This window comes from Chelonia mydas, chromosome 9 (genome assembly GCF_015237465.2).
Source record: "Chelonia mydas isolate rCheMyd1 chromosome 9, rCheMyd1.pri.v2, whole genome shotgun sequence".
In the NCBI taxonomy this organism is placed as follows: Eukaryota; Metazoa; Chordata; order Testudines; family Cheloniidae; genus Chelonia; species Chelonia mydas.
Genome location: NC_057855.1, coordinates 96,052,497 through 96,121,549, shown reverse-complemented (window position 1 = coordinate 96,121,549; position 69,053 = coordinate 96,052,497). Strand labels below are relative to the sequence as shown.

At 45.0% G+C, this 69,053-nt stretch overlaps 1 protein-coding gene across 1 annotated transcript; it reads left to right on the top strand.

Moving 5' to 3' along the window:
• The first annotated feature begins 11,353 nt into the window (after nucleotides 1-11,353).
• CD40LG (CD40 ligand) lies at nucleotides 11,354-64,721 on the top strand. The gene is given in 7 exon segments (XM_037908313.2): nucleotides 11,354-12,876; nucleotides 15,895-16,220; nucleotides 20,973-21,206; nucleotides 50,982-51,119; nucleotides 54,721-54,766; nucleotides 56,724-56,789; nucleotides 62,317-64,721. Coding segments are annotated over 7 exon segments (1,575 nt in total). The 5' UTR covers nucleotides 11,354-12,482; the 3' UTR covers nucleotides 62,688-64,721.
• Nucleotides 64,722-69,053: the final 4,332 nt, after the last annotated feature.

Below are 69,053 nucleotides of genomic sequence, written 5' to 3'. Positions count from 1 at the left end.
AGGCTCTTTACAAAGCCAGCTATTGGATACATGCAATCTGCAGATTCTACTATCCTTCAGAGTGAGGTAGTACTTTACTTTGCAGGAAGTTCCACTGAGGAAGACGATCAGGCCTTGGAAATAGCCAGTACCACATACCACCACTTCTATAAAGAGGTTTTTAATGGAGAATCAGATAAGTGTCTAGCTCTCATGGTTGTGAAGAAAACCTCAAATGTGTGACCCGAGTATAAACGGATGCAGGGACATCTCAGAGTCTGCAGAGAGAAAAAAAGTCACTCTGAAAGGTGTAAATGGCCCTGTTCATTTCACTGAGGGCCTAACAGATGCCTACATTGCATAAACCTGGGCTCTGACTCAGGTTTGAGCCCAAATCTCCCTTCTGTCCACAAACAAATCAGGCTGACTCACATCAGCAAATGCTTAGGACATGGGTCCTAGGACCCTGCTAAGGGAAGGGTCAGAGCTCACGTCCCTCTGTGACTCAGGTCCCAGCCCTGTCATTTTGCAGCAGGGACACAGGTCAAGCAGCAGACTTGAGTCAGGTCTGTGTAGTGCAGCATGGATGCACTAGCATGGCTGAGAGACCCAGGTTTACATTGCCGTGTGGATGCTCAAGTGAGGGCTTGGAAACATCACATCCACAAGCCTGAGTCCCGTAGACCTTGGCTTAGTGTGCAGTGTAGACACTCTCATTGAGTAGGGGGTAATTTGAAATGTTAGCATTGTTAACTATTTCATTCCCTGGGATGGGTCTATACCTAAACTTAGGTCAACCTAATTACATAGCTCAGGGCTGTGAAAAATTTCACCTCCTGTGCAATATAGGTTGAGCCAAACACCACTGTAGATACAGCTGCTTGAGGGAAGAAATCTATTGATTAGCTACCAACTCTCAAGCAGCTGGATTTACTACAACTATGGAAAAGCTAATTCTGTCACTGTACTAAGAGCCATGTACACCTTACACACAGTAGATTGCAGGTCAAGCTCTTGTACCAGATATGGACTACCAACAGAGCCTCTGTGTCAGACAGATACACTGGAGCCGTGTCTGCCAGGAGATCCTTTAACGTACTGCTTGGAATGGCTGGTGTATGCAGTGTTGCTGCAGCCATGTCGGTCCCACGACATTAGAAAGACAAGGTGGGAGAGGTAATAGTGGTTATGGGACCAACTTCTGCGGGGGGAGAGCTTAAGAAGATTTTGAGCTTAAGAGCAGCTCTGGGTGACTCAAAAACTTCTCACCAAGAGAAGTTGGCCCAATAAGCAATAGTTCCTCCACTGTGCGTCTCTAGGAATGGCAGTTGTTAGATTAAGTTGAATAGGTAATATATGGCACCACCTAGTGGTTGAACAGTAAATACAGTTTAAGCAGAGTCTACACTCCAGCTGTGCCACTCTAGCACTTGTGCCTTAAATCCAGTCTCATTTTGTTAGAAGTGGGCGGCACTGGGGAGATATCACCACTTATTCCCTCCTTTCCCCCATGGGCATGATCATTCCACACTGGAAATCTTAATGCAGGTTATATATTGTAAATTACATACACTGAGCTCAAAATAGCAGTAAGCCACACTGCCAAATGGAAAAATTGAATTGTTGGAGGGAAGCTGGATGTACTAAATGTCTAAAGTGCTGCAATGGGGAGTTGTGTTTGAAAACTCACAGCTAAGAAAGGTGAGTGCATGAGAGAAAAATCTTATGAATGGTTATTTCTGAGTTAAGGGGATATTGGGATCAGACTAAGCCAAGCTACTCAAGCCTATCTGCATTTTCAGTACATCATAGTTTCTATCTGTGTAACCGGGTACCTATATGACCACCTGTCACTAGTATCTGGCCAGATGACAGGCAGTTTTGCCAAATATTTGCAGAGGCCTTTGAACTGGATTGCCCCTTGATATAATGAGAGGGTACCTCTAAGCTGCTCTAAAGCCCTATGGCTAGGGCCCTAGCAAATTCACAGCCCATTATGGTCAATTTCACAGCTGTAGGATTTGGAAAAAAGTAAATTTCATACTTTCAGATGTTTAAATCTGAAATTTCATGGTGGTGTAACTGTGGGAGACCCCACACAACACAGGATTGTGGAGGCGGGGGTGTTGCTGGACTCTCAAGACAGCAACCATGAAGCTTCCTGCAGCCACAGGAGGTTCCCGGAGGTGGGTCTGAGCTCCTCCCCCCCCCCCCCCCCCCCCCAAGAGCAGCTGTGCAGGAAATGGACAAGTCCTGTCCCTCCCCAGCCCAGTGGAGCTAGGAGCCCCCTGGTAGCAGTGGGAGATCAGATTTCACAGGGAAGGGCTTATTTCACTGTCCATGATGTGATTTTTACATCTGTGAAATTGTTAGGGCATTACCTAGGGCCTTCATTCTACAACTAGTGCCATGTGAACAGACCCCCAAACCTGCCTGGATCTGACTGTGGCATCGGTATCTGGGGGCCTGTTTTTGGTCAAGTGGTGCATAAATGTTTTATCACAAACACATAGTAAACTAGTCAAGCCAACTTACTGTTTGATTGTTGTCAAGGGGCGAGGGCAGGATATGGATATTCTAGACCTGCTTAACTATAATAGCCCAAATGAGAGACAAACCTCAGCTGCATACCAAGGATAGAATAGTAAGATGGGGTAGGTTTAACTCTGAATAACGGAGGGATCATTAACACATTGCTCTCTTCTTCTCACAAATACAACCTATCCAAAGTCAAGCACACTGTGCCGATATTTCACCGGTCCAGCTGTATACATATTCAAATTGCTTCATTGAAAAATATAAATGCAAATTAAAAACAATTACTGTAGACAATTAGAGTTAGTCCCTCTCTGGACCTTTCAACTTTTTTTTTTAAATGCATAAAGAGATTTTAATTAAGGTCTCTTGGCTTTAGTGCTACTACCAAAAAAAAAAACCCCATGATATTTCAGATGTATGGTGACATTGTAGTACTTCCACTTACCAGGCACTGTTTTATTGACACTGGATTAATGCCATGTTTTCAAAAAGCATAGCATCAAAAGAGTCTTATTCCTCCCTAAGGTCTCAACAATTATTGCTGATTGTAATTATGCAGAGGGCTGTATGTCCCAACTTCACTTCTGAACTATAAAAGGTATTTTAAAACAACAATTCAGTAGAGGATTGCATTTTTTCCCCCATAGGTTTAGTATTTTGAGCCTCATTTGATATCAGCACTGTATTAATATAAAGCAATTTATTTCTGAGTAAATGACATATAGGGCCAGTCTTTGCAATCAGTTGAAATCCATTTTGGTCTACGCAGGTTCTTATACAACTCTCTTCACTGAAGAATTGGAACACTTTCCAAGTAGTGCTTTAAGTAAGACTAACCTCTACCATGCGTTTGTTCTCTTTCTGTTTGGGTTTGCCCAAATAAGGGATCAATCAGGATCAAGATTACATGCAGGAAACAGAACAAATTCTGTATAACGTGCAATAAAATGAGCTTTTGGTAGCCCAAGATACAAAACTGGACACTAGCTTATGGATTTTAAGGGTACAAAAATTCAACACATGTACCATTTATGCAGGATTCCTATGCATATTGAAAAGAAATTGTTTGTAGGAAAAGCAAAGTAGCCAACAAGTTTGTTTGGTACAGCACCCAGGAGTCAGACTCATTTGAGTTTTAAGACTTAACAACTATAATCTAAGGTTAAGTTTAATGGCTCCGCTTACCCAGATTAGATATAAAGAACACACTTCAGCTTCTTAGCCTAAGTACAGCGTGTTCTCCCTTTCTAAGAAAGGGCCTTCTTCCTATTGCTTGTGAAGGCAGAGCAGTAATCACAGACAAAGTGTGACTAATTCCTTAACACAATAATGTAATGCTAGTTTGAAGCCAGTGCAGTTACTCCAGAGATTAATTTGGTTTAGTGAAAAAGCTATTTTCTTGAACAAAAATGTTTTTTCCATTTGTCACTCAAGAGCTGATGATTTGAACTGCAGTAACACAATACAATGCATAGGATAGACACCTTCCAAACACAGAATCAGCCTGTAAAGGAGTGGACTCACTGCTGATTCACCCCCTCATAGCTGGGCATAACATAACATCTTCATCTAGCACCCCCTGCTGGCAGTCACTCCAGCCCAGCAGTGGTCTGCTTCCTCCCGTGACTCAGCCCTCCAACCAGGTCTCAGGCTGTCCAGGGTCTTCACATCATCTTTTCCAGTGGCTGGTAGGGGAACCCAGGCCCTCTGTCTTCTCTGGGTTCCAGCCCAGCACCCTTGTAATAAACATGCAAGGTCTGGCTATTCAGGCCCCCTGCATCCTCTTCTTACCTCAGCCTGTCTGTAGATCTTTCACGCAGCCCCTCCCTGGGATCACAGAGTACGAGGGTTTATCTCAGGCTTCTTGAAGCCTCAGGTTTCACCTTTCCTTCAGGGCTGTGGGTCACAGGATTCCTTTGTAGAGTTCTCCAACAAACCCCAAACCAACAGCATAACTACAAACTACTTCCATCCCTCCCAGTCTTGAATGCTAGTCCTCCCCAGTATTCTGCTCCTCACCTGAACACCAGCACTCCAGGATTGCCTCCCTAGAGTCATGCCCTATAAGAGCTCATTCTGCTGTCTCAGGCTTTTCCTAAGTCTCCTGACTTCTACCACCCCAGCCACAGCGCACGCACACTGAGCTTTCCTGGGTCTCCGCTAACTGAGCTTTCCAGGTGGACCTGCTAACCAACTTGCTTAGTGCCAAAGTGCCAGCAGGTGGGTTGACTGAGCACTCAGGCACCTGTTAACTCTCTCAGTACCAGTGTGGGCTTTGCACCACACTGCACAGCCCTTGCATATATAGTCTCAAAGACAGATCAACAGACAGATAACATCTAAGCAAAATATCACAGATACAGTCTTCTCCACCCCATTCATATCCCCCTGTCCCTAACAACAGGTTGTGGGGCCTCTGCTGTTAGATCTCCATAACTGCAGTCCAAAATAAAGTAACCCAAGAGCTGAGGCTAAATAGACACCACCATCAGCTTGAACTCTAGCCAGTTTTGAAAACAAAGTTAGAAGTAGTTTAAATGCCTCCACCTGCCCCTGAGCCACCTAGCCATGTGAGGGGGTGACCTGTGATTTGAGGCTATGGTTATTAATAAAGCCATGAACCTGCAGCTGACCACTTGATGGCATGTGAGCACAGTTCATGGCAGGATCAACACCTAGATCACCACTTTCCTGATTTGATCAAAGGGCTCCAGATATATGATAGTTTTTCTCAAAGCCCCAGCTCTTGGAGTTAGATTATTATTAATTATTTGTATTGCAGTAACACCAAAGAGCCCTGGTCATTGGCCAGGACCCCATTGTGCTAGGCACTGCCCAAACACAGAACAAAAAAAAAAAAAATATCCCTGCCCTTAAGAGCGTAAGTTATTATGGGGGGGGGGGAGAAAATAGATCTCTGCTTTTATTTTAAAAAAGCTTTACTCTCCTTCACAGATAGGGAGAAAAGCTTGAACAGGTGAACTCTAGAAGGTATAAAAACCAGAAGGCAAATTATCCTAACCTAAGATGTATTATTTAAAGTCATGTAATGTTTAAGCCAATATCTCATGGTTTTTAAACATATGGGGTTGCGCGTAGACACAAACTATGTTTACAATCATTGCCACCAATGACCGATTACAAAGTCAGTTCAAATTTGAAGTGCAGGGACAGGGCTGGAGCAGGGAGCTGAGTGCAAGAGTGAATCAGGAGCTCCTGCTTCTGCAACGTAAGGTTTTACCCTGAACAATAGAAAGCAAATAGACCATCAGAACCCCCAAAGATGTGGAATGTGGCGTTTACACTCACATCATTGGATCTTCTTCAAACTGAGGGACACCACAAGGCAGCTGCACCTACCAACCCTCAGCTGGAGGAGTTCTCTGTCCAAGCATCGCAGGAGCCAAGTAACTCCAAAGAAGATACAGATGGAATGGTTTCCACAGCAGAAAGTGACAAACACCACCAAAAAAAAATCTCTGCTAAATTTACTAACCTGAACACCAGGGTGGAAAACAAAACACGGACAGCAACATCAAAATTGAATGCCAGGTCTCTGAACAGGGGCAGATTACTGGCCTAGTTGAGAGCAGGAAGACTGCATTAGGTCCCATGGAATAAGAACAAGAGCTGACATTAGTGTTTTGTAGATGGTGGGGATTAGCCAGGTTTGGGAGCGACTTTCTTGCAGAAGGCCACCTCCTCCCTCTCTGACAGAGCAATGTAAGGGAATCTCCACAATGCTATACTTGCAGTTTCTCTCCCAGACCGTCCTGTCCTGACAATGTTGGGCTACAGCAATGAAGTGACTTGCAAGTAACCCAGAAAGTCTGTAACAGAACCAGGAAGGAAATCTCTTCACTCCCAGCCACATACCTTATGCACAAGGCCAGCCTTTCTCCACCATCACTCATGAGCTTTATTTGTCCTTTCTCCCCTGCCAAATTGGTAATAGCTCTATTGAAGTGATTAGTATCTAAATCAGCTCTGTCTAAACACATTTCTCATCTGTTTTTTATATCATTGCGTTTTGTAATTAAAGCACCTGCAGCCAAGATCTGCACAGGTGTAACACAGCAAGATGTTCTCCAGCGAAAAGTACCGAGCAGCAGGTGAAGATTTTCTTTGCTTTTGAAGTAGCAGGTACAATTGGGTTTCAGTAAGAATCGCTAAATGATCAAACACTGCTTTCAAAAGTATACCCATCAGACATCACCCAGAGGTCAGCTCCCAGACAGTGATCATCATTTTAATGATGAGGGAAAGCATAGCCTTCTCAAAAAGAAAAGGAGTACTTGTGGCACCTTAGAGACTAACCAATTTATTTGAGCATAAGCTTTCGTGAGCTACAGCTCACTTCATTGGATGCATACAGTGGAAAATACAGTGGGGAGATTTTATATACATAGAACATGAAACAATGGGTGTTACCATACACACTGTAACAAGAGTGATCAAGAAAGGTGAGCTATTACCAGCGGGGCGGGAGAGAGAACCTTTTGTAGTGATAATCAAGGTGGGCCATTTCCATCATACACATTGTAAGGAGAGTGATCACTTTAGATAAGCTATTACTAGCAGGAGAGTGGGGTGGGGGGAGGAGAAAACCTTTTAGTGATAAACACCCATTTTTCAACGGTCTGTGCGTATAACAACATCTTCTGTATTTTCCACAGCATGCATCCAATGAAGTGAGTTGTAGCTCACAAAAGCTTATGCTCAAATAAATTGGTTAGTCTCTAAGGTGCCATAAGTACTCCTTTTCATTTTACACAAAGTAAAACTATTTCCCCTTGTTTATTTCCCCTCCTACTGTTCTTGTAAAGTGCTGGGAATGGCCCACCTTGATTATCACTACAAAAGGTTCTCTCCCTCCCCCTCCCCGCCCCACTGCTAATAGCTCACCTTTCTTGATCACTCTTGTTACAGTCTGTATGGTAACACCCATTGTTTCATGTTCTCTGTGTATATAAATCTCCCCACTATATTTTCCACTGTATGCATCCGATGAAGTGAGCTGTAGCTCACGAAAGCTTATGCTCAAATAAATTGGTTAGTCTCTGTCAAGGTTCCTCCCCCACTCTGAACTCTAGGGTACAGATGTGGGGACCTGCATGAAAGCCTCCTAAGCTTACTTTTACCAGCTTAGGTTAAAACTTCCCCAAGGTACAAATTAATTTTATCCTTTGCCCTTGGAATTTCCACTGCCACCATTAAACTTTAACTGGGTTTACTGGGAAAGGTAGTTTGGACACATCTTTCCCCCGCAAAATCCTCCCAACCCTTGCACCCCATTTCCTGGGAAAGGTTTGGTAAAAATCCTCACCAATTTGCATAGGTGACCACAGACCCAAATCCTTGGATCTTAGAACAATGAAAAAGCATTCAGTTCTCTTACAAGAAGACTTTTAATAGAAGTAAAGGAATCACCTCTGTAAAATCAAGATGGTAGATACCTTAAAGGGTAATTAGATTCAAAACATAGAGAATCCCTCTAGGCAAAACCTTAAGTTACAAAAAAGACACACAGACAGGGATAGTCATTCTATTCAGCACAGTTCTTTTCTCAGCTATTTAAAGAAATCATAATCTAACACATACCTAGCTAGATTACTTACTAAAAGTTCTAAGACTCCATTCCTGTTCTGTCCCTGGCAAAAGCAGCATACAGACGGACACAGACCCTTTGTTTCTCTCCCTCCTCCCAGCTTTTTAAAGTATCTTGTCTCCTCATTGGTCATTTTGGTCAGGTGCCAGCGAGGTTATCTTTAGCTTCTTAACCCTTTACAGGTGAGAGGATTTTTCCTCTGGCCAGGAGGGATTTTAAAGGGGTTTACCCTTCCCTTTATATTTATGACAGTCTCTAAGGTGCCACAAGTACTCCTTTTCTTTTTGCGAATACAGACTAACACGGCTGTTACTCTGAAACCTGTCATAGCCTTCTCAGACACCTTTGGGACAATGGCAATAAAGAGATCTGACAATGACCATTTCCTGGGGATAACTGAACATCATACACATTGGGGGCTGGTATATTGCCTACTGATGCTCCCCCTGATGCAGACCCACTGGGAACATGCAATGCGCCACTCCCCGGGCTGAAGTGAAACAGGGGCCTGGCTCAATGTGAGTGGGGGCATGTTTATAAGTGCTTACAACCTTAAAGCAGGCAGACTTTCCAAGAACTGAATTCAGTGTGTGATCATTCTAAGAAACTGACATGAGCCCTGACATACAACCTCATAAAATCAATCTGGCTTCATTTAATCATCATAAAACCAGTCTGGCTCTTGTCACTCTTGAGAGACACAGGACTAGCTCCAGCTGCTGCCTTAGGAACATGACCTATCTTTTGGAAGGGATGCTCTTTCAGAAAATCAAGACAGCTTATTTATTTTAGGGATCTGTGGTGTATGTGTGTGTTTTCTTCTCTTCCAGTGGCTCTTAGTTTTCCCAGATCATCAGGCAGGCAGTGGACCACACCAGTGAAATAGAGGCACATTCTGTTTAGTGGTAATACAATTAAAACTCATGGCAGGTGGTCATAATAGCAAGCACTTATTTTCGAAGTGCTTTACAGTGAGCTAATTAAACTTTGCAACACCTCTCTGAGGGGCATTAGTACTCCCCCTTTACAAATGAGGGAACTGAGGGAGAGATGGAGATGTAGAATCACCTTACTGGACCCAATCCTGCAACTTTACACCTGTGGGACTGATTCACTGGAGTGAACAACAATATCAATTACAAGCACACGTCCAATGAGACAATTACACATTGTAAAACACTACAGGTATCACCAAGGTATATTCATTTCAGTGTTAGTAGGGGGATCAAAAACTCTAGAACATTAGGGTATTTTTAGGGTTCCTATCATCAGCTGTATGAATGTTAGTACATTTTTAGATGCCAGTCCTGCACAGAATTCCTCACAGGTGCAGACAATGACATGCCCAGGGCTCGAGCAGGATCACTGCCCAAGCTGTAGCTTGAAACATCTGAACTTATTTCATCACTGCAGATAGTTAAAGTGACACAGTCAAGTTTAACATGTATTATGTTCCAAATCACACCTTTCAGATGATTATTAAACTTGAAAACTTTAAATCCCTTTTCACTGTTCATTGTTTATTTTTTGCTCTCAACTAGGACACGGAAAATAGATTAGTCATTTTCACTGTTTTTTCACTTTCTAGTCAACTTAACTGACTGCATAATCAGATCCTAGATTTTCGTACAGTACCATCATACCTCAGTGTTTGGGCTGCAAACACAGAGTTTGATCCTGCATTCCTTGTACACTCAAAAGTTCTCAGATTAATGGGAGTTTTGGGTGCAAAAGGAATTTAGCATCAGATACATTCTTTGTGCCAGTAGACAGTCTGTTTGCCTTTCCCTTACTAGCATGCACCTTACGAAGAACCTGATCCAACTCCTATTAGAAAATCAACAGGAAAAAATCCCATTGATTTTCTCATAATACATCTAAGGGCTGATGTATTCAAGTTAGCCAGAACTTTCAGACGATTATTAAACTTGAAAACTTTAAATCCCTTTTCACTATTCATTGTCTGCCTGAAAAGAAGAATCTGTCATTCCTCACAAAAAATCATTCCGTACACCCTCACTTGCAATCCTAAATCATATTGTGTCCTAGTCTATATTATGCCCAGTTCCAGTATAGGAAAAAATGGGCAAGAACTTTTGAAAGTCACAGTTCAAAAAAACGTATTCTCTTTGTCTCCCCCAGCAGCACTCTGCTGACCTCAGCCCGCAGTTGATCTCTAATGCTGTCTTTCTTTCCCAGTCTACAATGAAGTTTTGCTCTCAATAAAGCCAGTAAAAATACAGCATAACTCTGCTTGACTTCACGAGAGCTAACCCAGTGTAGCAAAGTTTGGCTCCTAATTCTGAATCAAGCAAATGCAAAAATACTGGCCTAGATTCTGCTCTCAAACTGGTTTTACCCTGGGATAACTTCGTTGGCTGGGATGGCATCACCCCTGATTTACACCAGAGTAACGGAGAGGAGAATCAGACAGACCCAGTTTCCCTTTTCTCTACTCCCTCACCGCTCTGATGGCCTCAGATACAATATCCTGCAGAATAGAGAGAAGTACCTTTCTGGCCAGGCAGTGCTGACCCCAATGTAAACCCAACATGTGAAGGGCAAAGAACTCGCACGTGGCACCTTCCCCTGAGTTCACTTTCCTGACCCCTAGGCTAAGGGAAACCCCAGAATATATTACAATTTACATTTCACCAAAAATGCGCTGGTTTATTTCGTGTTCCGATCTGCTCAAGTTACTAGTTAAGATCCCGATCGTGCAAACAATGTAACAACCTTGCACACACGAGTAGCGCCCTGGGCTCAGTGTGTGTAAAGTTGCTAAGCTCTTTCCCTCTGGCAGGGAAACTACTTCTTAGGGCCTCAAGCCCCACGGATCGCCTGCCTGCCTGCTTGGGGGAGAGATCCCAAGGAACCCCAAATCCGCCAAGCTCCACTCGCTTCATACCAGGACCTGGCCGCGCAGCCTGGTGCCCGCATGTGTCGGAGCAGGCAGGATTGCCCCTGTGTTTGCGGTTCCTTTCATCGCTCTTCTGCGTTGCCGACGTTTGAGCCCGGGAAGGGCGGAGACCGAGGGCCACCTGAGCTCAGGGTCCGAAGTGATGGACGCTTGCGCCAGGGAGGTGGGAGAAATCCCTCCAGATCCGCTGCTACGCCAGGGCAGCCAGCAGGTCCCTGCTGCGAGACAGGGGAGTTCTCCGAGGGCGGGGTGCCCAGGGGGCCGGGGCTCTGCGCCTTCCCCTGGCCGGGGGCGGGGGCTCCCTTCCCGCGCCGAGGAGTTTCTCCGCCTGCTTCCATGGTGCATCTTGGCAGCAGAGGGCACCCGCTAAGATATAAAGCAGCCAGCGCCTAGGACTCTCCGAGACAGCTCCAGCCACCGCTTCCAGCCGCCGCCGGGCAGCCCCGCGAGCTCCGGGCTGAGTCTCCTGCTGTCTCAGCCGGGTGCTAGGCAGAAGCGCGCAGGGCGCAGCCGGGCAGCCCCTTCTTCCCTTGGGCGCAGGGGAGAAGTGCGCAGAGGTTTTGGACACCCACCTCCCCGTTCCCGGGGGTTGGGAGCAGAAGGAAGGGCTCAGCTATCTCGGCCCTGCAGGCGATAGCGGAGAGGAGCGCAAGGTGCAGAAGTCCAGTCCCCCGACCAGGAGCTGGAGGAGACGCGTGGCCGGGAGAACCTTTCGGGGGCCTAGGGCAGAAAAGGGCCTGGCGAAGCGCGCCGTCTGCTAAGGGAGAAGGGCGCAGCGGTGTCAGATGCCCAGCGCTGGGCAGAAGCGCGCAGGCTGCAGCAGTACCAGACTGCCTTGTAGGCTAGAGGGGGCAGGGTGGCGGGCTGCAGTCTTCCTTGGCGCAGCGACACAGGGCGCAGCTGTAGCAGACCCCCGCGCAAAGGAGGAGGGCGCAGGGCGCTAAGGGAAGAAGGCGAAAGTTGTAGCAGACCCCCGCGCAAGGGAGGAGGGCGCAGGGCGCTAAGGGAAGAAGGCGAAAGTTGTAGCAGACCCCCGCGCAAGGGAGGAGGGCGCAGGGCGCTAAGGGAAGAAGGCGAAAGCTGTAGCAGACCCCCGCGCAAGGGAGGAGGGCGCAAGGCGCTAAGGGAAGAAGGCGCAGCTGTAACAGACCCCCGCGCAAGGGAGGAGGGCGCAGGGCGCTAAGGGAAGAAGGCGAAAGCTGTAGCAGACCCCCGCGCAAGGGAGGAGGGCGCAGGGCGCTAAGGGAAGAAGGCGAAAGCTGTAGCAGACCCCCGCGCAAGGGAGGAGGGCGCAGGGCGCTAAGGGAAGAAGGCGCAGCTGTAACAGACCCCCGCGCAAGGGAGGAGGGCGCAGGGCGCTAAGGGAAGAAGGCGCAGCTGTAACAGACCCCCGCGCAAGGGAGGAGGGCGCAGGGGGGAGCAGGCAGCGCCACGGGCATGAGCCTGGTCCTGGCGGAGCGGAGCTTCAACCGCACTAACCCCAGCTGGGCTGGGGGTTCCGGCAACCTGAGCTGGAAGGAGGGGCCGCTGCGGGCCTGGGCGGCTGGGGGCCTGGGGCGCACGGGGCACAGCGCGGTGGCCGTGTCTCTGGGCATCATCCTGGTGCGGGGCTGCCTGAACCACCTGCTGGTCCTGCTGATCTTCCTGCTGGTCCTGCTGATCTTCGAGTCCCTCCGGACCCCCATTCACCTGAACCTGATGAACATCAGCCTCAGCGAGCTGCTGGTCTGAATCTTCGGGACCCCCTTCCGCCTGGCCGCCAGCGTGCGGGGCCGCCGGCTCCTCGCCTGTGCCGGCTGCAAGTGGTACGGCTTCGCCAACGCCCTCTTCGGTAGGTGCGGCTGCCCAGCTCCCGCTGGCACCTAGGGGAGGAAACAGCCCCGCCGCAGCCCCCAGGGGCAAGGGGCGCCGCACGGCAGTTGCTAGGCCTCTTCTAGTTCCTCTTCTAGGGCGCTGGCCGTGTAGTGCTGACAGGGACAGAGGCCCCGGGTTCCTTGGGGTAAGGATCCCGACCGTGCATGCAGCCACCTCCCGAGTGGAAGCAGAAAGATACAGACTGGCAGGGAAAGCGGTGCGTGCTTCCACCCACGGGAAAACCTGGCCCCAAAGACCTGTTAGGACAAGACAATTAGGCCCTCCTGCTGGTTTATTCTGTCTTCTAGGCCAAGATTTTCAAACAGGAGTGTCTACATTTGGGCTCCTAAATCCATAACTAGGCACCTATATAAAAGTTGGGGCTGATCGTTCAGAGATGCCCAGCATGCACAACTCCTGTGAATTTCAGGACAGTCTGTAGGTGCTCAGCACCTCTACAAATCAAGCCTCTTTTAAATATGGGTATAGGGGACTAACTGTAGGCACCTAACTGTGGAAGTGTTGGCTCTAGTGTTTGGTGGAGTGTCTGATTAATAACAGAGAACAAACTGCCTTGGTTGTCTGTGGTTTGGGGATGGAGAAGGTGAAGTCAAAGGCAGGGGTTGCTGAGTGTGCCCTGTGTGTTGGTTTCCAAAGGAGAGTCTGGTTGCTATGGATTTTAGTAAGCCATCATTGTCTAAACGGTTCCTTTTAAATCCTTGCATGTTGGACCATAGTTCTGTGCACTTCTCCACAAAGGGAGCATTGTTCAGTGGCAGAGGTGTGAAACCCTACCTCCATCATCCTAACCCTCTCCCTCTTTCTTCTCATTTGTCACTTGTCCAGTAGAAACAACGAGGAGTCTGGTGGCACCTTAAAGACTAACAGATTTATTTGGGCATAACCTTTTGTGGGTAAAAAACCCACTTCTTCAGGTTTGTGTGGATGCAGACTAACACGGCTATCCTTCTGATATTTGCCCAGTAGAGTTCCTTATGGGATGAAACTGCATATGCCTGGTCTTGCTCAAAGATGAGTTGTTTCTGGGAACTCTGAAGACCTGCGTCTTTTGAACTTAAAACAAGCAGGAAGAATGCTCTTTGCTTTAACAAAAAATTCTACCATGTATCCCCCCCTTATCCTGGCAACGCTTTGCTAGACACATCATCTATAGACGTTCTGAGTTTTAGGTGACCATGGAGTTTTAGGGCCGCCTTGACTAAATGTGTACAACCGGAGCCTATTCAGCCTGTCAGTTGATGTCAGTATGGATTATGGGCACAACTGAAGGGCTAAGCAGGCACCAGATTCTCCTGCCTGTAATTTACTGTTATCACTGGCTCACAGGCCAGTCACACTTACTATTATTGATATTTATTTGTATTGCATAAGTGCCTACAGGGGAGAACAGCACATAGCTCTCAGACTCCTGTGCACCCCAGCCCCCCTTCCTCCAGGCAATCACACATTTACCCTTCTCCCTTCACCCAGACTCAAACACCTTTGACCTAATTCCCTGGTACTTCACATTCACTCCAGCTGCTGGAAGAGTGCTTCTCTGACACCTACCAAATATCAAAATCCTCTGTGAAACTGAATTGCTTTTCTCCACCCAGCTCTATTACTGAGGTCTGCATTTAAAGTGGCATCATTTGCTAACAGCTACCACCTAGTGGTAACAAAACTAGCAGGGTTTCCCCCTTTACTTAGGGTTTGTTTACATGAGGAGATAGACCAGAATGGCTGTTTTGTGGTAGCTCCCCAGGGGGATACTATATTATGGAATAAATCACTTTATTTCAGTAAAATTAGCATGCTTCCAAAGCAAAGCAATTATTCTGGAATAAAATGACTATTGTGGAATAGAGTATCCACATGGTGAGCTATCTGCAATAGCTATTTGGGTCAATTTCCTCATATAGATAAAATATAATAACTGTGATCACTAATGTAGCTATGAATTATGCAGATTTGGGATTTTATAGCTAAAACAAACACATGGGAACAATGCAGAGAACAAGCCTAGTGAGCATGGATGATGGTCTACAGCAGGGGTTCTCAAACTTCATTGCACCATGACCCCCTTCTGACAACAAAAATTACTACAGGACCCCAGGAGGGGGGACTGAAGCTTGGGCCCGTCCATGCCCCACCACCCTGGGTGTGGGCAGGGCAAAGCCAAAGCCCCAGTGCTCCAGACTGGGGGGCCAAAGCCCAAGGGCTTCAGCTCCAGGCAGGGGGCCTGAAACCTTAGCTCTGCCGCCCAGGGCTGAAGCCCTCGGGCTTGGGCTTGGGCTTTGGCTTTGACTCTGGCTCCGGACCCCAGCAAGTCTAAGCCAGTGACCCACTTTGGGGTCCCAACCCGCAGTTTGAGAACCGCTGGTCTATAGTCAGTGGGAGTTTCACACTGACCTCTGTGGAGGCAGGATCAGCCCCTTGGTCTGTCAACAGAAATAAACAAGTGATCAGAAGAAAGTGGTGCTGCCAGGAGCAGCTTGGGACCGGTATTGTTATATCCAGATGTATTTTAATGCTGCCATCCTGATGGGTTTGTTTTTTTTTTTTTTGCAGTTGCAGCAGGATATTTGTTTGAAATTAAAAATCTCACATTTATTGCAGGACCATTTCAAATGCCTGATCCTGCAGCTGTTCCCTTCAGTAGGAAGGGAGCACTCATGAGAGGAAGGGCATTAGGATCGGGCCCAAGGGGTTCAACTGGCTGCATGTTCAGAGGCTTTGCACTTTCCATCTATCCCTACCCTGCGTGCTTGTTTCTCTCCCAGTGGGAGAATTCGGCAAAGCCAACTGTGCCTATACTGAGCAGCAGCTCTGACGGACTCATGGGGTGAATCCTGCAGGGCCAGAGTCAGCAAGAGTTGACATGTGCCTGCAGTGGGAGTCATGACTGAGTAAGGACTGCAGGACTTGGCTCCATGGGAATAACCCCCTTCATCTTTCTGACTCACTAACACCATGCCCATCTCTTTCCTTGCAGGAATTGTCTCTCTGATTTCCCTTTCCACCCTCTCGTACGAACGCACAGTGCTCAGGAGATGCATGAAAGTGAACGTGTCCAGCTACCAGAAATCCTGTCTCTTTATTGCAGGCTCTTGGTTCTACTCCTTATTTTGGACTTTGCCTCCTTTGTTTGGTTGGAGCAGCTACGGTCCCGAAGGCCCAGGCACCACCTGCTCAGTAGCATGGCACTCCAGGTCTCCTAACAATATCTCTTACATCATATGCCTCTTTATCTTCTGCCTTATATTGCCTCTTCTGACAATGATCTATTGTTACGGGAAAATAATGAGAGCAATCAAAACGGTAAGTGTCTTTTCTAGCTTCTCTAACATAGGGTGGTTGTAACTGCATTCTTCTTTTCTCTTTACTGAATGGGGATATTCTTAGAGTTCTTCCTGTTGCAGGACACTTGATATCCATGTCTGCCTATCAGGAATGAAATCTGCCATAAAGCAATATGTGGGGAGCTATGATCCTGCTCCCACTGAAGTCAGTGGGTGTTTTGACACTGACTGATGCCAAATGCTGAACTTATTGTGGTAGTTGTGGGAGGCTCCATCAGAGAATGGCATGCCCCTTTATGTAAATAAATGTAATAGAAAGGTGATCCCTGTGCCAAAGAGCTCATGGTCTGAGTCAGTTTCAATCTACTTTAGTTGTGGTTTGCAGCTATTGGTCTAGATTCTCTATCTGCTCCTAGACTCAACACAGCTGTAAATCCAGCTTAACTGGCCGGGGATGTCTCTGGAGCAGAGGTTGGAGAGCTAGCAATAAAGACTGTATAGAATGAAACAAATATCTACCAGATTATGGAAAGTGAGGATAATGACTATTATTATTATTAGTCAACACATTTCTTGCTGCAATATCCAGGTGCTCCTGTATTCTCTGGGCGGCTCTGGTACTTTGCTGTTCACAGGACCTAGTGCACTGCATTGCTGCACATCAAGCAGTGTTACTTCGTGTGCAACAATCTACTATGACATGCTTTGGACAATTCAAGGTTCTGGTCATAAGTAGCTGTAATTGGGTGAGCAGATGTGCAGTGTGGAAAGTAGGGATTTTATTTTCACAAAGCTTTGAATGACTGTGTTCACTAGTGCAAGCTATATGTACTAGGGGCTTTCCAAAGTTAGTGGAGAGACACGGTCCCTGCCTTGAAGAGTGCACAGCAAAAAGTGATCAGGAGAAAGTGGTGCCTCCAGGAGCAGCTTGGGACCGATATTGTTATATCCAGCTGTATTTTACTGCATTTGACTCTTTTGTTTCCCCCATCTTTAAAATGGGAATTCAATGTTGCCAACTCTCATGATAAAACTGCAATCTTGCAATATTTGGTGGCTTGCTTAAAGCCTCAGCTCATGGAGTCATGTTATTACATGAGAATCTCAGCTTTCGTTTTTTTAAAAGTAGGTTTCTACCTCTCATGGTTTCAGAGAATATCTTGAAAACTTGAACCATAATGGCTCAAAAACCAGAAGACAAATAAAAAGAATCCCAAATGTTATATTTTTAACAATCTCATGATTTTTGGGAAGCCTGATTTATGATTTTTGAAGGCTTGGGATTGGCAATACTGATCCTTGGTAAAGTTCTTTGAGATCTACAGATGAGAGCACTGTGTAAAAGCCAAGTGCTGTTACGTGTTTGCATAGTTAATATTTTGTTAGCGCTGTATGTACATACAAGCACATATGTCAATAAGGGACTTTAATGTCTTTTTGTCTCTAAGAACTTACACAATACTTGATCCTGCCACAGCATAGGGGGCTGGACTTGATGGCCTCTTGATGTCTTTTCCAGCCCTATATTTCTATGATGTAATGGCTCCAAAAGAGCGTACTCAGTTATCTGCATCTTTAAAAAGTCAATGAGCTAAATTCTTCACTGATTTGAATAGAGTTGCATAGGGTGTAAGACAACACAGACCTGGGCCCCTAATCCTAGTATAGATTACATCATCTGTAATTAACAAGTCTGTCTAACATGGCAACTCCCAAACACTTTGACGCAGCAATTTATTTAAGGAAGGAAATGTACACACACAAATCTATGTTTATAACATAGGCCAACAAATGCCAGATGATACAGAGTTCAGGATGATAAACTATGTTTATCTCATATGAAGCCTGATTTAAAACTCACTGAAGTCCACGGGACAAGTTTCTTTTGGATCAGGCCCTAGTGTTGCTAGGTATTGTACTATGCATAACATCGTCGGTGCACAGATACCATTGTAACAGGAGTATTATAACTATTTGCCATGTAGTGTAGCACCTACATGCATAGACTGACAGCCTTAGCTTTGGATCTACATCCAGTTGCTGGTTTGACTGACAGTATTTACTTCCCTGGACCAACATTTTTTGTTTGCTAAAAAGAGGATCTGGGCAAGGGCTACAATCAGGGCTACACTGAAGAGCTCGGTATAAAACATGTTGCCAGAGTGCTACAATAAGAAGAATGCATTTTTTAAAATCAGATGTGTCTGTCAACCTCTTATTTCAAAAGTTGTCACTTGCATATGACACGCTGCCTCATGTAGCTCCTCATGTAGCTCCTCCTGGCATTTAAACCAAAGCTGACTCTGTAAAGACATATCCTCAGTGCGGGACATGTGTCTGCATTGACTTCCAGGTGAATTGGACTAGGACCTAACATAGGACAAGTCAGATACACAGCAGTTTAGAAATGATATTAGATAATCAGTCTATTCACAAATATATGTATTTTGGTTCCTCTGTTTTAGTCATGACCAAGAGTTGCTTAGCTGACTTTATTAATGCTTCAGGGATTTGTTATTACTAAATTTATCAAGGTGTTAAACTGGCTTGTGAGAAACACAAGAACTCTTCAGTAATATTGGAAAATACACCCTAAAGGATTATGCAACCTGGACAAAGTGTCTCGCTACATATATAAAATCCTGGTCTCTTTCTTGAAGACACTTACCTCTGGTGTCATTTTATGAATGAATCATGGAGGTATTTTTAGCATCTTGAATTGTGGTATTGCTTTGAGTTCTAGTGGCAGACAGTTATGTAAGAAATCATTCCCCCCGCCTTTTAAAATGTGCAAAGAACTAGAGATTAGTTCTAGTTCACACATTCCTAGCAGAACACTCAAAAAGAGAACACAAATTCACAGAAATCCTCTAGGCTAACCTGCCTTTTATTTTATTCATGTTTAATTCACTGAAGATGAAGTGTATATATAGGCTGATGTGGAGGAACAGCAGTGGGGTGGGAGACTCCACTGGGAAGTGCTGTCTAAAAATTGATGGTGTATGTGATGCTAAGGACAAAAAATGGGCTATAAGAATGCTTATTTGTGATATTTCTTTTTATTTGTTTTTGAATGTGCTGGGCATAATAAACTATATTTTTGTTCATCTGTGTGATGAGGTCACCTATTTAACAGTTCTAAACTGTACTCTAGTGATGTTCATTAACTACTCTCATTGGACTGGCTCAGCCAATCACAACTCAGTTTTCTATAATTCACATGATGGCATCAGGGAGGCAGTGCAGTCTGTTTGAGTTCAGGAGGAGGCTCCAAGAGCTGCCAAGGCCTAATCCCAGCTCTGAAATGTACCTTGGTCAAATCTTAACCATTCTGTGTTCACCCATCTCTCGAGTGGGGATAATGGGGTAGACATTCCAAGTCACAAATAGTACTGGGGTGTCTGAGTTCCACTGACTTTCAGTGAGAACTAGTTGCCTAAGTGCCACTTGTGCCTTTGACCTCCTCACCCTATTGTACTTTCTTGCCCACATCATAAGGATGTGTGGGGATTAAATGATATTTGCCCACTGCTTTGGAAATGTAAAGCACTATGTAAGTGTGAGCTATTGATTTATATATTAATGTGCAATAAAATGGTGTACCTAGCTGCCTAGTTAGCAATACATTTCCAAACTGATACCATAATCTAGTTGACAGCTGCTCTGCCCATCTGCAAGCTGGAATCAGCAGATCTACATTGTTTAAGCAAAGTGGAAGGTTGACTTAAGTGTAGAAAAAGAGGAAAACTGTGCATTTGACAATTACACAAGGGCAGTGGGCAGCTATCCAAGCCAGATCCACTAAGCTAAATCTATGCTTTAATAATCCTTCAGATCTGACTAGTCCCTTTCAAAACTAGCATCTTAATAAGCCTACCTGAAGGGGGAAAATGGAATAAGCTTTTAGCTCCAACACAGTTTGGCGTACTGTCTACTTCACAAAGAGGCTCTGGCTGCTGCGTGTGGAAAAGCTCCCATTAGGCATTAACATAGAAACATTTCCAGCTCCCACCCGTGCTGTTTTGTAAGTCAGGGCCTTGATGGTCGCACAACATCCCATTTGGATGGAAGGGTCCTGCCATTATTGATCTCATACAGAGTTGGAATTAAAAGGAAACACTAAACAAGCACAATGGGCAGATCTTCAGCTGGTATAAATCATGTAGCTCTATTGAAGTCAATGGACCCAGTCTTGCAAACCCATGCTGATGTGAACAGTTCCTTTGAAGCCAAAGGGACTAATTCAATGAGTATGTTTTTTCAGGATAGGGCCTAGAGAGATGTGGAAATACACCTGTAATAAATGATATCTAAATTTGGCCCTTATCCATCCATATATAACCCTAATAGGATTTGCACTTATAACCTGTACTGCCAAAGCAGGTTCCCTATCAATTTAGCCAAAGAGATAGTTCAGGTATTTAGAGCAAAATTGTTTCATCAAAACAGGCTCATCCTATTCCAGTAGAGGTCACTGTTTACATGTGTTCTGTGCTAAGTTTGGATGTGTGTGTTCTCAGCTTGTTACACCCTGCGATAAGGAAAAATGGCACAGATAAACGGACTTCTTTTATATAAAAGATTGCATGTTGCCCATATGAGTAGGAATATTAGTGAAAGAATAGCTGTGCCATTGCATACATCAGGATAGTTACGTGACAAAACCCTTGGCATGTGTCACATAATCCTTCATCTTCTATCAACTTGTTGAATTTAGGACGGAAATAACCCCCACTCCTGAGTTTCGTAAAACAGTACTTTATTTTAGCAGGTTTCTAGGTGTAATATGACAACAGTTCAGAAGAGGGAATGCCACATACTTTTTATGGTGGTATCCATGGTTACCTGCTACCTCCTCTGTTGGATGCCATATGGGATAGTATCTTTGATTGCAACATTTGGCAAGCCAGGAATAATCACTCCAACAGTAAGCATTATCCCATCCATTCTGGCAAAGACTAGCACATTTGTTAATCCTGTTCTCTGTGTGCTCTTGAACAAACAGGTAAGAATTTCACTTTGTTTGTATTTACTCTGAAACACAATTGCTCCTTCATATTAGATTTGTGATCAGTAAGTGCTATTGTTAAAATATATGTAACAATTTTGTATGGGGACCTGTCTGAAATGAGCTGGGGTGTCTCAGTCCCTTTCTAACGGACTGTTGGAACACCCAGCCTCACAACGAGTTTCAGGTAAAATGACAAAGGTTTAGCCGAGTTGGCATGTAGTCTGTCTTTTCATTCCTCTGGAGGTGACCATTAGGAAGTAGGGCACAGTAGTGGGGTCACTTGCTAATGGGGTAGCTTGCACTGCCACTGCCCATTCTATGCGTGCTCTATTTCATAAGACATAATTGAGGTCTTGACTTGTTCTGGAGTCCCTTTGTCCCCTATTTGTGACATCACCCTTCTCTGGTGATGCATGCAGCGCAGTTACGCATTAACAATCTGTAATTAATATGCTTTGTCCTGCATCACACACAGCAAATGTATTTTCTTATTGAACTGCACTCTGGTGTTAAAAAAAATAGTTTTTGTCAATAAAAGTAACCCAAGAGAAGTCTACTAATGTCCTTGTGTTGCTGACTTGCTCTCCCACTACAGATGGGGAGTAGCTTTCTGGCCTCATTTTAAGTTTTTTTTGGAGAGGATCCATAGAATGGTCCCTCCCATTTCCCCTTTGTCTATAGCTCCCTAATCCTGATTCACAGTTACCCCGCAAGTTAGAAGTTGTGAATTGCAATGGAGGCGATAAACCACATTTCTGGTTTCCTGATCCTTTGGCTTCTCAGCAGTTGGCTAGTGTTCAGGCACAAGCGAGAGCAGCCTGAAAGCTGGCTGAACATACATTGACTGCCAATGACCCCAAGAGGCCAGTATGCCATCTGGGGATTACAAGGACATGTGGGGAGACCCAGCCAGGGAAGGGGAATGTTGTAGGACCTGCTACAGTGGCTCCCTACTCAGTTCAAAGATAATCCCTTTGTTGGGGCAGACCTCTGGTGGTCATCTGAGCCACTTTCAGGGCAAGTAGTTTCTGGCAGATCAGTACAAACCTGCCTAAATGTACTACAGGATATGGTCCTACGTTCATTCTGAATAGACTATGCACAGATTAAAGCAGGGCAAAGGGCTGCAGAGATAAGCAGTGCACGGTGAATGCTGAGAGGTTGTCATTGCTTGCAGCATCATTCTCAGGCTCTTTCTTTGTCCAGACAAATCCTTCCCAGCAATGGCATGATCCTGAGGAGTGATGATGCATTGCATATAGCCTCCATCATGCTAAAAATTGGTGTTGCAAAGATATAAATAGAGCTGATTGTCTGTGGAGCTGGATGGAGTGACTCAGATGAGCAGAAAAAGGAAAATGTTGCACAAACAGCAAGCAGAAGAAAGACTTAAAACACCGGAACTTAAAAGTGATAACACAGCACGTAACTGAGTGGGGGAATGATAAGCTGACTCCACTCTTCTGATCAGCACCACAGCTTTACTTAAATAGAAAGCTCATGCTCAAATAAATTGGTTAGTCTCTAAGGTGCCACAAGTAATCCTTTTCTTTTTACACACAAAGGCAACATTAGTCTTGGAAACTAGACAGAAGGAAATGTCCAGAAGCTCCTTTTGGTATCATTTCATTTACTGGCAAGTTAGTCTCACAGACATAGAACATGCTAGCGTGCACACACAGTAACGCTTCCAGCAGTACACAGCAATTTTGCTATTTATTGCAGTAGTGCCCACAATGTGCTAGGCGCTGTCAAAACTTTTAGGAAAGGCCAGTCCATGCCTGAAGAGCTTAGCAGCTAAGGAAAGGTAATTTGCATTATTTTCCCTTGAGCTCCCAGTGTTCCTACCTGGATATATATTGACAGCCTAGTTATAGTGAGTGGGGATGGAAGAATGCACTCTATTGAGTATTGTCCAGAGTAAATTAGAGGCTAAAACCAACAGGAAGATTCAAGTCTAGTTTCATGAGAGGAAGTGTCTCAGTGATCTGAGGAAAGAAAAGAATGGAAGAATCACAGAGAAGGGAATAGAGGGGTGGCTAAATGGGGATGAATGTAATGTGCTATAGGGGAATACCAAGAGGGAGAGGTAGAAGGAAGCGATTCCATGAGAATATTGAAAGCCATGAGTTTTTCGCCAAATGTTCAGTTACACTGAAAGTGATAAAAGTTGGCTGTGATAGAGTTGTAACTTGTGCTTCTCTGTAATGGTGACATTTCCAGCCCTAGCTCTTCTTGTCCTTACATGCATGTTCTCTTTCATACAGGGCTTTCTTTAGGCACCTTCTTTGATTACATTAACAATGTTCTGATCAAGGGTCAACCAAATTCTGAGCTGGCATCCCGACTTGTAGCCTAAATTCAGTGTTAGTGATGAGGTTCTATTTCCCTTGGCTGAATAGCAAGGCCCTGCCTACACTGGGGAAATGAGCTGCACTTAAAAAGACCATGGTTTGAATGCTTGTGTGGACAGGGATGATAGATTTTGAAGAGTGTTAGCTGGTCCTGGGCAGCTGGAGGTGGCTCCCAGCGTCTCATATTAGTCTAGACAGGGCCTAAGGGTTCTCAGGTCACTCTGCTTGTGGAGAAGACCTCAGAATTTTACTCCCCACTTGTGACCTGCCCGTCTTTGCTGTGGTGATGAAGAGAAGCATATATGTTTTCAGTTTGAATATTGTGGGGAAGGGTGAAAAAGGAGCTGCTCTGTTTGACCTGAAACATTTCAACAGCCAGGAGTTTGGGAACAGATAGTTTCTCACAATCTAAAAAGAAGCTGTGGGTCACAATTCCTGCATTATTATTAAGGACTGTGGTTTAACATTTGGACCACTACAGTAAATGTTTACCCGTAAGGGTGAACTCACTGGCGGCTCTTGCCCGAAACAAAATCTAGGCCAATGTTTTTATAATTAAAAACTTTTCTAAGAGCAGCATTTTTGTTTCCAGCAGAAACAGGTGCTCAGAAGAATGAACTTGCTTGGCACTAGATGAAGAGGAGCATGTAATTGGCTACCTTTATGACTCATAATAATTTTCAATGGGAGAGTGCTGTGTTGTGAATGCATTTTAAGTTCTATTGATGATTTCACCCTGCTATGTTTAGAAAAAACACACACACACACACGGTCCAGGCCCAAACCTTCAAACCTCTCCCCCATCCATGCTAGCATTCTGTCAATTCCCACGTCCTGGCTGGTGAAGGAGAAGGACCCTGGTGGTTTAGGAATCCCACAAAGTCCTTCCACACTTACCCATGGCTGCCATCTAGGAATCGTTCCATTCCACATGACCACACACATTTCATATCTTGTTTTAGTTAGGGAGATTTGAGCACTGCAGAAAATCAGTCTGAGTCCCTACGCTACTGGGAGATCCTGTGTCAAAGCGCTGAGACTCAGTAGTGCAATGCATAGTTATCTGCTTCAGTGAACAGCAGCATTATCCCTGTGTTACAGATTAGGAAGTTGAGGTCAAGTAACTTACCCAAGGTGATGTGAGAAGACTGTGTCACAGACAGTAAGAGACCCCGCAAATGTCCTGGCTCCCAGTCCTGTTTGTTAATGATTTGGACCTTGTTTCTGCTCTAGGCACTGCAGTGATTCAGCCAAAAAACTGAACTCTGCCTGTAAATTAGTCGATAACTGCAGATTCAAAGGTACTTGTATGGGAGTCCCAGACATAAGAGGGCTAACACAGGTGTATTTACTCTTACTTCCTGACTAGTATCCTGAACACAGACATCCCCCATTGACTGCAGTGGGTCAGGATTACAGTCTCTTGTTAGATCGATGTGATGTGCTCTGTTTGAACTTATAAGGCTAGACTGTGACCATGCACTGGAGTGGGAGAGAGTACGTACGCCCCTTTATCCCCACACTCGCTGCCCAGACACTGGGTCCAATGCACAGGAGGAAGTGGGGCTGCACTCTTGCTAGCTCCCCTTCCCAGAGACAATGGCAGGAAGGGGTAGACACAGGCAAAGATTTGTCTCTGCCCTCTCCAATCAGCTGAGCGAGTCCACAGGGGCAGGAATTTCCTGTTGGTAGAAGCCAAGAGTCAGTTGCTACCTCCTGGGAGCAAAGAAGAATTGAGACGGTAGCCAACCAGGCCATTGGTGGTTAGACATAGTGGCTGAAATGAGAGCTCAGCCTACCAGCGACAGCTGGGCCCAGGGTGGTCAAAGTTCAGGAACAAGCTGATGGACAGTACCACAGTGACAAGCCAAATGCCAGAGGGCAAGCCTGAGTCATAGGCTAGAGGCAGAGCCAAGGATCAAAGTCAGCCAGAGGGGAGCAAAGCAAGAGCAGGCACAGGTAGCAGGCTGGAGCAGGGCTGGAACACAGCAGGAGTGAGGACAGGAAGCAGGGCAAGCACAGCTACAAGCACCAAACACCTTGAGCAGCAATTGAGCTGTTGTGGGAGCCAGGCTGATATCAGGGCTGCTAAACCAGCAATCAATCAGGTGCTGTCACTACTCTGTCAGTTCCAAGGCAGGGCAGCTGGGTTCGTTGGTTGCCTAGCAGTGAAGTTAGTCAAGGAGCAGGGGAGTCTGGCCCCCACAGGTCACAATTCCTGGAAGTGCTACTCCTAGGGTGGTGCCTCAAGTCATAATCTAGCCTATAGTCAACAGGGACGGGCCTTTAAATGCCCTGAAAGCTCTCATCTCTCTCCTTGTTTGAGTAGCACATACATGGAAGTGCTTTCAGGATGCATTTAGCAAGTTACATTGCCATCTATTGACAGCTCTAAGAATCTTTAAACATAATCCTCAGACTGCTCGCAAGTTAAACTGGACTGAGAATCTGCTGAGGCTTAAAGGTGGCTTGGAGCTACCTTTCCTTACTCCTCCCCTCCCCCAACCAGGATTGAACCCAGGAATGATTGATGAAGGTTTGGATATTGAACACCCCAATGTTCAGATCTGGCCCTGAGGGTTGGTTTAGAGCCACTACTATTCTTCTGTATGGTTCTCCAAGGCACTAGCAGGGATGTTTCCTTTGGGTCTCAGTGCTTTAAAATATTTTTAAAACCATTTCTAGGAAATATTGGAAAAATCCCATCTGTACCCCGATACCTGTTAGCGCCCCAGGAAAGTGCATCTGTGTGCGGAGTGTTTGCCAACCCGGCTAAGTGTAGCTTTATTCCCAACACATTATTATACCTCATAATATGGGTCACAAATTAGACTACGCTGCTTTACTTGCCACCTGCCAAAATCCAGTCCCTTTCTTTCCTCTCAGTGCTAATAACCAAGGGAGGTTCAGAACAGAATGGACAGAGGCTCATTTGGTGATGACAGGTGCTGTCTGTCTGCATGGCAGTCTTGCTTGCCCTACTGCTTTAGAGTTCTGTACCTGGCATCCGGCTGCCAGCTGCCACCCGCGACATCAGAGTAACCAGAAATAAACTGAGACTTGTCACAGTTCAATTCATCACCTATTGCAACGTGGCGGGGAGAAGGAAGCTGGGAGTAAGAGGGCAAAACTGAACGTGGTTTGGGCTGATTCTCCTCTTGCGTACACTATTTCGTTCCATTTACTACAATGCCTTCCTTCCATTTACTCCTGACTTCCACTGTCATCATGTTGAGGACAATCAGCTGCTTTGTGGAGGATTTTTGCAGGTCAGCACAATGATCATATCCAGTTTAAGCTCTTTCCTCTCCCAGAGTGACTATCCCCCCACTTGTTAAATACTAATGTAAACTGGCCTCTTTGGTTTTAGTTTGGTTTGGGTGGTTTTGTATGTGGGTTTCTTTTTCTTTAGCAAATGGTCCGTTCTTGTTGCTGTCATCTCTATCTGTGTCAAATATGTAATACTTCAACCAAAGCCCGCCGCATTTCCTAGACCATGGAGATTGCTGTTAAAAGAGGGGTAAGGTTCTTTTGAAAGGGGATCTTCAACCCTTGCATCAGAGTCAGAAGCCTAGTGAATGGGATGCATTAGGATCTGTTCAGTCCTATGTTTATGAAGAGTTCCTCTTGAAGGAAGTAGATCCTAAAAACAAGCAACCTATATTCTCTCCTTGTACTTCATGTGGAACTGAGCTATAGCTTGATAGTGAAGTTTGAACAGAAGATCAATCAAAATAAAGGGAAATCCATCCTTAAAGCTGTATATCTATGAGCAAAGTTGAAAAATTCTAGCAGGGAGGTAGGGATTGTGTTGGGGTCTGCATTTGGTTTTCCATTGTGTGTAGTGGCGTACTGCTCCTGCACTGCGACTCTTCCTTCCCTTTTATAGCCAGCTAAGCTTCATTACCCCACCACTTCCTGAACCCTGGAGGGTGTTGCTTTTGAAACAGTCCACATTTTGTCAGCTCATTTGGGTAGCAAAGCTGTGTTTAAAAAGGGGATGGCCCTCATATTGGCTGACAGTAGGGATTAAACTGGGGATTCCCAGAGCTAAAATCATGGGGCTCTACATCTTGAGTTAAAAAGATAGGCTATGTAAGTGGGGGCTGTAACACAGTTGTGTTACAGTAGTGCATGGAGTGGGACCTGTAACACACACTGACAAGTGGGTTACATTAACAGGCTTCTTGGCCAGTTCCTCAGATTTATTATGCACAGGATGAAGTGCAGGGAGCTAGTAATAATATAAAGTTTATTCTTCCTCTCTCAAGTTTGTGTGATGTGAGCCTTAAGGGGCTGCTCGAGACTATGTTTTTAGTGTACACTCTCCTAAATTTCAGTTTTTCAGTTTTTTTTCTTCTTTAGTTCTACAGGTGTTTAATCACTTTAGTAAAATGTGGACTGTTCCCTCAGTGTACTAAAAACATTCTAAATTCAAAAGAGAGCCAAAACTTTGAGACAGTTGGCCGGGTAACAGAGATTCCCCTGTCTCAAACGCCGGTGGATGAAAGGCAAAGCAAAAATAACACTCAACGCTCTTCAAAAAACCAAAAGACTCTTGTGGTTCATTACAAAGTCTAGATCAAAAAGCTGCTTTTACAGCCTTCCATTCAACCTCTGTGTTGGCCCAGCAATGAAAGAATGTCCCAATTCCCAATAGAAATGAACAGTAGGACGAACATAGAAGACATCACCGAGGCCCATAGGACTCTCACTACACAACGATATTAGGTTTATGTCTGCCAAGAAGAATAAGATGCAATACAGATCACGCTTGGAGATTATCGGCTAGCAGCCTTTCACACTTCAGCATGTATGCACATTTAAGAATACCACATGTATGCAAGCTACTGGAATAGATTTCAGCTTTGCCAGTAATACAAACATTACTGGCAAAGAAACATTTCTACCTAGAAACATCAACAAAAGTTTGTGACCCTCTTAATTCTGAAGTAATGGTTGCTCTGTAATGGTTTCTTCTATATCATTTCTGGAATGGTAGATGACCTGTTATTGCCATCAGAAGTGCTGATTCACTAGCATTGAAATCATCTTTCCTGGAAATACCTCTTCTGGGCCAGTGACACTGCAGCATGGTGAACTGAGAGAAATACCTGTGTTATCTACGCTACCTAGTGACAGAGCGAGAAACAGGCTCCTAACCTCCCTTTCTGTCTTTATTTCTTAGTGTTTTGGTCTCTGTTCACCTAGCAGCATTTTGTTCACGAACACGTACAAAAATGCTAGACCCCAAGGCTTGAAATCCTAACATGGGGAGCTGCATGAGCACTGACTTATCAGCCCCTCAAGTCACAATTCTTAGTGTCAATGCAGAAATGCAAATTGTTTTTAAGCAAAATGACTGTGACTCCACTACACCAGTTGCTTAATTGAACCATCGAGCTTCAAAAGCTATCAGATGCTGTTTTGTTGGTTTAATATTTTTATCCTCCTTTGCCAGTCAAGAAATATGCTGATCTGAAGTCTGCCTGATATTGCCTGTGTTATGATAAGCTACTCTGATCTCTTCTGGCCTTAGAATCTAGGAAACAGTAAAGAATGGTTTGTCTGGCATTATTTTGCACAGCTTAATTGTCAAAATGCCAATGGTGTGCTTGGCCCCTGAACATACAGGACAGTACCTGTCCTAAGGAGCTAACCATCTCTGGCTCTCTAGGCTAGAGTTTTCTGCTAGCATTTCCTTCCATTGCTCCCAGCTGCACAATTCCACAGGTGGTAGCAACTGTGAGAGTGCTGGAGAAGACCGTGCAGCTTCTGGCATTTAAAGCATTGTGTCCGGTAGATCTGTGGCCACCTGGAGTCTGTATTAGGGCTGCAATGGCTGGAGCTGAACCGGCAGTCACTGTGGTGGGGAAATATGAGCAAAGGCTTGCCAATGTAGACACTCGCTAAATGCCAAGGCTGCTTGCACTGCCCTCCAGTCAAACCTGGTCCTGTATGTTTTTGGAGGTGGGTGCAATAAAGGATGTTCCAACTCAGGAGTAGGGTGAACATCAGCAGAAAAGTTTCACTCTTTATTCCACATAAGCTTAAAATTGCCATTGTTTCCTTCCCATTTAGTTTTGTTTGGGAGAAGTGCTAAATAAATGACTGTCCCACTATTGTTCCCCCTCCAGTTGTGTGTGTGAGCTACTGTAGAGGGTCTGTTCCAGTTGATATCAAGGCAGCTGTTAGAACTGCAAAGACTATATAAAGTCCCAGACGCTCACTATTCCAGTAAAAGATTTCCCCACTCCAAGTGTAACATTGTCCTTCTGTCTCCCGCATTCCTGTTTGTGAATAAGGTGCAATCTTGCCTAGATGAAGGAGAGTTCATCCAGCTGGACTGCTCGCCTCCTGCCCTCTGTTAGCACCTATGGTCCTCTCCACCCATCCCACTCTACTTTCCCTCCCTGTAGAACAGGGGTCAAGCCTGGTACCCCAGAACACCAGCCATCCGTCCCCAGCACCAAGGATGGGCAGTCACGCCTCCAGCCAGCTAGACTGTACACCAAGACACAGCAGTGGGTGCCCCACCACTTTGTCTGCCCGAGCTATCTCGCCTTGTAACAAACACACAGCCAGCATTGTCCTATTCCTATTCCCAGTGTGGCTCCTAACCCTGCTATAACCCAGACTGACCCAAGCACACCAAGCCCTGCGAGGGATATGATGTCTTACCCCTCAGGACAGTGCATAGGCACTGCAGTTGCTAAAAGCAGGATGCTCATGGCTTTTCCCTGAGCCAGCTGCTGCAATTAACGCTTGTGCCATTTCTCTCATGATTTAGTACTAATTAAACAAGAAATTCTTGGCCCATGGAGGGCTGTCAGGTTAGCTTTGGGACTGAAAGCACTCAAAGAAAATGCAGTCTTGTTGCTGCTCTCCACAAACAGGTTCTGAGAAAAGAGTATGGCAATCTTATTCCTGATGGCAGTGTCCCATTGCACCCAATACTAAATTCCACATACGAAACATGCATCGTGGTGTGGATGTGTTATGTAAATAGTTTAGCATTGTGCTCTGGGCCTTCCGGGCATCTTTTGATGCTTTTTTAACACTCATTTTAAATTAATGGACTCAAAACTCTAAATGCTGTGGGTCAGACCTCTTTCCTGGCAACACACTCTTCTCTACCCCTCCCAGAAATTTTAGGCCAGTCGGGGAAAAAAAAGAAGAAAATTACTGATAGATAGATATATTCAAAGGGTCATTCCTTTCACCCTTGTAATTTTGACCCAGGTGGAGCTGGGTGTTGTTACGGAGGTTTCAGACCTTAATAAAATACTGCATTTGTGGTACAGCCTATGCATAAAGAGACTAGTGCAGATAGGGCTGCTACCATGTCTTTAGCCTCCTTGTCGTGTCCTCTGCTTTTAAACTGTACTGTTTCAGCACCCATTAGATCAGTAAATATACTTCCTGTCTGTTAGCAGAATCTTCCCTTGTTACTGGCGGTAAAGGAACTCCCACCAGATGTTAGTGTAGGGTCTGATCCCGCAGTCCTGACTCAGGCAAAATTCCCATTGACTACAGTAAGTCAGTCATATTTTAGATCAGCACAAAATGTGAGAATGTAGGTGACATGCTCATCTCCTCAGAAAGAACCCAAGGACTAGAGGTTGACCTAATCCAGCTGCATGGGAGAGAACGACATCTTCATCCCCATGCCTGGTTGTTAGGAGGCTGCTTGCACAGCAGATCTGGGTACCCTGAGGAACTCAGTGCTTGTGTTTTGGCTTTTTCATCCATTCCCTGGCAGCAAATAGATGGGGAAGGGGTGGAGTCTTTGTTTAAGCCTTATATATTTGCTTCATATAATAGGGCTGAAATTCACCCACTGGCAGATGATATTCCCCATCCCCTCCCCAGCCCTCCAGTAATGTGCCAGCTGGTAGAGATGGCTGGAAATAAGAGGGGAAATAGGTTAGACCAAACTTGACTTCCTTGTTCTGGCAAAATTCTACTGAGAATTGTGCAGGAGCAAGGAATTAAGCATGAGGTCCTGAGAGCCTGATCCTGCATTGCTTTGCTTCCAAGTCAGATCCCAACCACCGTATACATTTTAGGCCTTGAGTTTGGACCCTCTTCTCACTCTCATCTGGATCCATAAACCCATCCCTTTGGCCAGTTCTTGGTTAGAATAAGGAATAGATGTGTCTCTTAAAGCCCCTCACCTGCTGACTGGTGTTGATAGATATATAAACAGCAGCATGCTGAGATACTGAACCAGTAACATGACTGCCCTAGTACCTATCAGTTACATCTGTAGAGAAATCAGAGAGGCAAACCCTAGCTCTGAGGATTTAAATGGAATAAGGGTTATTCTGTTGGCAGCATGTGGACATGCAGTTCTCTTCTCTAGAAGTCCTCACCAAATCCTTTGCTACATTCAGGGTTGGAATTTGGAGGAGCCAGCTATGACATTTACCACCTCATTAATGTAGTGTGTCAAAGAAAGACCAGAATAAAAAACCACCCCTTAGTTTAGAAACTCTTGGATTTTTACAGTGTGCACACGTAAAGAAGAAGAGGGGGAAAAAAGAACTGGGAAAAGGAATCCCTGTGTATATAACTGAGTGTGGATGCATATAGTATGTTTATTACACAGAGTTCATCAAACATGTTTTGAGTTAGGAAACACATATTTTTCTCATATTTGTAGTATCAAAGTCATTATAACAACTTCATGTAATTCCAAATGTCTCCAGCCTGTTCCTTTCTTCGACACGTATGCCCTTTTGCTTTTGAATGTTGGAGGTGTGGAATGGATCTAGTGATGGATACTTAATTCTGGAGACGTCGTCCTCCCTGCAGTGGCAGGCTGGTTTTTATAGCACAAGGACTGAGAGCTTTTTTCTCTCTCTTTTATTTCCAATGCTGCAAATGCTGGTTGATTTTTTAATATTAATAAAAGTAAATCCAGTGTTAACCTTATCTTCTCCTTTGTATTTTATTATTTATAGACTAAGACTTATATTTGCTTCACATGATAGGGAGAACTTCAGCCACTGCCATTGGTTTTCTATGCTGTAGAGCTCCCCTCACAGTAACTGTACATGGGAGGAGTGGTGGCACACTGGAATCTGTGGGAGCTGGGGTTTGTGTCACCTCTGAATATGCCTAATAAAAGTTTTAGTGCCAGTGTAAAAGGATGTGGATTCAAGGGCCTGTCTTTGCCAGTTCCTCTGTGTAAACCAGAGGGGTGTGACAAAATCCCATCCGCTAAAACTCTTGCTAATGTGTTAAATGATAATCCCATTGAAATCTATTTAATAAACTCTGGGCCAGGTCTGAGCCAATACACTGCTCACTACTCCCATTGGCTTCAGAGGAGGCAGGGCTGCCTCCAAAGTGTAGAATAGATACTTCCCCAGCTCCACATGGTTGAAGGCCTTCTCACCATCTAAAGAGCATGCTGCCACTGGGGCAAGGTGTTCATTTGCTTTGCAACATTATTTATCCTGCAAGCAGGTGCTGTTGGGGCCACACCGGTTCTTAAGCAAAGAGAACTGTGGGGGTATGTGGCTGCTGTACCATCCTTGGAGAGGATGCTGTGTCAGCTCCACCCTGAACATGAAGTCTGATACATAACCCCATGAAGTCAATAGCCCAATGATTTCAAGAACTTTGGATCAAGCCCATGTCCAATTCCACTAGTCAGTGTAGAGCAGAGATATAGCCCTGCTCTCTCCCTGTCCCCTTTGGACAAGGGAAGTAGCCTTCTGAATTCTTTGGCGCCCAGGACTGCCATTGTGACCAAGTCCCACACTGTTGTGCAGAGAGGAGAGCTCCCCCCTGCACTCTCTGCCTTGCTGCATTTACACCCATGTATGGGCTGGACACAGTCTTGCCCAGCTTGCTCCCAGGGAGATGACACTCACAGCAGACAATTGTGCAGATCTGTGACCCTCCAGCTTCTTTCCTCCAAGAGCAATTAAATAGCTAACAAGCTGCATTTAAATTATCCTCCTGGGGCCCCTGAGTTAACCCTTCACTGAGCTGACTGGAGCAGTTCACACCACTCAAAGCTATTGTTCCAGGTCCTTTGCAGACTGAGGCCTGGTCTACACTTAAAATTTAGATCTACATAAATTCAGGTCTACATTAGATTCACACCCCTGAGCACTGTAACTATGCTGACCTAACCCCCAGTGTAGATGCAGCTAGGTTGACGGAAGAATACTTTAGTCAACCTAGCTAGAATGTGGTTGACAGATATTGAACCTGGCTGAGTTTCCTTCCCCAAGGGACAGTGCTGCAGTCTGTCCAGATAATTCAGCAGGCTTATGGGAGGCATCCAAGGTTCTCACTTGTTGGTGCGAGGAGGGATCACAGGCCTCTTAGCTCCTTCTGGGGAGGGGAGTGCCCGGTGCTGCTCTCCTGCAGTTCCCTTTCCAACCTTTATCCCCTCCCACCACCAGCCTTTAGAATGGCACAGTCAGGGGCCGAAGGGCTCTATATACTAATATGAGAGGCCAGTGGTTGCCTCAAGAGGCCTGTGAAGATGGCAGAGGGGAAGTTAAACAGGGGAAATGGTGGAATCCCTGCAAACCCTGTCTCAAAAAGAATGATCTTGAAAATGTTTTTCTTGGGAGACCACCACAACATCCCAGGGACATGTGCATTGTGCCTGATCTTGTGGTATGCTAAGCAATCCTCAACTCCCATTATATTTACCCTCACAGGACTGGGCCTCACACAGCTCCAAAGGGCAAATCCTCATAAGTACAGAGCACTGGAAACTCTCGTGGACATCAGTGAGGGCAGGTGCAGGCCCAGACTTTGAGATCTGCTTGAAGCATCACTTAACCTCGAGACTGAGTGGTAGAAACTGATTTTGCCTGCAGCAGCATGCATGTTGATGCAGCTGTATTTTATTCGCCTCTTAACAGAGCCCCTTGCTTTGCAGACTAACACGGCTGCTACTCTGAAACCTTGTTTTGCAGTTTTAAAACTAGCTTGAGGCCAGCACTCTTTTTCTAGTGTACTTCCAAGTGTCATCTTTACACAGCCTTTGGAAAATGAGTTTACTTGTGCGTCCCACTTTAGAGTTTTTGCCCAGCGTCACTTGGTGCATCACATTTGCTGCACTGTTAATTTCTTTTCACCAACCACTTTCCTGACCAAGCAGTGTGCGGCTAAGTGTGAGACGGAGGGATGGGTGCATGATGAGTCAGTAGGTGGCAGAGCTGAGCTGGCATCTGACATGCTGCTTGCAATTTAACATTTGCAGTTCAGCATCTTTACAAGGGATCTCTGCTAGCAGAGTCACTTTCTGGAGGCAAAGGATAATGAAGGGCTACTTGAATCTCAGGCTAGTGTCTGGCTTTGGCTGAGAAGGCTACCATTCCAAGGGCTGGTGGTGGGAGGGGATGAAGGTTGGAACTGCAGGAGAGCCTGTGGCAAACCAGCTGAGCTGGGAAGAGCATGCAGGCATTATGTTCTGGCAATAGAAGTGCCAGCAGCGTTCAGAGCTTCAGCTCCTTATAAAGGAACGCTTACACTAGTGGCCACAACACTACAGCTTACAGTACTAACACTGCAGTGTTGTGGGCTATTATTATGGTATCAGTCGTATTTGTTGTGCCCCAGCCTTGTCTTGCAAGTGGTCCTGTGATACCAGAGCATTAGCTTTGGCTCTGATCATGCTTGGGTTGTGTTCTCTGTTTGGCTTGAGGTACTAAATGGAGCACTCTGGGGATTTCAGCAGCATGCAAATTGCCATTTTAGTGCAATGATCCCATCTGCCCCATACTAATCCTCATGTTAAGTCACAGACAGGTGGTGAGGCTTTTATGAAGAAGCTAATTTGGGCAGGAAGATTTTCCGTCATCTTTATGACCAGGGTCTATTAGATTCAGCCTGTGGGGCTAGGTTGCACTGACCCTTGATTGCCTGCCTTTTCTAGTGGGCTGAGCTCCGTTTTTTAGCTCAGGAATATCTCATGTTCATGGAAATATTATTGTATGTGAATGTGAGCAGAGGCCAAGATCCAGGAAGAAAGGCTGCCCATGCACCACCCCTTGCCTGAGCAGCCCTCAATGCAAAGTCACCCAACCTCTTCACAAGGAGTTTTGAAATGATTAAAAAGCCTGGGAAAGTAGATGAATGGTGGCCTTGTGACAAAGGGCATGGCTACACTGCAATCAAAGACCTACGGCCCGGCCAGGGCTGGCCCAGGTCAGCTGACTTGGGTTCATGTGTATCGGGCTGCAGGGCTATAAAACGGCAGTGTTGACGGTGGGACTCGGGCTGGGATCTGAGACCCCGTGTGGGGGGGACAGACTCAGAGCCCGGATTCCAGCTCGAGGCTGAACAGCTACACTGCAATGTTATAGCCCCGCAGCCTGAGGCCAGCAAGCCTGAGCCAGCTGACTCAGGCTCTGAGACTTGGTGCAGCTGGTTTTTTTATCACAGTGTAGTAGACGTACCCTTAGGTGTGCGATGGGACACAGGAGACCTGTTCCTGACTCAGCTACAGACTCCTGTGGAAGACACAATCTCTGTGCCTCAGCTCCCCTCAGTACAATGGGGACAATAGCACTGCCATGCTTTTTTTTACCTTGTCTGTTTAGATTGGAAGCAGAGACTGCCTCTTTTGTGTGAACGCCCAGTGCCTGGAAGGGGGTCTTGATCTCCGCTGGGGCCTCTAGATGCTACAATCATGCACATTTTAAATAGTAGTAATAATAAGTGAAAAGGTGCTGGAGCGATCATTGCGTGGAGTTCTCTCGTCACAAAACAACATCCCCTCCTCAGCCGGCACACCTGGACCCGGACCTGGATGAGCCATCCAGCATCCGAGGGATGTTCTGGTATGAAGGGCCCATCTGGTCCTTAGCCACTCTGCTGAAGCGTGGCTAATGGTGGGGGTAATTTTCATTATATGGAAATCTGTCCACTAGAAAGTGGAGTGAAACTGCCAACTCATGTCACAGAGATGCCAGAATAGCCTTCAGATGGAAACAGCTTTCTAGGAGCAGCCTGTTGCATGGACTCGGATTCCTGTGTGTCCTTGCTCTGTGCAGTCCCCCCCCCATTCCAGACTCCATAGTTAACCAGTTCTCTCAGACTGAGTGCTGTGCTGGTCCTGTTCAGGGGTGCAGTCCTGCCCTCTGTGGCAGCCTTTCCACTGGCAAACCAATCACTGCACAGACCTTTTTATTGCCCTTCCCAGTTCTTATTACTCTATCTGCTGTATGTGCTTACCTGGCCCCCAACCCCCAAGTATCTGAGAACCTCCCAACCTTTAATGTATTCATCCTCACAACCCCCTGTGTGGCATGGAAGTGCTATCAGCCCCATTGTACAGATGGGGAACAGAGGCAATGAGAGACTAAGACCCAGATCCTCAAAAGGCATTTAGGTGCCTCACTTCCACTTGAAATCTATGGCATCTAAATACCACTGAGGATCAGGGCCTGTGTGACTTGCTTACTGTAGAGGTCTCTGTCTACGGTGGAGCAGGGAATTAAATGCAGGTCTTCTGAGTTCAAGGCTGCCATCTTAAGCACTGCACCATCCTTCCTCCTCTACCATTATTTAATATTACAGCAGTACCTACCTCACCTGTGATATTAGGTGAGGTACTTGCACACAATAAGGGACAGTCCCTGCTGTGAAGAGTTCACACTCTAAATTGATGAGCTACACAAAGGAAATATTATCCCCATATTACAGATGGAGGAGAACACAGGGAGTCTGGGCCAGCACAGGGAACTGACCCTAAAACTCCTGAGTGTTAGTGTCATGTCTTAACCCCAAAGTCAGCCTTCCTCCTTAACATGTGCCAGCTGTTTATGTAACCCACACCCACCCAGTGTGGCTCTGTCCCCAGTTAGTCATGGTTGGGCCACCCATAGGGGTTGATGAGCATATTATGGCCTTGGCTAACACAGGTGAGTACTTGAGCTCAAGCAGCAGAATCTCAGGCTTTAATCTCATGCTCTCGCTGACCCACCCTAGGGTTTGTCCTCATGTTAAAAAGAAGAAAATTAATTATTAATATTTCTGCAATGGTTTCCAGAGCAAAGCTAGCATTTATTAACCTAGTGGGGGATATTTAGTGAGGGTGGCCGGAAATGGATCAAACGCTGAGACCTATTCCAGCAAAGCATTTAAGCACATGTTGAGCTGAATGGGGAGTACTCAACATGTCAAATTTAAGAACATAAGAACGGCCATACGGGGTCAGACCAAAGGTCCATCTAGCCCAGTATCCTGTCTTCCAACAGTGGCCAATGCCAAGTGCTTCAGAGGGAATGAACAGAACAGGTAATCATCAAGTGATCCATCCCCTGTCACCCAATTCCCAGCTTCTGACAAACAGAGGCTAAGGACACCATCCCTGCCCATCCTGGCTAATAGCCATTGACGGACCTATCCTCCATGAACTTACATAGTTCTTTTTTGAACCCTGTTATAGTCTTGGCCTTCACAACATCCTCTGGCAAAGAGTTTCACAGGTTGACTGTGCATTGTGTAAAAAAATACTTCCTTTTGTTTGTTTTAAACCTACTGCCTATTGATTTCATTTGGTGACCCCTAGTTCTTGTGTTGTGAGAAGCAGTAAATAACACTTCCTTATTTACTTTCTCCACACCAGTCATGATTTTATAGACCTCTATCATATCCCCCACTTAGTTGTCTCTCTTCCAAGTTGAAAAGTCCCAGTCTTATTAATCTCTCCTCAGACGGAAGCTGTTCCATACCCCTAATCATTTTTGTTGCCCTTTTCTGAACCTCTTCCAATTTCAATATATCCTTTTTGAGATGAGACAAACACATCTGCAGGCAGTATTCAAGATGTGGGCGTACCATGGATTTATATAGAGGCAATATGATATTTTCTGTCTTATTAGCTATCCCTTTCTTAATGATTCCCAACATTCTGTTCACTTTTTTGACTGCCGCTACACACTGAGTGGATGTTTTCAGAGAACTATCCACAATGACTCCAAGATCTCTTTCTTGAGTGGCAACAGCTAATTTAGACCCCATTATTGTAGATATATAGTTAGGACTATGTTTTCCAATGTGCATTACTTTTAATGTTGATAAATGCAATTTCATCTGCCATTTTGTTGCCCAGTCACCCAGTTCTGTGAGATCCTTTTGTAGCTCTTCCCAGTCTGCTTGGGACTTAACTATCTTGAGTAGTTTTGTATCATCTGAAAATTTTGCCACCTCATTGTGTAACCCTTTGTCCAGATCGTTTATGAATATGTTGAATAGGACTGGTCCCAGTTCAGACGTCTGCACAGATTCCCATTGAATCTGCAGGAGTTGCACTCACACTGAGTGCTCCTGTTTTTGGTCTTGACATTTGAAGGCAGTAGAAGTTGGGGGATGCTCAACACCTTGCAAGATGGGGCCCTTATTGGTTTTGTGTCTCACCCACCGTGTAAGCAAAGGAGCCTTTCCAAAATTCTTTGGGCCTGATCCTGCACTGCCCTGCACCTTGTGTTATCACTTACACTTGTGAAAACCCAGTGCAAAGTGGGTGTAAAATGCTCCCACCATGTAAATAAGTGGAAAATTCTGACCTGGTAGCATTTTACACCCACTTTGCAGCAGGTGTAAATCACTACACAGGGCACAAGGCAGGGGTTAAGCAGCCCCTGCATTTTGAATGTTATTTCCAGTGTGTGGACAATCCCAGGTACAGGTGATGGGGTCACAACATAAAACAGCTCTAAGTACATTGTGAATGACCCGCTAACTCTGGAGAAGGGGCAAACCTAGTCTCTAGCAGGTTGTTGCAGTTGCTCACTCAGCTTGTGTCTTCCTTCAGTCCTCCGTGTGTTTTTGTTTTGCTGGTTAACACGGCAGAGATAAAGAACACTGTCACGTATCTATTTCAGGAAAGGCCTAGGAGTAGGAGTGCCAGCGTAATGCTGGGACCCTCCCCACCCACCCTGTAGGAAGATGGTGTTGGCACTTAGAAGGGCTGGGGGCCTCCCGCAGCTTTTGCTCTTCCACACACCTACTCTTTTCTGTCACAAGATAAAAGGGCAGAGCCCCACTTGCACATTTCAGTTCAGCTTTGATGCGCGCAAGCCTCTGAAAATTGTATTGGTGAAAGCTGCTTTCGGCATGTGCTAAGCCTGGCCACGCACTGCTTGGGGAGCTCGTGGGGCGCCTCTGCCTGACGGGTTCTTCCCCTGTGACTCAGACAGCAAGGCTTTGGCAAGGCTAATGCCACAGCGTGGAGCTTTTCCAGGGTCTATTTTTAGGAAGCAGGGAGTGGTAGGCACAGCTGCCTCGGTGAGCAGTTTCTGATGCTATTTGTGTCACAGCAGATGCAGTGGGATGCAGCATCACTTTTGAGCTGGTGAAAGTCAAAGGTGCCCTCCTGGTGAAGAGATGGTGGGTTTAGTCTTATAATCAAGAAGCTCAGCCAGCAGCACCAAACCCACGTACTGAGCCTTTGGAGGCCCGTGTTCTGCTCTCATCAAAACCAAGCGTGTGGCCTAAGCCACTTTTCTGTGCCTGGCCTTGGTTAGAGAACAAGCCACCATCTGGGGGCCTTCCTCACGCTCCCTGTGACTTGAGCCCCTGGAAGCAGCACTGAATAAACAGACTGCAGTCGCTATCCCTACAGACAGACGGGGTGCAGAGTAAGAAAGGTTGAAAGAAAAGAGGAACAGAGACACCTTCCTCCTCGCAGCAGTCAGAAGAGGAGAAGAGGGGCAGGGAAGAAGACAAGATTATGGGAAATGTAGTTGCAAAAAGCCTCAGAGCGATTGGGGCACAGTGTTCTGATGCTGCTGTGTCAGCATATCATTCTGTGGTTCTTTTTAGGTGCTCTCTGTAACTCCATTTGATGACTGATGGAGTGTTTCTCCAGAACTCAGCCTGGCTGCTTTAAAATGTGGAGCCAGCACCGGGACCAAAATATAGTACCGCAGACTGGGCTGCATATGCACCATACTGGCAGAGTGTTTGCTTCGTTTCCTAGAGGAGAAAAACCTGTCACTGCTGCGAGCTAGCAGAGTTACTTCTTTAGGTCAAGTGGTGGAGGTCTCTGCTGCAGCACTGAAGGCATAGCTTTCAAACGTGCTGAAGGTTGTTACACATTCTTATATCTACATGCACAAATTATGGATTTCCATGTTCAAATGACAATTTGCAAGTGCAGTACTTGGTTTGTACGGGATCATGATAATTATACTTTTTTTTTTAAATACAGGGCTGTGAGCTTCAGACCTTTTCACAATCACTCCTGCGTGTCCTTTCTGTGCTCATGTGGACTAGATATAACTTTCTATTTCGAAACAGGGAGAGTCAAACATAGCATTTCTCTTTAGGCTGACAGCATTTTGCTGTTTTCTGGCTATATTTTTCCCTGTTTGCAAAGACCATCTTGAAACTTGGGGCTGATAGCTGGTTTTCTAAATATATATTAAACCTAGAGCCTTCAAATTCATGTGTCAATAAGAGAGATGTGCTATAAAAAAGTTACAACTGGGAAGCTAAAATATTAGTGCCCTCCTTACCCCTGTGCGACATACCTGAATTTACATCCTCTTAAAGATTCTACTCCTTGTATCTCCCACAGCATTGCACCAAATTGCCTTTGAGACTCAAAATAAAATCCTCCCTTTCACTGTATTGCTATTAGCACGTTGCACTGTGGCATGTTCATTAAGTGCAGGACACTGTAAAGCAACAGGGAGGCAAGCGATATATATCAGCTAGCCAGACGCAAACTACTAGTGAGAATGCAAAATCACACCTTTCATCAGCATACTCAATGGTGCGTTGCAGCAACACTACGGTATGTGTCAGAACATCAGGGGAGGCTACCGGATATTTTCTTAGTAAACAAAGCTGAATGCTCTAACCATAGCTGTGATAATTTGCTGATCAGTGGAAATACCCTAAGTAGGTCACTCGGCATCCAAGCGATGGATCACATTTTCCCATCCTGTCACACAGCGGGCGATGATCTGGCTGTGAGAGAACCCAGCCTGGTTTGGTTCAGGAGGGTGTTTGTGAGCTGGGGCCTGGGATTCTGTTCAAAGGCCTTGGGCATGAAACCATCCCAAGCCCTGCAGGTCTACACTGATGGGTTCAAGCTTGACAGATTTCAGTTCCCATGGGGAATCCTACACAACTAAACACTCCCCTGCCCTTGGCATCCTCCACTGGGGCCTTTTTGTGCTCCCAACTGCCCTCAGACAGTTAAGCCACCCACAGGGCCACAGGGCCCTTCTGTTACATCCACCCAGTCTTCCATACTGCTGGATGACTGCTTCCCCCAAGCATGGTGGGGAGGCGTGCAGCATGGGCTTCTGCCTCCTTGAGGGCCCTGTGGGGACAGGGTGTACCTCCTCATACCCTCCACTGCCCTGATCTCATCAAACGTTGGGCTGGGCAACTGAACACTTTGGCAGGGCCCCGTGGGATGGAACTATAAGACCGGGTGCTAACAGCATACTAAAACCACTGCAACCTCCTTCTCCTCCCTAGCCTTCCCAGCAGCCCCATATACGCACAGTGATCAAGAGGAGTGACAAGATGGAGCCTTCTGGAGACTCCCAGGAGAGCTCCCTCAGGTTGGAGGAGCAAACCACCTATTGAGAATGCTCAGTCAGAAAAGGATGGAGCCTCCCAAGAGCAGCTTTGCCCAGCCCCACCGAAGTCCACAAAAGAGTCACCGCCATCTCATGGTCAAGGGTGTCAAAGACAGCCAGCAGATCTACTGCTAGCATCACCTACTCACTCAGCCAGAGCAGTCTCAGTGCCACGCCCCGGTTGGTACTCACCCCCACAACAGTTAGAGACCTGAGGCTGCCAGACACTCAGAGAGTTGCTTTGCCACCAGATTTTCAGATGAGATACAGGATGGTGATTGGCCAGACTGCCAATTTCAAGTAAGCAGAGGCCAGACTTCCTTAAGAGAAGTTGTCAATCTTCCCTCTCTCAAGAGGGGCATTGTTAATTGCTGCCAGAACCCCAGATGTACTATTCTCCCGTAGATTCATTGTTCAAGTGACTTTATGCCAAGACTTTCAAAAGTGACTGTGATTTTGGGTACTCAACTTGCAACACCAGAAAGGGGCCTGGTTTCAGAAAGTGCTGAGTACCCACCTTTGTAAGTCAGGCCCCTTTAAGGGTTTCATGTTGGGCACCCAAAAACGGAGGCCACCCTAACCCACTTTTGAAAACCTGGGCCTTTTGAGCTAAGTTCTAGAAAGTACCATCTCCTCCCTGCAGGGTGCATGTAAAGGGCTTTAAGAGTTTCCGGTGTGATTCAAAGGCTGTGCTCATTTCGGTGAAATAGCTGCTGGTACTTATCCAAAAGATTATTTGAATGAGTTTCATCTGCAGGTGATAGCCAGGGTTTAGGAATATCTGTGCAAAACCTCAGCTGCTGTTCTTTATAAAATGTTTCGCTGTGGTTTCACACATTATTGACACTGAAGGATTCGGGGAAAGTATTATGTAATGACTTAATGTAGCATTTTTTTCCCTCATTTAAACAGTTCCTTTGAAAACTAGTCTTAAATTCAGAAGAAACTTTGAAGAAGTCAGGAAAATTGAGTTATTATCACATGTGCTTAAAGAGGAAGGATGCCCTTGTAGTAAAGACACTGGGCTGGGACTCAGGGACTTGCATTTGATTCCAGGCTCTGCCACCGAGTCTCTGTGTGAGCAAGTCACTTAATCTCTGTGAGCCCAATTCCCCATCTGTAAAATGGAGATAGCCCCACTGCACCTGCTTTCTGCCTGTGTTGTCTGTTTAGATTGTAAACTCTTTGGGGCAGCAACTGTCTCTCAGCACGTGTCTAGCATAGGCACAAACATTTGTGTCCTAGCACAAATCTTTGCTGAGTGTCTAGTTTAGCATTTGCAAAGATCTTAGTCAACTTGAGTTTAACAGGAACAAAATGGTAGTCTCCAGCCACTCTCAATGTGTGTGTACAATGGCTAGCAAAATGGGGCCTTGAACTCAGTTGGGACCTATGAGCCAAAACACACTGAAGGCAATGGGAATCTTTCCACTGACTTCAATGGCTAAGTGTCAGGCTCTCTGTTGCTACCATAATACATATAATAATAATAATAAATAATAATACTGTTTTAATGTTTGGTTCATACAGTGGGCTTAGCCATGTATAATATGCAAAAATAGTAATAGTCCCATCCCCGAAGAACTGGCTGTCCAAAAGAAAGACAGCCCAAAGACAAGATATACTGGGAAACCCAGAGGTGGGGTAACTTGGGAAGAAGGGTGCTCTCTTTGTTTGCTTCTTTTAAATTATAAGCTCACTTCCTTTGGCCTTGGCAGAGGATGGGGTGATTCAAGAGGCTTTTGAATGAAGAAGGGGTTGTGGTTTGGCTAACTGGTTTGGGGAACTTTTGTCATATAGAAAAGCAAAGGCGATGTTTAAATCAGATTCCAGGTGTGCAGAAGAAACTTGACCTGGAACAGTTCACTGCAGCAAGGGTTTTTGTTCTTTGTATTATGGTGGTGCTGAGAGGCCCAAGCTAAGATCAGAGCACTGTTTTGCCCAGAGCTGTATGTGTATGTATAGTAAGAGACAGTCCTGGCCCTGAAGATCTTACGATCTAAATAGAGAAGGATAATAATCCTCATTTTACCAACGGGGAACCCCGAGATAAGGAACTTGCCTGAGGACATGCAGGGAATCTGTGGAGGAGCTAGGAACTGAATGCAGACCTCCCAAGTCCAGAGCTAGTGTCTTAACCATAAGGCTGGCGAGCCTTCCTCTACTATTCTATTACATTAATATTAGATAAATCTGAGGCAGTATTTGGGCATCCATTTTACTGATCCTAAATTTAGGCACAGAGAGGTTCAGTGACCTGCCCAAGGTCAAACTGAGTTGGTGGCACTGGTGCTTGTGCTTATCAGCATTTGCATTTGCAGTTGCAGCAAACAGCTCCCCAACCACACAGGACAGGATGCTGGAGAGTGGGTGTATAGCTGCAGCAAGCTGCAAGCTCAATTCTGCAAGGTGCTGAGCACCCGTGCAAGGCACTGAGCATCCTCAACTCCAAATGCAGTCAATGCGAGTGGAGCAGCACTCAGCACTTCACAGCTGGCACTCAAACTGCCGCAGGATCTGGCTCTTTAATTACCATGTGCACATCAGATAAGATTGTTACATTTAACAACTTTATATGATGGTTTGCTCACTGTCTGAACAAGAGACCTAACCCTCTGATTTACATTGCAAACAGCTAATCCCACATTACAGGAACTGCAGATCTGGCTCTCTGCGATGGTGTGATCCACTTTCAGCTCCACACAAATCCAAACACTCCCTCCCACTAATTGCTAATGGTTTAGGAGCCCACAGATTACCATGATTTTGTTACAGCAGTGCTGAGAGGGTCCAACTCAGCCCAAGACCTTCTGGGGCTGTACACTGTACAAACACATACTAGGAGTCAGTCTCTGCCTTGAAGAGCTTCCAGTCTAAACAGACGAGACAGACAAATGAAGAGATACCATCTCTTTGTTACAGCTGGGGAAGTGAGGCCCAAAGAAATGAAGTGACATTTGGAACTACGTGTCCAGCGTCACACAAGGAGTCTGTGGCAGAGCCAAGAAATGAATGCAGATTTCCTCCATCCCAGGCCAGTGCATTAACCATGAGACCAACTTTCCTCTCTATGAATAGAGGGGCTTGTTATTTACGATTAGTGCTGATCCCACTCCCGCAACTGTTAGCGCTCATGAGCTTTGGTTGCTTTGATCCCAAGACAGTTGGAGTAAAAAGGTGATGCTTGTGGATAGCTTCTCCATATCTAGGTGGGTGGACTACCCCTCTTCCCCCAACTTTCTTGGGGTTCCCAGTGAAAAGCCTGCAGAGTTTTGCCTGCGCAAGGAGTCCAGGATTTGGCCCTCGGATTACTGAATATTTGGGACCAGATTTCCAATGTACTGTCTCTCTTTAAAGACCTGGTCTTATTGAATTCAGTTATTAAACTTCCACTGACTTCAATGTGAGCAGGATTGTCACCTAATTGTGCAAGTGTCATGGGGTCCACTCACCACTGGAGCACCTCCTACTGATTGCTCTGGGGATTAGCTAGTTCCAGATCTGATGCCCACTTCTGTGAGTTCCTCACCCCATGGTCTCTCTTTCTGTGGAACTCAGGGTACTCCTTTGTGACTCAGCCCTCCAACCAGGTCACTATAGTCCATCCCTTCTGGGTACCAAAGTCCCTCCCTATAAAAATGGCAGTCTTCCCTTCACTGCCCTGACTGTGCCACTCCTCCAGTGGCTGGTAGGGGAACCCAGGCCCACCCTGTACTCTGGGTTCCAGTCCAGGGACCCATTCTCTAGCAAAGGTGGCCTACACACTCCCAGACCATGTTGCTCTTCCCCTGGATGCCTTCCTACTTCCCAGCTGTACCTTCTGGCTCCACTCTGCTCTAGGTTTATCGGCCCAAACTCCCTCCTCCCAGGGAGTAACCACAGGCCAGTTGGCACCATAGCCCCCAAACACACCTCCCTTCTCCCAGGGAGTGACTACAGACTACTTCCCCCCACAGCTCCTTCCTGCTGCCAACTTCCTGTCTTTATAAACCCGGCCCAGGTCCTCCACCAGCTGGACGTCATCAGCAATTAGGCCTTAATACACCCTGGCTTTACTCCAGGTGCAGCCTATGGGTTAAATGGCCTAATTTACCCCCCTCAGGCCAAGTGGGGTGGACATTCTGTCACGTAGGGCAGACCTTATGGCTGGGTGATGTGGGCGACCGCCCAGGGTGCTGTGGTCAGGAAGGTGCCATAGTCAAGAGGCAAGGAGCAGGGTAGGCATGGGGTTTGAGGCAGCAGAAGTGAGCTTGGGGCAATGGGGAGGGGAGGCAGCTGGGCCCTGGAGCGATGGGAGGGGTGGGGATGCTAGGGACAATGGGGGGATGGGTGAGGAGCACAGGCAGCCAGCGGGGGGTTGGGGCACCAAAATACAAGTTCGTCCAGGATGCCATTTTCCCTAAGGCCAGCTCTGCCATCCCATAAAGTCAGAAGATTCATTGAAAACTTGGCTATAAAAGCAAATAGATACTAGAAGATGTAGTACCCAAGACTATGGCTATGATAGTGCATAAAGGCCCCAACCAAGACTGGCAGTCCGTTGTGCCAGGTGCTGTACAAACACATGGTAAGAGACCATCAAAACAGACACAAGAAGTATTATTACCCCCCCTTTTCACATATGGTGAGGTCAGGCATAGAGAGATTAGGCAACTTGTCCATGGTCACAAAGGGGAGACTGTGATAAAGCCAGGAACTGAACTCACATCTCCTGAGTCCTGTCTAGGTCCTTCATTACAAAACCATCCTTCCTCACTGAGACAAACAAAAATTAAAGTAAGACTTTTTGTGTGTGTTGGTTTTGACTATTTCCCAATCTTTTACTCTCCACATTGAAATTCAACAGCTTTGCTTGTGGATTTGTTTTCCTCATTTCTTTGAAGCCATCAGCCATGAAATGTTTGTCCTCAGTAGGAAAAAAATACAGTTATTTTCTGGAGCGTTGCGAGGCAAGTATGAATACATGGAATAAGAACATTCAACTGACTTCTGATAGAACAATAGGAAAAAATATGGAAGTGAATGAAAGAAGAAAGTTCAAGTCACTTTTTGTTGTGGGAGATGGTAATGAACAAACCTACCCACTACGAAGGGTTTTTTCCAGGAAGTGTGGGCTGTCACAACTACCTGTCCTTTAACTATCTTGAGAAGTGTGCTAGCGAGGCAGTTCTCATGCTGCTTCTGCACCGTGCTTTTGAAGGGGAGGCCACAGCCACTTGAACACAGAATGAACGAACCTTATAGCCCAACTACGCCTCGACCTATCAGTACCAGCTCACCTAACACCATGAAAATTTTTATGTGTTTTCTTATTGTATTTATTATAGCACAGACTATTGGGACTGTACTTTTTTGCTTATATCTTCACATGAAGCTGGATAAGGTAAGGTTAGAAATATGATCACGTTAAATGGACTGGTTCTAACATTTACATTTAGCACGAAGAAAATTGATTAACAACAGTGAAAAATGAGGCAGAATAATGCAAATAGTTGTACTTACATAGAAGCAGCATTTATCGTGTAAACATTCTTGTTTATGCCTTAATTTTCCACTTAATAAAAGATACATTGTCATAAAGAGTTTTCCCCTTTAATTAACAAAATGATAATAGTGTAGCAACGGGCAGTGTAGATTATATCAAATCAAGCTGCTTATTTTATCAGATTAAATACAGTGACAGTAGAATGAAAATATTGTTTGGTTGGTTTGAACAGTTTCACAATTATTCTATGCTCTTTGTTGGGAGTAAGGTGAAATCTTTTATTTTGTGATACTATTTTAGATTCAGCAGTATTGAGCTTTACAGTGATACCTAGCTAAGGAAGAGGTTTCAGAAGCTTTTTAAATATTTGCCTGTGATAATTTTATAGTAAGTTGCACTTAAGGAGAGTGGAGTTTTTTAAAATAAGCATAATCCAAATTATTCTGCTTCATGCTTCTAACAATATTTTTTAAAGAATTCAAAATTTCAAAACTGTTTTCAAGTTTGCTCTTATTCAAACTGCCGCTAGACCATGCTATGCTTATAGTCACTTGCCTAAAACTAATTTTTAGTCAAGTAAAAGAAATGATATACAGTAAGTAGCCAGCTGTGCTTCATATATCAAGTAAAACTACCTAATTGGGTATAGAATAAAGTGTATTCTCCTTAAAAGGCATGCAGACAATATTTTCTCATTGAAATTAAAAATATACATTTTTGCATATTTATAATTTAAATTTAAATGAGTTAATACTGATCCCTAACAATGGAATGTAGAGCTCGGCTCCAAATGTTAAAGTACAAGAGGCAAAACAGTCTGGAAGATTAAGAACGGGTTAGTTTGCATGTGGTGGATCAGTTTGTAAATTCTGTACTCACCTTGAGTGGTACCTTACTATGCAAGTAGTCCCACTGATTTGAATGGAACTACTTGTGCAGTACGGTACTACTCAAGAGAAACAAAGCAACACAGTCTGTCTGAATGAATGTAATTACTAATTATTGCAACAAAATACTTCTTCTCCGAGTTATGAAATGGACTGTTTTGGTCTAAGAGAAGATGAAATGCAGTTGTACACCATAGAAACAGTCTGAATCCGTCACCTTTCCTCACGATGAGTAGGTCCTGAGAGTCTGACCCTGCATTTGGATCCACTAGCACAGACCATGCAGAAGTCTGTTCCAATCACTGGAATGTATATCGGCACGGAGTCTGTGTTCTTCCATCCCAATACAGCCTCAATGATTTCAGTGGGACTTCTTACCAATTCAAGGTTCTACTCCACAGGAATAAGGGCGGCAGAATCAAGCTCTTCATCAAGATTCACACATAGATACCTATAGCAACTGATGAAGTCTCACGTTCTGCCTTTTGAAAAGGGGAAACATGTAAATTAATTAGGGACGTCAAGCGATTAAAAAAATTAATCGTGATTAATTGCGCTGTTAAACAACAATAGAATACCATTTATTTTAAATATTTGTGGATGTTTACTACATTTTCAAATATATTAATTTCAATTACAACGCAGAATACAAAGTGTACAGTGCTCACTTTATGTTTATATTTTATTACAAATATTTGCACTGTAAAAAACAAAAAAAAATTATTTTTCAATTCACCTCATATAAGTACTGTAGTGCAATCTCTTTATCATGAAAGTTGAACTTACAAACGTAGAATTATGTAAAAAAAACTGCATTCAAAAATAAAACAATGTAAAACTTTAGAGTCTACAAGTCCACTCAGTCCTACTTCTTGGTCAGTCAATCACTCAGACAAACAAGATTGGTTACAATTTGCAGGAGATAATGCTGTTTGCTTCTTGTTTACAATGTCACCTGAAAGTGAGAACAGGCATTTGCATGGCACTGTTGGAGCTGGCATTGCAAGATATTTAAGCGCCAGATGCACTAAAGAGTCATATGTCCCTTCATGCTTCAACCACCATTCCAGAGGACATGCTTCCGTGCTGATGATGGGTTCTGCTTAATGTAATGATCCAAAGCAGTGAGGACTGACACATGTTCATTTTCATCATCTTAGGCAGATGCCAGCAGCAGAAGGTTGATTTTCTTTATTGGTGGTTTGGGTTCTGTAGTTTCTGCATCAGAGAATTGCTCTTTTAAGACTTCTAAAAGCATGCTCCACACCTCATCCCTCTCAGATTTTGGACTGCACTTCAGATTCTTAAACCTTGGGTTGAGTGCTGTAGCTATTTTTAGAAATCTCACATCGGTACCTTCTTTGCATTTTGTCAAATCTGCAATGAAAGTGTTCTTAAAATGAACATGTGCTGGGTCATCATCTGAGACTGCTATATGAAATATATGTAGAATGTGGGTAAAACAGAGCAGGAGGCATACAATTCTCCCCCCAAGGAGTTCAGTCACAAATTTAATTAACACATTTTTTTTTAACAAGCATCATCATCATGGAAGCATGTCGTCTGGAATGGTGGCCAAAGTATGAAAGGGCATACGAATGTTTAGCATATCTGGCATGTAAATACCTTGCAACGCTGGCTACAAAAGTGCCATGCGAACGCCTCTTCTCACTTTCAGGTGACATTGTAAATAAGAAGCAGGCAGCAGTATCTCCTACCAATGTAAACAAACTTATTTGTCTTAGCAATTGGCAGAATAAGAAGTAGGACTGAGTGGACTTGTAGACTCTAAAGTTTTACACTGTTTTGTTTTTGCATGCAGTTATGTAACCAAAAAAAAAAAATCTGCATTTGTAAGTTACACTTTCACGGCAAAGAGATCGCACTTCAGTACTTGTATGAGGTGAACTGAAAAATACTATTTCTTTTGTTTATCGTTTTTATAGTGCATATATTTGTAATAAAAAATAATAATATAAAGTGAGCACTGTGCACTTTGTGTTCTGGGTTGTAATTGAAATCAATATTGAAAATGTAGAAAAACATCCAAAAATATTTAATAAATTTCAATTGGTATTCTATTGTTATAAGTGCAATTAATCGTGATTCATTTTTTTAATTGTGATTAATTTTTTTGAGTTAATTGCGTGAGTTAACTGTGATTAATTGACAGCCCTAAAATTAATACAAAAGATCTGAGAGCAAGTTTCAATTGCTGTTATTTATTTTATGCAGAAATCTGATGTGGGGCCCAATCCTACAGCCGTTACTTGGACAAAATTCCCATTGAAGTTAGTGGGAACTTTGCTTGAGTATGGACTTCAGGATTGGGCCCTTGAGGTATGGTATGGTGTAGGGATCTACTGTTTCATGAGACATTGTTTCAGAACACAGTGAGCTTATGTTCTTTTGTCACGTGGCCTCTAGCATTCTGTTTACCCTCTCTATTATCTCACTGACAGTTGGAACAGGAGTTGAGCTTACATGAAGATTATTTGTTCCTCAGAAGAATACAAAAATGTCGGAAACCAGAAGGTGCGGGCTCATCGTTATTGGACTGTAAGGAGATCATAAACAGATTCCAGGATCTGCTCATCAAGGTAAGATGCTGTTAAATAAATAAAGATGCTGATAAAGATTTGCAATGCCACATATGTATGCACACACAGGCAATATTGCAAAGCTGTATTTAAAAAAGCAATATTTGTACACTTCCACATATTGGGCCAGATTCTAATCCCATTTTAACTGGAATTAAATTCAGAATAACTCCATTGAAGTAAATGGAATTATTATAACGTAAGTGTGATCAGAATCTGGCCCACTAAAACAAATATTATAGAGCCTGATTGTACAAACACAAACACCTGTAGGTAATTTTACTCACACATTTCTGCCCCAGTTGACAATGGAATGTTTGTCTTAGAAAGTTTGAGGATCATTTGCATTGAATGAAACTTTTAACAGTCATGGGATAAAATGATATTTAATTATTTATCATGTACTGAAGACAAAGGTATAGGAAAGGCTCATTTATATTGGAGTTCAGTTACTGCGTCTGTTTAGAGTGTGAGCTCCAGAGGGCTCGGATCATGTCTCCTCCATGTTAAATATAGTGCATGGCAGTGCCGCTGGAACAATGTTTATAGAGGGGAAGCTGAAAGCCATTGAACAAAACTGGAAACCCTATCTATGATGGAAAGCACTTCAAGCCAGGGCGTGGTGCCGCACTCCCTGCACTCCTAGTTCCAGCAGCCCTGGTGCATGGTATACCAGTGGCACTTAACACGTCATAATTATTACACAGGAGTAACATTATACATAACAATATTTACAATGCACCAAGCATGACAAATATAGACGGCAAAAATATAGATGACAAAATACTGGGTCACTCTAAGCCCTTCACAATATTTGCTCTTTTTTACATTAAAATGAGTTACATTATGTAACAACAATTGCACCCATTATTTAACAAATAAGACAGTAGCTACAAAAGTGTACACAAGAGGTTGTGTTCGCAGTACAACACTCAGGACTTTGACACCCTAACTCTCATCGGCTTAGTGGGAGTGATGGAGCTGACGCCCTACAAGTTGATCTCAGATTGTATCTGAGAAAAATTGTTCTCCTTAACTTCTGAGGATTGGACAAGAAGCAATGGGCTTAAATTGCAGCAAGGGCAGTTTAGGTTGGACATTAGGAAAAACTTCTTAACTGTCAGGGTGTTAAGCACTGGAATAGATTGCCTAGGGAGTTTGTGGAATCTTCCTCATTGGAGATTTTTAAGAGCACGTTAAACAAACACCTGCTAGGAATGGTCTAGATAATATTTAGTCCTGCCATGAGTGCAGGGACTGGACTAGATGATCTCTCGAGGTCCATTCCAGTCCTATGATTCTATGATTTATTAACATTGCTCTGATGCCAGCTTTCATGCAGAACTGGACAGGGAGCTCCATTTGTGGGCTGCTGGTAGGATCTGACCCTGTGTGCGAAACAGTACACAGAAGGCCTGATTCTCAACTGTCTTGCACCTTATTAACACCTTTGGAAGGTGGGTGTAAAATGCTGCCACCAGTGTGAGATTTGGTTGTGTTTTTACACCCACATTGCAAAGGTGTCAATGACTACACAAGTTGCAAAGCGCTTGAGAACTGAGCCCAGACACTGTGCTCATTTTCATTACTGGGGCTGAGGCGCAGCACATACAGTTTGGCAGCTAGAACAAAGTCTGCTATTCATGAAGAAGCAAAACAGCAGATTATTCGAGATGCATGAGAACAGTGTGCATAGCATATCTGAGGCTTAATTCTGCTCCGGCATAGACGCTTGATGTTACACAGTCCTTGGTTTGCACATGGAAGTGCAGTGCCATTAATGTTAATGAGAATTCCACGCATACATCTAAGCTAGCACAGGGCTCCAGATATTTGATGTCAGCTACAGGGACATATTATCATCACGGTTTTTTTTAAATTCAGGTACTTAACTATGAGCTCATTCACGAGGCACTAACTAGGATCCATTTGGTATAGTCAGTAAGTTCCTTCTGGCATATCCTAGTGAATGGAATAGGTGAAGGGAACCAGCTAATGAACTCTGAATTGGTGTCAGATTAGGGGATGGTGCCCTCAATCTGCCTAGCTCTTGAAATAATTAATTAGCAGTGTTTATTCTGTTCAGTAGATATAATAATTTCCTACCTGTGTTAAGTGGATTCTGGTGGCATGCACATCAGCGGCCTAAACTAAAGCCCATCAAAGTCAAATGGGAGTCCTTCCGAACGTTTTCGATCAGGCTCTAGTTGATAAAGCAAATCATGCCTGAAACTGACCAGCCTCATCAGTTCTGAATACCCTGTAGTGTGTCTGAGATGGAGGAGTCCAGCATTGCAGCGCTGTGCTATAGCCTTGTAGGAAAGCCTCACACTTTTTGAATTGCCCTGTACAGTCATTCTTCTAAGTGTTTTCAAATACACCTTTCCTGTCACAGCGTTTTCATGATATAAAACCTAAAATAAAAGGCCCTTTAAACCGTGAGCTACAAATGGAAAGTAAAAACTCTACTGCACGTGACCCCAGCAGAGTTGTTTTCACAAGTTCTGGTGATAGGTATCCCAGAACCGAGAGTCAATAGAGCTCTCAGGGCCAAATTGTAACCTCACTAACACCTTTTGAATCCAGTGCTGGGGAACAGAAATAAATTAGGTCTGTAGTAGGTCTTAAATATCTGCTGCACCAAAGCAATGAAAAATATTGCTTACCATAAAAATGAATTCCAATGGGTTGCACTGCAGGAAAGAAAAGATCTCACAACACAGGTGATGAAAATGGGAACTTACTGGCCTTTTCCTTTCTGCTTTCTCAAATATTTATTTTCTCTCCACACATCAGAAATACTGATCAGGTAGTTCAGGCACTAGAGAGAACACAGAAGATTACGCTCAATGATGATGAGCTGTCAATTTATTTTATTCAAACCTTGCCAAACAGTAATAACCAATGTCACTTGTAGAGTATCTGTGTAGGAGGGGCACTGTATTGTCCCCCCAAGTGCTACGCTTTGTTTATGTACTAGCATTGACTCTGCTAATGCAAAGTCAGGGTGGTTTGCCAGAAGAACAAAAATTGGGTGATCTATTCTCCAATCTTTTTCCAGTCATGGAATTTTTACTGTATAATGAGGCTGGTAGGTGGGGGATGCCTTAGTGTTCTAAGCATCTGATTTGAAATGCAAGCAGCCCTTGATCCTCCTGTCAGACAAAAGGAATAACATGCAGTTTAATACATGTTAACCTTTAGGGTCAAACTGTTTTGCTCTGTATGGATATTTACATACGAGTAAAGGTGTGGTTCCCCAACCCTGCCACTATTTTTCAGTGTGCTCTACACCCATTGGTAGCTGTCCCACCCTCTAGCTCCCCGAATTGGCTGCATTTCCTTTCGTACGGCCCTGCAATCCTTTAGGATGATAAGTTTCATGTAAATCTAAAATATTATGGGTCAAACTCTGTTCTCAGTTATGCTGGTGCGCTTTTACTGTGAATATCATTATATGGTCACAGATAACTCCGAGGGTACTATTCTGATACCTTTGGTTATCACACATACATTGTAGGATGAGATGTGCTGTGTTTGGAACACTAATTAAATGTGATTTCAAATCTCTGAATAACCTTTTATAATGCTCTGGTTTTAGGATGCAGAACTCAGCAAGGATGGTGCAAAATTTGAAATGCAAAAAGGTACATTTCTTGATATTCTGGGAAAACTTTTACTAAATGAAATAAAGTGGAAAGTAGGTCTGTCAAGAGACAATGTTCTTTGCATCATTGAAAACACCATCGATAACATAAAAAATCTGGGGATGGCCTGCACTGTGCTTGGAGCCAGATTTTGCTCCCAGTGAAGTCAATGGCAACACTCCCATGCAGCAGGTTTGGTTCCTTATGATGTTTCAGAAGGTCTAGAGTCAGTATCTTAATACCTATGGCAATCCTTGAGCTTTACGGTGTCATTTTGGAACAAGATTTGAGGCGTCCTTTGCTCAGCATCTGGGTCTTTCAGTGCTATTATATCATGATAGCATGAGGCAGAAGAACATCTCTAGGAATGTGAGAAGGATAAGATGTCAGAAGAATAGAAAGTGCTTGCCAGGAAAGCTACCAAAAAGTGCTAAATTGCTAAATCTGCTAAACCAGTAACAAAGCACTGTTCTGCCAGCGCCCCAATGCTGCTAATCCTTTAGTTTACATAGGCAGAAAATATTTTACCAACTATTTACTATGTATTGTATGTCCATCATCTCTGTGAGGCCAGTGTTTGTACCAGACAAATTAATGAGTTCCTGCTGCTAATTAGAGCCAGCGAGTTAAAGCCCTTTTGAAGTCAGTGGGGCTCTATACCCGCAACCAAAGGGAGGATTGAAACACAACGTATTCAGAAGGCGTGTCAAGGTGGCATGCATGTAAATACTTATTGGTGGTGTGCATTTTATAGTCTTGCCTGATGCACTCCCGTTGGGGCATCTGTCATATCTTGACTGGGCTCCTGTAAGGGAATGTCTTCACTGCAGAGTTAGCCCAGGTGATTAGCACCTGAGTCTGAGCATACAAGTTAGGCCAGCTCAGGTGTGAGCAGCCACATGGCAAAGCTATGCCTGTATTACTGCATCCTCACTGATGCTACACTCACCCATGTGTGTCACTAGGACTTCTGGAGACACATCCCATAATGCTTGGCACTGCAGTAAATTGAGCCACTCTATAATTCTTTCCCAGTAAATTGTGGGAGGATTTGTCTGTCCTTCTAGGCACATGGGGAATTAGGGCAAGGCAATGGTGGACTATCAACATTCAGTGATTTAGCCTGTGTCCTCTCTGGAAAGTGGACACATTACCAGCCCGAGTGAAAGTGGAACCCAGGCTCTAACTATCACCTCCAGCCAGCCCAGCTAATCCGGGATGAAAGCACCATCAAACTTGGGTGAAAGGGTTTTTGTGTGCGTCAGAGCCTGGGCTAACTCTGCAGTGAAGACATTCCCTGCTCACCCCAAGCAGAGAGTGTTAGGGTAAGGCTTATTGAAGTGGTTAGTCGCTGCAGTTCACAGCATCCCACCGTCTGGGTGAGGTTGGTTTCTGTGAGTGCATAACACCTTTACACTGTGTGCCCCACCAGCAACCTATTAGTAATTCAGCGTGCCAGCCAGCCCTCCAGGGTCTGGGAGTTGGTTATTTAAAGCTCTATCTGTCACCTCATTTGAACCTGAGATGTCTCTGCTGTCAGTGCCTGGAACACACCCTTTCAAGGTCAGCAGCAGGGCACTCTGAGCTGGAAGTCCCCACTTTGCTGTGCCCATCAGAGCTCGAATTCGCATTCATACACATGGGAATTTGTACACGTTTTGTTCGATCAGACTTTTGACTGAATATTACTGTAGACCCTGGTCCTACTGGTCTCAGCATGGGCACGGGGGGCTGCTTCCATAGGGCTCATTGCAAGATCGGGGCCATTATCTCTATTAGACAGGGAAGTTTTCTGTGAGGGGTGAGGCTTTTTAAAATCAGTCCTGATGATTTTGGCTCTTGTGTACTTTAATATTATTACACAGCGCGGAGGTGCGTCCAGGGCAGTCGCTGTACTGCCTAAGATAATGAATAAGGATAAACACATGAATAAATCACTGGCCTTGTTTGATTGCAGATGACAGGCAGCAACCAATTTCAGCTCACCTAACGGGGTTCAAGAACAGCACCAAGAAAGTATCAGGTAAGGAACTCAGCTTTGCCAGACCCTATTCACAAATTGGAGGGATGGAAAAGGAGAGGAAAGTGGGATTTATAAGTGGTGAAATAATCATAATAATTATTATAATAATTGGGAGGGCATATCTAGTGGAGTCCCCCAGGAGTCAGTCCTGGGTCTGGTACTATTCAATATTTTCATTAATGACTTGAATAATGGAGTGGAGGGTATGCATATAAAATTTTCAATGACAGAGTTGCAAGCACTTTGGAGGACAGGATTAGAATTCAAAATAATCTTGACAAATTAGAGAATTGGTCTGAAATCAACAAGATGAAATTCAATAAAGACAAGTGCAAGTACTTCTCTTAGGAAGGACAAATTAAATGCACAACTACAAAATGGGGAATAATTGGCCGGGCAGTTGTAGTACCCAAATCCTGAACAGGATCTGGGAGTTACTGTGGGTCACAACTTGAATATGAGTCAACAATGTGATGCAGTTGTGAAAAAGGCTAATATTCTGGGTGTATTAACAGGAGTGTTGTGTGTAAGACATGGCAGGTAATTGTCCCATTCTATTCAGTTGAAATACTGTGTCCAATTTTTGGGTGCCATGCTTTTGGAAAGATGAGGATAAACTGCAGAGAGTCCAGAGGAGAGAAACAAAAATGATAAAAGGTTTAGGTAGCTTAATCTAGGAGGAAAGGTTAAAAAGACGGGGCATGTTTAGCCTTTAGAAAAGAAGACTGAGGGGGACCTGAGAACAGTCTTCCAATATGTTAAGGGCTGTTCTAAAGAGGACTGTGATCGATCGTTCTGCCGTGTCCACTGACAGTAGGATAATAAGTAATGGACTTAATCTGCAGCAAGGGAGAGTTCGGTCAGATACTAGGAAAAACTTTCTAATTATAAAGCTAGTTAAATTCCGGAATAGGCTTCCAAGGAATGTTGTGGAATCCCCGTCAGGTTGGACAAACACCTGTCAGGGATGGTCTAGGTTTACTTAGTGTGCCTCAGCACAGGGGACTGGACTAGAAGACTTCTTGAGGTCCCTTCCAGCCCTCCATTTCTATCATTCTATGATAATATCTAGCGTTTCTGTAATGCTTTTTCTATAGAGCTCAAAGCACTTCATAAAGGAGGGGAGTAGCATATCCGCATTTTACAGATGGAGAAACTGAGGCACAGAGAGGTGATGTGACTTGCTCAAAGTCACCCAGCAGGCCAGTGGCAGAGCCAGGAATAGTGCTCAGATCTCTTAAGTCCCAGTCCTCTGCTCTAACCACTGGGCACACATTTTCCTATATGGGGTTTTACACTTCAGGGAATCAAACTCAGCGGTAACTATGTAGAGTATTATTCTTGAGTCTGATGATATTTCATGTAGGCTAACTCCTGCTTGCCTTACTTGTGTGCATCTGCCCACTGGACTCCACTGTGACAATGCACTTGAATAAGGTGGGCTCAGTTTGGTCTTATGTGAAGTGTAATTGAAAGGCTACAGTGAGTTAGAAGACAATAATTCCAGCATAGGAGTTTGGTGACAACATAAACTAAACCTCGCAATGAACATGTTTCCTTTTGCTTCATTATTGGTTGTTTTCTGTTTTTTTAATATCAGGTTTCCTAGAAATAAATAATAGATGGTCTTTAAGAAAAGGAAATAATGTCATTGTTTTCAAATGGACCACCCTCCTGCTAAAACCTGGCTAAAATACATTTGATTTTGTAGGCATGTCATGCACTTTGAAGGACTGGGGAATTGGGTGCCTTTAGCAGAGAGAGTGTTTGTGTGGTCTATGTGTGTGTAGTGCATGTGTGTGCTTTTCAGAACGTTATTTCTGGTGGTCATTTTTACAAGAAAAACTGCTAAATGAAGAAATCCCATCATACCAGGGACTGTCAGGCTCAGCTGTGAGTGGAGAAGGTTAGGGCTAGTTTAAGTGAAGAGTAATGTTCATCATATGCAGAATCTGAAATAGCCCATGCTAAACTGTAAGAGCAAAATAAGGCCTAGTACTGCAAACCCTTAGTCATGAGTGTTGTCTTTACGCATGCAAAGCGTCTCACTCTTCTCAAGGCTGTCTCCACATTTCCCCTAAAATTTCCCACCTTTGATATCAACAGGGAGAGCACTCATTAGATAAGGCGCTGATGGTCACTGGCTTTAAAGGGTATCTCTACATTGCAATTAAAAACTCATGACTGGCCTGTGCTAGCGGACTCAGGCTCATGGGGCTCAGGCTATGCGGCTGTTTAATTGCACTGTAGGCGTTTGGGCTCAGGCTGCAGCCAGGCTCTAGGACCCTGCAAGGTGGGAGGGTCCCAGAATTCGGGCTGTAGCCTGAGCCCAAACCTCTCTATTGCAATTAAACAGCCCCTTAGCCAGAGCCCCAGGAGCGTGAGAGAGCTGGTACAGGACAGCCATGGGTGTGTAATTGCAGCGTAGACATACCCTTAGTCACTATAATGAACGTATAGACACCACGGAGCCATGTTCTGTACCATCTCAATTACATTTATCTAGAACAGTTTCCTGAAACTGTGCTGAATAGGTTGTGGGCCTGTCTACACTTGCAGTTATACCATTTTCATCACTGGCTCGGCTGCACTAATTGTCAGCACTAGGTAAATTTTCTAGAGTAGTCCTGGCCCAGGAGACAGCCTGCAAGAGCAAAGGTGTATGAGTAAGAGTCTGCAAGATCAGACCTATAATCTGGTCAGAATCTCTAAACCTAAGCACATTTCAATTGACTCCGGAGTAACTACCAGTAAACAGCAATAGCTCTTTCCATCTCTGACGCTACAACTCACACAGACTTTATTCCACTTTATAGCTCAACGCATAACCTTGGGGAAACCTTTGTACCAAATAAAAATCACAAAAAAATTCCCTGTAATCCTACTGATATTATAATGCAAACTAACAAACACTCAGAAATGAACTAGTTTGGCTGGAACTCAGTGCCTAGACTCAGCCATTGGGGAAAAAGAAAACAAGACAGTAACATGCACATGTATAGACCTCATGCTGGATTATTCCTTCACTAAGAGAACTTCCTATTAAAGGTCAAGATACCCATCCTGCTCCCATTGCAGTGAATGGTATTTCAGTTTCTCCAGGGTTGGGTTCTTTGTGAGGTAATTAGAAACACTGATACTGGATATTATTTTCATATTAATATCCGAGGCTGGAGTTCATTCTCTTCTCTTTACTGGACTACAGTAGGTCACTCAACACATAGCTTGCTCTGGAACAGACAGAACCTTCAATGGGATTATCTGTGTGTCCTAAATCCAGATTAGCCTGTGGGTGTTTAAATTCTGCTCTGTGCTGTAGTGCCACTCGCAGAACTCCATCAGGTCTAGCAAACTTCCAAAAACCTTAGTTATTTATTTTGTACTTCCTTACCTGATTCTCACTCTTTTTTTCCTATTAGGAAAAAAAATCAAGACTTTTTTTTTTAATGTAAGGTTGAAAATGAATATTTGCTCAGTAAACTTCAATAGGACTTGATTTTGCATTAGAGAAGTCAATGGGAACTTGGTAATTGACTTCAATGGGCACAGGATCAGGCCCACAGAGAAAAAAAGCCCTCTAAAGGTATGTCTACACAGCAGCTAGACTGTGGCCTGTGCCAGCCGACTTGGGCTCGTGGGGCTTGGGCTGTTTCATTGCTGCGTAGACTTCCGGGCTTGGGCTGGAGCCTGAGCCCTAGGATCCTCCTACCTCACAGGGTCCCAGAGCCCGGGCTCCAGCCCGAGCCCAGAAATCTTCACAGCAATGAAACAGCCCTGCAGCCCAAGCCCTGCAAGCCTCTTGGCTGGCACGGGCCAGCCACAAGTGTCTAGCTGCTGGGCAGACGTATCCAAAGAGTTCAAGCTGGAGCTCGGGCTTGGCAGCCCAGGGAGAAGGGTGGGCTTCAGAGCTTAAGCCACAACATCTACGCAGCTGTTTTGAGCGCTGTAGCGCGAGATCAAGTCTGTAGCCTGGGGCCCTGAGACTTGCTGCTGCAGGCGGTGTAGGCGGACTCTAATTGCCTGGCATATTTCATGTTCTACATTAGAGAGGGTTTTTAGTTATTTTAGTTTCGCTATTTGACAGTGCTCAAGGTGGATGTACACGTCAGCCAAGAAAAGGCCCCTCCTGTGCTCTTTGACCCAGCTCTCTTTGACTCTAACGGGCATTTTACCTGAGTAAGGACGTACTCCGCAAATGTCCTTGACACCTCCACTCACCCCCACCAACTGTGGCAGCCGGTGCACAAACAAGAGCCCATCCTGGCATGCAGCAGACAGTGCTGCCGATGCTGTTGGGGGAGATTTGTGTTTTGCCACGTGAAAGTTTATAGTATGTAAGTTGCTAGGCTCGGAGGCGCCTGCTACAACTGTAGAATGAAACCTGTAGCAAGGTTATTTTTATACTTTCTCACCTGATTCCCACCCTCTTCAGTAGCTGGAAGAGGGCGATGGAAGGAGGAACCTAAGGACAGTGTACAGGTCAGAAACGAATGTCAGCACCTGGGTGTTGAACACACCTGATAATACAAAAACCATCATGCATTTCAGAGGGACTCTTCATGGCTATGAGTCAGCTCCTCTCAAAGGCAATGCCCGAGCATCTGAAGGCTGCATTGACTTCAATGGAGCTATGACCATTTACACCAGCTGAGAATCTGGCTCTTTGTGTCTATTATTTGTAGCAAAATGTATTATAACCATGACTACTTCTCTGCTGCATAAAGAAGGCCAAATGCTAAGCCACACACCAGGTCAATCAGAGGAGACAGTGTGGGTTAAGAACCAAAAAAACCCAACTTCCTTCCTGTGTATCAATAAGACAGCAGGGCAAATCTGTGGCCACTCTAGTGCTGGGATCCCATCAGAGTACAGAGGGGAGGGATAGAATATCCACCTTGAGCTCCCAATCCAGCTCTAATAATTCCCATCAGCGTTGGTCAACTTGTACATGATGTCAACCGATACAACTACTTGCCATGAAGAACAAAGAGCCCCTTTCTCCCAGAGCAGGGAGAGGGAGCCCAGCAAGAGGGAGGCTGTGCTGTGCTGTGGGCAGCGCTCACAGCCCCAGAGGAGGAGCATCTGGGCAGGAGCAGGATGGAGACTGGGAAGCTGTGCTGGGGAGCAGTTATCTTGCTACATGGTATAGATACACTTCGAGAGAGACAGTTTTTACCACAATGAGCTTACAGTCTAAAGAGACAAGAGAGACTCGGGGTCGGACTGATTCCATTCACATGAAGAAAAGGCGTACTAGTGGCACCTTAGAGACTAACCAATTTATTTGAGCATAAGCTTTCGTGAGCTGCAGCTCGATGAAGTGAGCTGTAGCTCACGAAAGCTTATGCTCAAATAAATTGGTTAATCTCTAAGGTGCCACAAGTACTCCTTTTCTTCTGGCGAATACAGACTAACACGGCTGCTACTCTGAAACCTGTCATTCACATGAAACGTTCTAATGGTATTTTTTTCTCCTAATGTGATTTCTGACTCATTCAACTCAAAAGCGATGTTTTTCCCTCCACAGTTTTACAGTGGCAGAAAACGGGTTATGCCCCTATGAGCAACCTGATATCCTACAAAGGAGGGAAATTGAAGGTGGAAAAAGAAGGGCTCTACTACATCTACTCCCAGGTCAGCTTCTGCACCAAGCAAACTCCTGGGGCGCCATTTACGGTGTTTATTTATTTGAACCTACCATCGGAATTTGATCGGCTCTTATTAAAGGGACAGGATACACACAGCTCATCCAGTGTTTACTGTGCCCTCCAATCCACTCACCTGGGAGGAGTGTTTGAACTCCGGAAAGGTGACGTGGTGTTTGTTAACGTGACAGATTCGACTCAAGTGAACTATGATCATGGAAACACATACTTTGGTATGTTTCAACTCTATTGAGAAGTGACCTGCCATGAAGAAGAGAGCTGCAGGAGGCCCAATCCCAACTTTGTTGAACAAAGTGACTTCTGGTTTCCAATATTTATGTTCCTCTGCATCTTTAGTTTTCTTGTATCTAGTTCTGTATATTGTGTTATTTATTAACAGGGGTGAAATGAGCCCTTAGAACAGAAACAGAACAAAGTTTGGAGCTGTTACTGTGTGCACTTTGTTCTCACCTTTTCTCATTGCAGAATGTCTGTACACATCTGTATCATATGTATTTAAGCCTTCCGTGCCCTGTGTGCTATCACTTGTCTGACTGGGTGGATATGCTTATTTAGTAGAACATAATATGAGTGTTTCTTTCCAAACAACATTACCTATCTCTCAGGGGACTCCAGTCAGATAGATTATATGTACCTCTTTTTCAATCTGCTTATAAAGTAACAGTGGAAAAACTTTAAGGGTTTAGAAACATCTTCTCTAGGAAAAAAGCAATCAGCAAATTGCCATCCTTAAGCAGTGACTGCCAATGATACATATTTACCATTTAAATTCTATATTTCACCTGAAGTTTCCCTTCTTTTCATCTCTGTATATGTACAATATACAATCAGCAGAGCCTTGTACCTTTTATAATCATGTGATATTTGCTGAGGCTTGTTCACACTAGGTGAAATTCACTCCAGAGAAGAAGGGCCTGCACAAGGTCCATGAGCCACTCATGTCCTCAGAACAGGGCTTCAGTGAGCCGTAAATAGTCCTCTGCCCCAGGGTGAATTTCATGCACAGGCCTAGACTGTCCTGTATAGATTTGTGAATGAAGGGGACACTGCTCATGGAACAACCCACACCCACGTGGAAGGGAGCCTCAGCCACCCTCCCTGTACCACTACCCCTTCTGTCCAGGCCCCCCGGACACCCCTCCTCCATGGGCCCTTATTGCACACTATGGGAAGGAATGGGAAGGCAGAAGGCTGGACCAGGCAGGATCCCCTGTCCAGTCCCATGATATACCTCCAAGCTGTATTATCTATTGTGTAGAGCCTCCCCTGGGCACCTTGAGGCTACCACAGCCAGGGTAGCTCCTGGTAGAGCGGCTCCACTGCGGTCACTGGGGCCACAGCTGGTGCAGAGGGACTGGACCTCTATGGATAGGCCCCAGAGCCTTTTCCATGTGGGATCAATGGGTAGTATGGGGATGTCCTTGCTGAGATTTTTCTCCCCAGACATTCCTCCCATGGACTGTTTGAGAGGGTGATCCGGGCCATAATAAATTAAGACAGTTACATAGCACCTTGCACCCAAAGATTCCAAATACCAAGAGACTTTTCAGGGTCCTGATCCTGGAACTCTTACTCACTCAAGTGGTGCTCACTCATGGGAGTAGCTCTGTTGAAGTAAATAAGATTGCTTGTGTAAGGGTTGCAGGATTGGGACATAGGATTTTTGCCTGACTAAAGATTGCAAGATTGGCCCATATAGCATACCATGGTCACTTGCCCCATCTTCAATATGCAGCCACCTCTGGGATGGAAAGCAGTAATCTTTACACACAGAACACACCAACACCAGTGACTGTGGATTTAAGGTCTGATGCTGCACCCACGGATGTCAATGGGAGGCATGCTCAGAAACTGCCAGTCTAATTTTATTATAATTTAATATGTAGTGTTGGTGGCATAACTTTATTAGAGAATGGAGTCAGTGAAATGTTTTTGTTTGATGCATTGTGTAAAAATTATTTATTTAATTAAAGCTGTATTATATTCATGGACAAAGGGAGGGAACAACTCGAAGTTGCATTGAAAAATAGAAAGTGTGCAAGGAATAAACATGACTGTTGTTATGTTTGTGCAGTAATGTTGGATCCGCAGTATTGAATGTTGAGTTCTGAAGTGCTAAACCGGAAGTGCTGTGTTGCTTATACATCACAGCGCTGAGCTAATTTGCAGTCTTGCTACAACAGTTGGTGTAGAATTCTGCATACTGTAGTGTTACAAATAACATACCCTTTATAAATTAACAAATAAAATTTCATTTTATACAGTTTTTAATGTGATTGCATTTTTAAAAAATATAATGCCAGAGTTTGCCACTCTGATTTGGGGTCTAGTGTGGAGTTCTATACTGTTGCCCATCACTGTATCATCTGAGCACGGATACTATATATACTTTCCTAACTGAAGTCATGACACTCAACATTATATATACTCTTGCAGTTTGACAGGGATTTTGACTTTTTCTCTGTTGCCATACACAATATTCCAGTGCTTGTTTCATGCACGTATTTCCTGTGTATCTGTATGAGTTTCCTCCCACCTCTTTTTTTTTTTTTTTGTGTAACTTCCTCCTCCTGCAAAAGTTACTCTTCATCAGATGGAAGTGGAAAAGTGAAATTATTTCAGCCAATCAGAGTGCAGTTACATACAATTCTCTTCACACTGACTGATTTAGGGAATCTTATTTGCATACTGACTCTGTGCAATAACTAAGTAGTATGCAAATATATGTACCCTAGTTGGTTGCCAGCCATTATCAGCCAGTTAAAGAACAAGGATCGGTAGAACCATTTGATAGTTATTTCTCACAGATTGTTCTGTAAATGCAACTCTTTGCATTTCCATTCCTGCAATGTAGCAGTGGTGAATCCTGTGATGGGGGGAAGAGGTGGCTGCAGCATGTAATACATACAGGTGTCGCATTTTCAACAACCAATATTAAAATAAGAAACAATATGGGATATTTAGCATAATAGAAACTTATGGAGTTTTTAAAATAATTTCACATTGACATAGAAATCAAACCCTGCTAATGGAGTCAGAGGGAATGGACAGCAGATATCTCAGGGCAGAAGATCAGCTACAGCTGGGAAACAGTGAACTTATCAAGGCTTCTGTCCCTGAAGCAGGAGCTTTCACCAGGTCTCTGCAGCAGTCAGTGCCGTGACCATGAGATACTGCCATCTCACCTATGAGAGGTGAAAGCACTGTGATCAAGGAACTCCCTGGCCTGGCCCCAAGACATCTAAAAGAGCCTAAAGACCTGGGATGAAGACAGTGGTCGACACTTGCACTGCTCAGACACGATGGAACTCTCTGCAATAAGGGTAAGGCTCTTCTGTGTGGGACACAGAGCTTTCCTGGGGGCTGGTCGGAGACTATGGAACAAACTCCCCCAATGTTCTGTATTCAAGCATAAAAACAGAGAGAGCATCATTCAGGCTTTAATCCTTCCTCCACATACAATGCACTCTCTCCTCAAGCACTTACTGAAAGTAGAGTTCTCTACATTCCTAGCCGTCACCCTATAGATAATCATACTCTTCATACCGCAATGGCCCCATTAAGCAGCCAGCTATTGTAACACACAGGAACGAAGGACCATTACAAATCTCACTACCTTTTGCTCCAAATTTAAGATGCATTTCTTTGACAGAGTAATGTGTATTAAAAACCAAACAAACAACCCTACCAAAACAAAACATTCCACTGCACACACAATTCGCCCCTGGGGAGAGGATGAGAGAACACATAACACGTGACAGATGTTAGTCACTGTGCTTATGCACTACTGAAGGTGCTCAGATACCATGGAGATAAGTGTGGTAGAAGAGGCTATATAGAGTAGAATACAATAGACACAAGAATTGCACCATTAGAATTCATCCTTTTTCGGTGGTGGCACACATGCATCCAAACTCATGTCTGTCTACCACCAAAATATCCTTCAAGTTTTTCAGTGTAGTTATTCCCCTATTCAGAGTTGCGCAAATCCCTAATGGCGGAGCTATATCGGCACAGCGGCAACGTGGACACACAGGCATCAGTACTGTATTGCCAACCTCCACAGATAAAAAAAATCATGAGTTTTTCTTTTTAAAATACGATTATACTGTGCTTTTTTGGTCTGTCTTTTGATTTTTGATCTCCCCTGGCCCATCCCCAGTGTGCGTGTGTGGCTGACAATCAGTATTGTCCACTCTCCCAAATTTATTGGGTAAGGTGATTCTGGTCCCTACTGCAGAAGCTCTTATCCCCACATCTTCCTGTCCCCTGCCTAGCAAATAATTCTGCCACCTGGCTCCCACCCCAATAGTTCAGCCCCCACCCCTGAAACCTTCAGTTCAGCCCTCCAGTCCTCCTACCCATATCCATTCAGCCACCCTCAGTTCCCAGCACCTCAGTTCAGCCCCCTCTATTCAATCCCCACTCAGTTCAGCTCCCCGTGCCCCTCCGGTCAGCGCCCTCTGCCCCCCCTCAGTTCAGCACCCCGTCAATTCAGCCACCTTAGCCCCCCACAGTTCAGCCACCCTCAAGGCCCAGCACCTCCATTCAGCCCGCTCAAGCCCATCTGTTCAGCTCCCTGCTCAATTCAGAACCCCGGCGTCCCTCAGGTCAGCTGCCTCAAACCCCCAGTTCAGCCTCCCACTCAGTCCAGCCCCCTGCATCCCTCAGTTCATCCCCCTGCATTGCTCAGGTCAGCCCCCCCCACAACTCCCCTCAGTTCAGCCCCCCCAATGCCCCTCAGTTCAGACTCCTCAGCCCTGTCTGTTCAGACCCCCCCCTCAGTTCAGCCCCCTTAATCTGCTTCAGTTCAGCCACCTTAGCCATCCCGCAGTTCAGCCCCCCCTTAGTTCTGTCCCCATCCCCAAGTTCAGCCCCCCAGCCTCACCTCTGCTCCTCCTGGGTTCTTCACACCCCTCTCCCAGGCCTAGGGGCTGCAGTGGGGTCCCCTCCCCCTTCCAGTCTAGAAGGGGGGGGGCTCCATGGGCTGTCACCCCCCCCCATGCCCCTTCCCAGGCGATGTGGGGGGGTGGGGGGGGCAGAGGAACCATCCTGTCCCCACTGCCCACAGGATGGGGTGGGGGCCACCCTAAGTGGCTGGGCTCTTTGCACCCCCGCCCCCTCCTGAGAGAGGCCGAGGTTGCTGAGGAGAGAGAGAGAGAGAGAGCGCAGCAGCGAGCTCAGCCTGCAGCAGCTCTGATTGGTTATTCTGCCCCAAGAGGCGGGCAAGGAGGCTGGGCATCCAATCAGAGGGCTCAAATTCCCCAAAAGGCCAGAGCGCCTCCCTTCATGGCCAGAATGGCTCATGCCCAGGCCAAGGCCCTGTGGCTGAGCAGGTGGCGGGGGTCGGGCAGGGGCACGCTGACCCCCAAGCCGGCAGCCCTCCCGCTGCAGTCCCACACTGCGCCACTCCCGTCAGCCGTGAAGCTCCCCCCAGGAACCCCCCAGGGAGAGTGGGATGAGGGTGGGTTTGGGAAGGAGGTGGCGGACTCTGGGATGCCTACCCACAATGCACCATGGCTGTAGTGACAGAGCTGTAGTATGAGGCGTGGAACTGGAGAGGGAGGGTCTGGCTTCAGGAGCGATTTGGTGCAAAGTGACACCAAATCGCTCCTTATTTGGGGCTTTTTTGTAACAGGTGACGTCCACACAGAGTTGTAAAGTTTGAGAACGGTTCTAGCAGCGGTTTCAGTGATTGGCTGGCATCAAGGTATATGCACTTCATTTGAATTTTAGAACCCTCCTATCCCCACTCCCATTCATTTAAGAAAACACACCCAAGTTTGTGAACTTTCTGGCCTGTCCACTTGACACAGCCTATGTTCCATTTTTTTGTCCCAAACCGGGATATGCTTCAACGGTTCAACACAGGCATATACCACACTAAGGCAACAGAGACCATGGAGGATGGAGAGAGCAAGGATGTCCTTTTTAAATAACGTAAGTACACACAAATGTATTATTTGAATATTTTTAATGTGTAACAATGTTGTATGCAGCAAAACTAGAACTACTAAAAATATGGAATTTGTATCCCTCCCCCCACATCCCCACTCCCCTTCCTCTGAAATGGGGTGGACTCGTTTTGAAAGGCAGTGCCACTTTTTTTTCCTTCATGAGACTCAGCAACACGATCTGGGCCAGGCTGCTGGCTAGCACAGGCCCCTTAGCATGTAACTCTGGCCTCTGTGTATGCTCAGCAAAGATCTGTCCTATAAGTTGGTCTGCCTGCCACGTCCCTTATTGCTAATGGCAACGACCTGTGTGCAGGATCTCCATATTGTAAACAGGCCTTGAATAAGGAGCAGAGTTCTGACTTCTTCATAAGGCTGATGTAAACTATAATTTTACATTCAGAAGACTAAGCCAGATAATTGCATCAGGAGTAGAGAAGTGTACCACTGTGATGTCTCCTTAATATTTGTGAATTGGGTATGGAACGGTTTTATGTTCCATGGTCTGTTCTGGGTGGCCAGGGAATGGTGAGCACAGATGGAAGACAGTCATGCAGCCAAACCTGTGGACAGCATGCAAGGACCCGTGGGAAAGAAGGGAAATAGTAGCACTGGTTGGAAAATGTATTTTTCACTGATTTTTT